A 72089-nucleotide genomic window follows, 5' to 3' on the forward strand; every position below is an offset into this window, starting at 1 on the left:
TAAATTGTGCAAAAGAATATAATAGGTTAAGAAGAGAGTATGCTCCAAATTTACCTCAATATCCTCTATTTGAAAAGCATGTGGTAGGCCAAAAAAGAAGAAATTAGAAAAATTGTAGTGAAGTTGTAGCAAAAAGAAAAAAAGTAGATGAACCAGTAATTGTAAGCAGAAAGGAAAAGGATTCAGGTAAAGATGTTGTTGGATTTCAGTTTCAAAACAGTTCTGGTGTCAACTGCTATGCTAATGTAGTGGTTAATGTTGTTTTTTTTCTCCAAACTTTACAAGAACAGATTGTTGAAAATCGGGATCAAAGATTTTGTTGTTTGTTGAATTCTGTGTTTGAGAAATGTAGCAGTGATAGAACAAAAATACAAAGTGTTTCTGAAATTCGAAATGTTTTAGACATATGTTCTGGTCAAAATCAATTTTCACAGAATATTCAGCAAGATTGTCAGGAATTTCTAATGTATATGCTGGTTGTTTTACAAGATGATGGTGTAGAAAATGTAGAAGATGTAGAAAATCTTTTTGGCCTTTCTTATAAATGGCAGCATGACTGCGACAATTGCTCCTTTTCAAGTAGTACTACAATAAACACTGAAAGATTTATATATTTGACTTTACCAGACTGCAAATCAGTGTCTTTTAATAATCTAGTTAGAGACCAACCAGGTTTCTACCGTGGTTGGCACCTGTACAGGTCTTCTAAGACAGTTGCGCAAATTAGTCCCTCTCCTCTCCCAGTCGATGCTACGCACTGTGGTCTCAGCCACCATAGTATCTAGACTTGACTATGGCAATGCGCTCTACTTAGGCCTGCCAAAAATGCTGACAAACAGACTTCAGGTAGTCCTAAATGACGCCGCAAGACTTATTTTTAACCTTCCGCGGAGAACGCATGCCTCTCCACTACTAAAAAGTCTACATTGGCTGCCAATTGGACAGAGGTCCGTTTTTAAAAGCCTTTGTATAGCCCACAAAGCCATCTATGGGAAGGCCCCGACCTATATCAAGGAGCGGATCGAGATATATAGGCCGGAAAGAAATCTCAGGTCCGCTGATGCCAATCTCCTTGTATGTCCTCGTTTTAAAATGTCCACAATGGGAGGGAGATCCTTTTCGGTTCTACTACCGAACCTCTGGAACGCCCTGCCTGAGACACTCCGAAAGGAGGGAAATCTACTCCGTTTCAGGAAAGCCTTGAAGACAAATCTGTTCAGAACAGCACTCAGCTCAGCCTAAGTACTCCCCCTTTTCAATATCCCGGATGTTATGTTCTGTGGTCAAAGCGCCCTGAGACCTGCAGGTGACCCAGGCGCTATACAAATCCACTATAACAATAACAATAACAATAACAAGAAGCAAATCAAAGCATGGTCTGTACTCAATGTAAATCTGCAATGCTATCAACATTATTCATACAAAGATATGGACAGTATGTAATTTTAATGTTCCAACGATGTAGACCTGATGGAACTAAATTGACAACTTTAATAAAAAAAATGGTGGCTTCTCAATTATCAATTTCAGGAAGAACCTTTACAGCTGCAGCAATTATTTACCATGATGGTCCTTCAACAACATCAGGACATTACACAGCTTATTTAAAGTGTGATAAAGGATGGAATCACTGTAATGACACTCAATTTACTTTCAAACAACGTTTGCCTTCTGACTTACAAAATTCTTACCTAGTTTTCTTACAACCAAAATTTTAGGGAAAGGTAATTGGCCTATGAAGATTACAGCAGTTATTAAAATGTAGTTTGCTGTTCAAAATTACTTTCTAAATGAGAGTGATGAAGATAATAAAAAACATGTATTTGTCATAGAGATAGTATTTGTATATCATATAGTGTGTGCTGTGAGTATTATACAAATTATTTATTAAAAGTAAGCTAGAGGTGGAAATAAAACTCTTGTTTCATAATGTAAAAGATGTTGGAACTTTTCTTTCAGAAAGTCGAGTAAATGAGAAATTAAGAATACTCTGGACTAATTTCCAAAGAAAAGGACTTTCCATATACTATTTGGCCTCGTGGAAAAGGGGATTGATCAAAAGTGAGTTTAGATAAGTTTTTTCAAAATTTTACATTATTTTAGAAAAGATTTTATGGGTTTTTTAAACACAATCATTTTGATTGTGGTTTTTTTTTGCCCGCTGTTATATGATGAGTACTATTGAAGTCACTGTTTTAAGTGAAATTCAATATATTCTGAGAACAGCAAAAATAAACCATATAACATGTTGTTGAAATTATTTAGTATTTTCTATTATTAAATATATATTATTTTCCCATTCTCTTATGCTCACTTACCTATTTCCACCCTCTATCACTCCTCTTAACTCACCCTCACTGGCCTTTTTCTACTCTCCCTCACCTCCCTTCCCTTATTCCACTTTCCTCAGTTATTCTCATTAACCACTCCTTCACTGCCCTTTCCCTCTCTCCCATCCACTACTTTCCATCTATCAGTCACTGTACTTCATTCCCCTTCCCCTTGTTTTCTTTCTTTGTTCCCTCAATAATTCCCCTTCTCTCACTCACCTTATTACACTTCACTCACTCCTTCTCTTACTTCCTCTGTCCTCTCACATCCTCACTCCCTTTCCTTCACTCCCTGTCTCTTAGCTTCAGTCTCTCGATCCTCTCACTCTCTCACTCCTCTTCCGTCATGCTTACTCCCTAAAACTCACCCACACTCCCTTACTTATCTTTCTTTGCTCTCTTACTCAGTTTCTTTCTGCCAGTCTTTCGTTTACTACCTCTATGTTCTCACTCTTTCACTTCCTTTGTCTCAAGCTCATTTGCTTTTATCATCTTTTTATTTTCCCTTTTTTATCAACCTCACTCTCCTTCACTCACCCTCCATCACCCTTGTTCCCTTACTTCAGTTCCGTCAGCTATCCTCAATCATCATCTTTAACTACCCTTCTTCTTTCTTTCGTCACGTACTCACCTTTTCCCAGTCCCTTTGCTTCACTTTTCTTCCCTTTATTCCCTTCCTTTGCTCTCTCAGTCATTCTCCTTCCCTTAATCACCTTACTGCCCTTTACTCACTGTTTGTCTTACTCCCTCTATTCTCTCATATTCTCACGTGTCTTCCCTCACTCCCTCTCTGTTACCTTCACTCCCATTGTGTCCTCGCTGTCTTACAAGCCTGCATTCACCCTCACTCAAATTCCATGCCTCATTGTCATTAATCCACTGTTATTCACTCCTGCTTCTCTGTCACTCACTCCCCTTTCTTTACTCCCCTTTCTGCCTTTAGTTTTCGTAATGCATATTCCTTTAGGATCTTACTCACCTTCAGTTTATTTCTCTCTCCTGCTCTTGTTCACTGTCACTGAATGTATCTATGTCATTATCCTTTTAGCAATTTGCTCTCTCTCTATTTCTTTTTAACTCTCTCTGACCTTCACCATTCCTTTGTTTTTCTTTCTGAGTCCTTCACTTCTACTTTATCTCTTACTAACCTTTTATGACTTTTAATGTACTACTTTGTCTCTTGTATTGTAAAATATATATTATAAATATTCTAACTTTTTTTTTGTCTTTCATAAATATAAATTTTAATGGAAATATGAAATTAAGTTTACATTACTTATAAGGTTAGTTTGATGTACAAAATGTATTTTCCCTATGCTCTTTTCCTTAACCTCACTACTCTTCTTTGATGCTCCCACACCTCTGTTCCCTTATTGCGCTTGCCTTACTTATTCTGAATCCCCACGTTTACTCCCCTTTTTCACACTCCTCTCTTACACTCATCGTCTTTCAGACCTTCTCCTTTACTTTCTTTCCTCTCTCTTCTCTTACTTCATTGTTTTACTCTTTTCCCTTCCCTTACTCTCCTTACTCCACTTCATTAACTCCTTCTCTTTCTTCCTCTGGCATCTTAGTTCTACACTCCCCTTCCCTCAATCTCTTTCTGTTAGCCTCATTCTCTCTGTCCCCTTAGTCTCTCACTCCTCTTCTGTCACGCTCACACCCTATAACTCAGCCACACTGCCACACTCACCTTCTTTCAGACTTTCTCCTTTACTTTCATTCTTCTCTCTTCCCTTCCTTCACTCCTTCACTGTTTTCCCTTCCCTTACACTCGTTACTCCACTTCACTAATTCCTTCTCTTACTCCTTCTGTACTCTTACTCCTACACTCCCGTTCCCTCATTCTCTCTCTGTTACCCTCATTCTATCCGTCCCTTTAGTCTCTCACTCCTCTTCTGTCACTCTCACTGCCTATAACTCAGCCATACTCCCACACTCACCTTCTTTCAGACCTTCTCCTTTACTTTCCTTCCTCTCCCTTTCCTTCCTTTGCTCCTTCACTCTTTTCTCTTCCCTTACTTTCTTATTCCACTTTACTAACTCCTTCTCTTACTCCCTCTGTCCACTTAGTTCTACACTCCCCTTCTCTCATTCTCTCACTGTTACCCTCATTTTCTCCGTCCCCTTAGTCTCTCACTCCTCTTCTGTCACGCACACTCCCTATAACTCAGCCATACTCCCGCACTCACGTTCTTTCAGACCTTCTCCTTTACTTTCCTTCCTCTCTCTTCCCATCCTTCGCTCCTTCACTCTTTTCCCTTCCCTTACTCCCCTTACTCCACTTCATTAACTCCTTCTGTCAATCCCTCTGTCCTCTAACTTACTCACTCCCCTTCTCTCACTCTCGCTCTGTTACCCCCATTCTCTCCGTCCTCTTAGTCTCTCACTCCTCTTCTGTCACGCTCACTCCCTATAACTCAGCCATACTCCCACACTCACCTTCTTTCAGACATTAACCTTTACTTTCCTTCCTCTCTCTTCCCTTCTTTTGCTCCTTCACTCTTTTCCCTTCCCTTACTCCCCTTACTCCACTTCAGTAACTCCTTCTATCAATCCCTTTGTCCTCTTACTTCTACACTCCCCTTCCCTCATTCTCTCTGTGTTAGCCTCATTCTTTCCATCCTCTTAGTCTCTCACTCCTCTTCTATCACGTTCACTCCCTATAACTGAGCCATACTCCCACACTCACCTTCTTTCCGACTTTCTCCTTTACTTTCCTTCCACTCTCTTCCCATCCTTCGCTCCTTCACTCTTTTCCCTTCCCTTACTCCCCTTACTCCACTTCAGTAACTCCTTCTATCAATCCCTCTGTCCTCTAACTTACTCACTCCCCTTCTCTCACTCTCTCTCTGTTACCCCATTCTCTCCGTCCTCTTAGTCTCTCACTCCTCTTCTATCACGCTCAGTCCCTATAACTGAGCCATACTCCCACACTCACCTTCTTTCAGACCTTCTCCTTTACTTTCCTTCTTCTCTCTTCCCTTCCTTCACTCCTTCACTGTTTTCCCTTCCCTTACTCTCCTTACTCGAATTTACTAATTCCTTCTCTTACTCCCTCTGTCCTCTTACTTCTACCCTCCCCTTCCCTCATTCTCTCTCTGTTAGCCTCATTCTCTCCGTCCCTTTAGTCTCTCACTCCTCTTCTGTCATGCTCACTCCCTATAACTCAGCCATACTCCCACACTCACCTTCTTTCAGACCTTCTCCTTTACTTTACTTCCTCTCTCTTCCCTTCCTTCACTCCTTCACTGTTTCCCTTCCCTTACTCTCTTTACACCACTTCACTAATTCCTTCTCTTACTCCCTCTGTCCTCTTACTTCTACACTCCCCTTCCCTCATTCTCTCTCTGTTAGCCTCATTCTCTCCGTCCCTTTAGTCTCTCACTCCTCTTCTGTCATGCTCACTCCCTATAACTCAGCCATACTCCCACACTCACCTTCTTTCAGACCTTAACCTTTACTTTCCTTCCTCTCTCTTCCCTTATTTTGCTCCTTCACTCTTTTCCCTTCCCTTACTCCCCTTACTCCACTTCAGTAACTCCTTCTCTTACTCCCTCCATCCTCTTACTTCTACACTCGCTCACTCATTCTCTCTCTGTTAGCCTCATTCTCTCTGACCCCTTAGTCTGTCACTCCTCTTCTATCACGCTCACTCCCTATAACACAGCCACACTCCCTCACTTATGTTTCTTTCCTCCCTCACTCAGTCCTCTACTCTCACTTTTTCTTTCACTTTCTCTGTCTCTTCACTCCCTTACTCACCTTGTCTCACACTCACTTGCCTTTATCCAGTCTGTATCTCCACTCTTTCCTCATCATCACTGCTATTTTCTTACCCTTCCACACCCCCGTTATTTTACTACATTTTCTTCACTTATCATCATTCCCCATGTTCACTCTCCTTCTCCTCACTCACCTCCCACACTCACCTTCTTTCAGTCCCCCTACTTCACTTCCCTTCCCCTCTCGTCCCTTTCTTTGCTTTCTCGCTCATTTTCCTTTCCTCTCTCACTGCACTCCACTTCAGTTACTCTTTTTGATTTTTTTAAGAATACAGCTCTTTTTTGAGAATTGGAGGTAGTTCTAAAAAGAATTTTTTTTTCCTTCTTTTTTCGTTTTTTTCTCAACAAACACAAAAACAGGGAATGTCAAACTGCTCAACAGGAGCAAAAAAAAAAGAATCAAAATTAGGGCTGGGGACGGCACTGGTGGTTTTCCCTTGTTCGGACAATGTTCATAATACTTTGTTCACCGTAACAAAGTAGTTCATCACAGTCTTTACATTTGATTGTGATGCCATCAAAAACAGGCAATATATTAGGAATCAGCTGTTCAGGTCGCCCTCTCACCGATGATGCAGTTGGTCCTCCAGTCGAAGTAGAAGCACCATCCCTTGGAGCATCTTGTGCCAGAGCTCTGACATTCTCCCGGGCATAGTTCTGGGAGTGCCTCCTCTGAACGTGGTGAATCATGGTTGAATTTCCAAAACTGTATTTCCTTGTAGGGTCACCCCGTGAACGGACAGTATGGCAAATTCGGCACTCCACCTTTGGAGCATTCACTTTTTTTTTTATCAGCTGGTATTGTGAAAAACTTCCAAATGAAGTGCTCCTTTACCCTCAGCTGAGGAGCCTCTTCCTCTATGAACCCATCTGAGTCCTCACTTCTACTGGTGGATCTAGCAGCCATTATAATCCCAAAAAGGTTGAGCAGAAAAAACACAGGTCTTGCAGTCACAAAAGTGAAAGAAGAAGTGAAGGAAATGGATGGGGTTTTCATTCTTTGTAAAAAAAACTGTTAGCAACCAATGAAAAGTGTTAATTTAAGGTCACATGACTTGACGCGCTTACGCTCCGCTCACCGGAGCGCTTCCGGGGGCACTTGCGCAGCACGAACGTGGGCGCTTCCGTGGGCGCGTACGCGGCGCGCCTAAATGTGTTTTGCTAGCTTTACGGAAATGCAAAATCATTTCCATTCTCAAAATCAAAAATACTACTTTTATAAGTCTGGTACTGAATGTCTTGCATTAATATTTTGTTTTCATACATATTTTTTTTTACGAACGCAGAAATTGCGCTCTCGCTGCGCTCTTGGGTGAGCTTACCGGTGCGCGCACCCTGAGCGCCCCAGGAAAAAATTATTAAAAAAAGAAAAATACATTGCATTTTTTTTAAATAAATTAATAATAATTAATAGTTATACAAAACAGCTAACAAAAAAACACTAAAAATCGTATGTTACAAACGCGATATACAAAGGAATTAGCTTTTAAAAAACCTTTGGAATTCACTGAAAAAAACAGAGGTTTCACAATCGTTTTAGTTAGGAATTAGCGTTTAAAAAACCTTTGAAATTCACTGAAAAAAAAAGGTTTCACATTTGTTATAGTTAGGAATTAGCATTCTAAAAACCTTAGAAATTCACTGAAAAAACCATAGGTTTCACACCAGTTATAGTTAGCTGAACATTTTACTCATACAAAACCATTGAAATTCCCACGTTATAGTTAGTTGAACTCACTATAACTCGCGTGCCCGCAATCCACTGCTGATGATGTCACATATTACATCATTCATGACATGGTCAGTGACATCACTGATGACATCACTGATGACATCTCAAATGACATCACTGATGACCTCACTGATGACATCACTGATGACATCTCAAATGACATCACTGATGACATCACTGATGACATCATTCATGTTATAATACGATGCACCTCCTCACACTCTAATCTAACCTTTGATACATCCAGTGTTAAATACAGACTACCATTCCAGAAACCATTGACACACCAATACCAGTTACTACATACGCACTCACTGATTCCTAAGTCTACACACATATCCACTCATTCACACATACAATCACTCATACATACAGTCAGTCATCAATACAACACTATTATATGCACTCATACACCTATACAGACACTCACACACTGTCACTCATTCATAGAGTTACTCACACACCTAGTCAGTCATGCAAATAATCAATCACACTCCCATTTCCTCATCTATACAGTTATACACACAAAACCTTACTTATTCAAACATAGATTAACACATACTAACTCTCTTTTACAATCACTGATAGGAGAAGTGTGGCTCAATGGTTAGAGCGGCAGACCCTGATGCAGAGGTCTAGCCCGGGACCAGGGTTCAATTCCCCGCCTCGGCGGGTCTTGGGCTCAAAATTCCATGGACCTGATAATTCTCGGTTTTTGCAGTGAATTTCTAAGGTTTTTAAAATGCTAATTCCTAACTATAACAAATGTGAAACCTATGGTTTTTTCAGTATATATATATATATATATATATATATATATATATATATATATATATATATATATATATATATATATATATATATATATATATATATTCACAGAAAAAACCATAGGTTATAGACCATATATAGTTAGGAATTTGCATTTACAAAACCTTGAAAATTCAGTGAAAAAACCATAGGTTATAGACCATATATAGTTAGGGATTTGCATTTACAAAACCTTATTTTACTCGCATAAAACCATTGAAATTCCATATATAGTTAGTTGCGCTAACTATATATCGCGCACCCGCAATCCACTGCTGATGATGTCACATATTACATCATTCATGACATGGTCAGTGACATCACTGATGACATCACTGATGACAACATCCAGTGACTGTATGTTTCTGTAAAGTGTAAATATGTCTTACATATTGAAGAATGAGTGGATGTATAAGTGTCTGGATGAAGGATTTAGTAGGTGCATGACTGACTGTATGAGTGAGTGATTAAATGTGTCTCACTGAGTGCATGGGTTAGTGACTAAACTGTCTTAATTTGTGCATCCTTATGTCTGTTGTTCTGTAAACTGTTGCATGTGTTGATAAGTAGCTATATGAGTAACTATATGGGTTATTGATTGGTTGCCTAAGTATTTGTATGGGAGACTGAGTGTGTGTGTGGGTGGCTGGGAGGTGTATGACTCTGTGCATAGATGTGTGAGCAGTGGATTCACTAGATGTATGGGTTCAAAAGTGCATGTGGAAACAGCTGTATGGGCGGTTGACTGTGTGCATGAGTGTATTGGTGAGTGAATGGATATCTCAGTGCTACATGTCAAAGTAAGTACATATGTAAAACACAGTACATGTGAGAGTTGACATATATAAATTACTGTGCATAAGAGCCAGTGAATGTGTGAGTGGCTGTATGGATCATTGAGAACTTGTATCAGTGATTGTATAAGAGAGTAAATATTTGTTCGAATATGTTTGAATAAGTAAGGTGTGTATAAATGTATAGTTGAGGAAATGGAGGTGTGATTGATTCTTTGCATGACTGACTAGGTGTGTGAGTAACTCCATGAATGAGTGACAGTCTGTAAGTGTCTGTTTACACTGAGTGTATCTAAGGTTATATTAGAGTCTGAAGAGGTTCATCGTATTATCATATGAATGATGTCATCAGTGATGTGATCAGTCATGTCAAATGAGATGTCATCAGTGATTTCATCAGTGATGTCATTTGAGATGTCATTTGAGATGTCATCAGTGATGTCATCAGTGATGTCACTGACCATGTCATGAATGATGTAATATGTGACATCATCAGCAGTGGATTGCGGGTGCGCGATATATAGTTAGCGCAACTAACTATATATGGAATTTCAATGGTTTTATGCGAGTAAAATAAGGTTTTGTAAATGCAAATCCCTAACTATATATGGTCTATAACCTATGGTTTTTTCACTGAATTTTCAAGGTTTTGTAAATGCAAATTCCTAACTATATATGGTCTATAACCTATGGTTTTTTCTGTGAATTTCATTGGTTTTTTAAAAGCTAACATCTGTAACTGTAAAATGTATTCTTCTTTAAATCTTAAAATATATTTTAGATGTTTATTAATAATTTTTTTTTTAATATTTTTTTTTCCTTCGCTTCTAGTTCGCGAACCGGGAAGCTTTCCGTTAGCTCATCTTGATGCCGCGACCTAGTCCGCGAACCGGTCAACGTTACGTTAGCGGAACTGTGACGCGTCGCGGAAGCGCGACGTATCACGTTGTCGCGTAATACGTCTAATGACGCGCCGCGTTAGCGCTCCCGGAAGTGCTCCGGACCGCGAACCGGAAGCGATCCAGGACGCGGCGCGCACCGCGTAACGTAAGCGGAACAGGTCATGTGACTTGTTTATCAAACTTTTCATTGGTTCATTTCACTTTTGGTTTCCAAATGATGTATGACTAGGTCATGTGACCTAAAAATAACACTTTTCATTGGTTCAGAACTTTTGCTTTTCCCAAATCATGTAAACCCCTCCTTATTTCCTCACTCTGACTTTCATCTTGGTGAGAGAAAGACCATTTACCTACAATTGAGCAATGGCTTCTGTACTTGCTGCAGCTGGTGGACCCCCACCACCACCTCAACCTCCTCATAAGAAGAGAGGACCACCCAGTCAATTTATCTCTAACAGAGAGGAGGAAGAGGAGGAAGAAGAAGAAGAGGATCCAGATCAACAACAATTTATCCCAGAGTTGCCCCGTGTTTCAAAGAGAAAAACTAGTTTCATCTGGCAGTTTTTTTCCATCCCTCCAGGGGAGAAGAAGGTGAATGCGAAATATGCCACCTGCCTCATCTGTGATTACAGATTGTCAAGAGGCACAGAGAAGAAATATAGTATGGGCAACTATACTATGCACCGACATATGACCAGGTGGCATCCCTTGAACTACAGCCGGGCTGAGTTAAGGGACCTACAAGACAATCCCCCGACAACTCCTGTGGCCAGATCTACCTCATCAATGTCTTTGTCAGGAAGAGAGGCACAGGAAACTGTGCCAAATATTCAACCAAATTTCCAACATATGAGGTTTACTTGTATATATTGCGGTGCAATGTTGTCGTATGGGAACATGAGCATCAACTTGATTAATATGGTGTTCGAAAACCATAAGTGCCCTAATGCACCCAAGAAGTAATTTTTTTTTTGCTCCTGTTGAGCCGTTTTCAATGCCTGTTTTTTTGTTGTTTCCCCTCCATAAAAAACACAAAAAAAACATAAAACTGTTCTAAAAATACAAAAAAATCAAAAAATGTTCAGAAAAAAAAAAATATATATATAAAACAACAAAAACAAAAAAAAAAAGTTCTTTTCAGAACTACCTCCCCTTTCAAATAAAATTGCTAGAATGTTTATCACTCTGGCAAGCTCTATTTCTTTTGGTTCGCTTCAAGTTCGCTGACCGGTTCGCGAACTTTAAGCGAACTAAAAAAATATTTTTTAAAAAAAAGAAGAGTTAGTATAAGGGAAGTAAACAGAGAATAATGTAAAAAGAAAGACAGCTATAGAGAGTAAATGAGAGATAGTGTCAGTGACATCATCAGCAGTGCATTGCGGGTAAAGAGTAGAAAACATTTACCTTATAATTCTTGTTACCTTTTTAAAATATTTTTTCATACTTTCAATCTGTGAAACAGAGAACAAACATTTCCAAAAATATTAAAACATGTACTTAAAAATTAGAAAAGACAAGGGAAAAGGTTCAAGAACAAACAGTTTTTCAACAACTTTGACATTTACAGAAGTCTCTGCTTCTCTACGTCCCCTACACAATCCTAAATATATATATTTTACAAAAAACTGTATCTTGATGTTGAATAACTGAGGCCTATTTTGGAACATGGTGCTTTTTTTGCACTGCTAATGTCTCACAATAGTGATGCAAATGCAGCGCAAAAAAGATGTAAAGCCATCATAAAATTGTGTCTAACATTTTAAATGATTGTTTTAGGATGCAAATAAGATGTGTACTTTCAAGAGCTTTCTTTGAGGTGAGGCCTATTTCTTTTTTTTTAAAAAAAAACAGTACCCAGAAGTACAGCACTGTAAGCATTAAAATTGACACTTACAGAAAATCAGCTTCTCCATATCTACCTCACATTTCTAAATGTATATCATAAGTACAAAAAGCATAACATTAATTATACATGTTAAATGGTTTATTTTTGCTGTTCTCAGAATGTATCAAATTTCACTTAAATCAGTGACTTGAAGATATTCATCATGTAACAGCGGGGAAAAAAAACACAATCAAAATGACTGTGTTTAAAAAACCCATACAACCTAAGAAATCTGATTTCAAAACTCCTTAAAATTAACTTACTTTCAATGACGTCGAAGGATCTCCTATGAACAGCATCCACTCTGTTGTGCTATAAATATTTTCAGCCCGCCACTTTCTGAAAGAAAACCTCCATCGATACGAAAAATATGTTACATAGAAAAAAAGACTTCTCTCATTCTATCACATGTTTCCACTAGGCCAAATCATGTTGCCGCGATTCGCAAGTCTTGTAATTCTTCCAATCAAATCCCGACATTTTCTATTTTCGCAACTTGCAAAAAGAAAACATTTGAGATTATTTTCACAATCCTGGACTACTATTATCTTACTCTTCTTTGTCACTCATGTTCTCCTTTTCCTATGACACTGATACTGCTTACTATGAAGCAGACTTACTTGCATCAGGTTTATATAGTCGGATTTTACAAAATAACATTATAATTAAAAGTTTTGGACCAATAATCTAGACAGCATTGCAGACTTACATTCCCTCAACTTGATGAACCTTTTCCAATTCTTCACAGGAAATCTCGAGATTCTTTCTTTAAAATTTTGGTTTTAAAAACACCAGGTAAGAATTTTTAAGGTCAAACGGCAATTTTTTTTTTAAACTTACAACGGAATCATTGCAGAATGACCAGCCGTTTCGAGACTTTAAATAAGCTGTATAATGTCCTGAAGTTGTTGAAGGACCATCGTGATAGATAATTGCTACAGTTACAAAAGTCCTTCCTGATATTGAAAGCTGAGAAGCCACAAAATTTTTTATTAAAGTTGACAATTTTGATCCATCAGGCCTACATCGTTGCATCATTAAAATGACATACTGTCCATATCTACGTATAAGTAATGTTGACATCATTTCAGATTTACATTGGCTACACTCCATGTTGTGATCCGCTGCATTTACTAGCTTATTAAAGGAGACTGATTTACTGTCTGGCAAAGTTAAATATATAAATCTTTCTGAGTCTACACTAGTAGTACTTGATACCCTACAATTCTCGCAGTCATGCTGCCATTGATAAGAAAGCCCAAACAGGTGATCTACATCTACACCCTCAACTTGCAATATATCAAGCATATACATTAAAAACTCCTGACAATCTTGCTGATTATTTTCAGAGAAGTCTGTTTGACCTGAACATTCATCTAACAGATAACGAACTTCAGACACACTTTCTACTTTTGTTCGATCAGTGCTACATTTCTCGAAAACAGAATTCAACAAACAGCATAAAATTTGTTCAGAATTCAACAGAATCTGTTCTTTTAAACTCTCTAGTGAAAAGAGAACATTAACCACTACATTTGCATAGCAGTTGACACCAGAACTGTTTTCAAATTGAAAACCGACAACATCTTCAACAGAATCCACTTTCTTTCTGCTAACAATTTTCGGTTCATTGACTTTTAGTCTTTTTGCAACAACCTCCCTACTATTACTGCTATTTCTACGTTTGCGGCCTACCACACGTTTCTCAAACAAAGGATATTGAGGCAAATGTGGCGCATACTCTCTTCTTAACCTATTGTATTCCTTAACACAATCTAGATCCGCACAAATGTTTGTGACATCACAGTCAATCAAGTACAATCCCGATAAAGTTCTAACTCGTGACAATGCCACATATGCCATACCCTCCTTGAACACAGAACTGCCAATATTCACCAATGCACAGTCTACACTTAAACCTTGCGATTTATGGATTGTCACCGCATATGCCAAGCAAACAGGAAACTGTTTACGGCGAACATATAAATCTTTAACAAGCAAAAACCTAGCAGAACAACGACCAATTTGCTGTACTTCCTCAATGCCATCAAATTTAATTCTTAAAAATTCTATTCCATCTCTATTTCTGTATTTCTCAAAATCAACAACATTACCCATTGATCCATTTACCAGACCTCTTTCTACATGTAAATTCCTTCTCAAAATAATTCGGCAATTTAAACACACATTCAAAGTCTTTTCAAAACCCGCTGTTTTAGATATAGTCTTCTCTAATGAATCCAATTTTGATTTCAAATTGTCTGACAAAATAATTGTTGATCCCATATGCTCTAATTTGTCGATAGCTTCAAGTTTCACAATCTCTTGCTTTTCTAAATTCAACATTTTGTTGTTGAAGATGGCACATTCTGCAAGAGTTGGCATGAGACATATCCCGGATTTCTTCTCAGTAATTTTCTGAAAAATATTCTCAGGCACAATCTCTTGTTTGGGATATAAATTTGACAGTAATCGTGCATTTAAAGCTTCTTTCCCATGCTCAGTCACTTTTCCAATTCTAATATCTTGTAGAATATTCTTGTAATCTTCATCCTTTGCCTGACGCATATTTTGATGCAGTTCTGCATAATTGAAGTTTAACCATATATTGACGTTGCCAATGCTCCCTAGGCACTTCCTGGTATCTTCATGCGTGAGTATTTTGAACACAGGTTGACCTTTTACTGGTGTCAGCTGCAGAAGATCTCCGAAAACAATGATGTGTTTCCCACCAAATAACACATCATATTCAGTTTTAAGTACTTCTTGCATTCTCAAATGCACAAAGGCAAGCATGACATTGGAAACCATGCTTACTTCGTCAATGATAAGTAGTTTCATTTTCCTCAAGACTCTTGAAACTTCACAGCAAGCATCTCCAGATAACTTGTTGTATTGTAATTTGTTGTCATGCTCCACCGGCAGCATCAGTAGACGATGCAAAGTAATACCTTTAATGTTATGTGCTGCCAGTCCAGTAGGAGCGGTGACAACACAAGACAGCGATGACTCAGTCCTTTCCTGCAAATAACAAGAGATTGCTTTAATGAGGAAACTTTTTCCAGTTCCCGCTTCTCCACTCACGTACAGTCGGACAGGCTTCAACGATGTACATGAGCACTTGTTCTTCTCATGACTTAATCCGTGCTCAATTTCCTTGGTAACTTCATCATATATTTTCCTCTGCTCAACGTTGAGTTGTTTTTCCAAGTCTTCTAAGTTAACTGAATCCTCCTGAGCATGTGCCATGGTTCTTTCCACTTCATTCATAGCAGTGGCAGCTTCATTTTCGATAATAGGTCCTCCAAGTGGATCTTGACTCAATGAAACAGAACTCTGACTGTCCTGAGAACTGTCTCTGGCAATCTCGGCTGCAATCGTTGCTTCCTGCTCAATTTCCAAAGTTAGCATTTCTTGATATTTAGAAAAAGCAGGACATTCTATGGACTCCTTGGCTGCATTGAAAGAGTCTTCGTAACAGAGGAAATCTCCAAGCAGTTCCTCTTCTGCACGCCAAGGCTTGAAAAGTTGCAAAAGTGCTAAATAAAAAAACTCCTTTTTTTCTGGAGATTCACCACTCAATTTTCGATGGTTTACTAATTGGCATTTTCTTTGCTTGACCAGGCATCCCTCACTTCCAATTACAGCATACACTCCTTTCTCAATATCTTCTTTGATGTTCCTCTTGAATATATAATTTTGGAGAACCTCATATAGACAAACATTCTCAAGGTGACTGCTTCGATTTGGATAATATGTATCCAACATGTTGGTCTTCAAAATGTCGGTACTGTTTGGTTCCTTTTCTGCCAAATACTCAATTTCCCGGACAGGTTTTAGAACTCGATTTCGCGTTGCAGCAAGACCAAGACTCGCCCAAACGAGACTCCTGGATTTGGCATAGAGACTTGCTGAAGACAATCGGTCAGAACATTCGTAAGCTCCGATTTCTCGATGCGACAACATCTTCAGACTGAAACTGTACAACTTCTTGCTGAGGCTCTTTTCATGGGAAATGTCCTCCCACATATCCTTCAGTTCGGTCTTTTCTTTTTTGGTGATGTAAGATGTCACATACCGAGCCACAGCCATACAGTTGTCAGCCACAAACTGTATATCCATGTTAGCATTCCACATGGACAAAATCACTGGGTTGTAGTCATTGATGTACTTGGACTCTTCGTTCCTTTTCAAATTGTATGTATTCTTGGGTGATTTTCTCGTCACATTATGTCGCAGCGAAGACATCAAACCGTTCACTCTTCCTTTAGAAATCACCGGTCGTGGAAAGTTGAAACGACATTTGGTGTAGAACTTGTCCTTGTTTCTGAATTTACGACGACAGTACTTTCCACAACGATGGCTTTGGAAACGTAGAACTTGTTCTCTTAGACTTTTCTTCTCCGTTGCGTTTGGAACAGCACACGTAGAATACTGTTCGATGAAATTCATCACTAACTCATCCGGATCTGTTCCAAATTTAGGTGCATCCTTGATCCACAACAACATATGTATATGAGGGGCACCTCTTGCTTGGTACTCCTTTCTCCAGAAGAAATCCAACACCTCTCCAAGAGGTGGATTCTTTTTATTTGTGATGAAAGACATCATAGCTTCAAATCTATGATTGAAGTACCTGCATACATTCACTGGATCCAAAGAACACAGTTCTCCAGGTGTCTTGAATTCAATGTTTTCAATATTTCCATTTGCCTCTCGTAGAAATTCAAGTAAGTCTTCCCAGCCATACTCGGCACAGCTCAGAGTGAGGAACCATGTTGGAGTTCCTAAGTTCCTCAGCATACATTTTAAATCACCATGACGACAGTACCAGTACTCATTAGTACCACGCTGACACGCCATGAGATTAATTAAGTGAGAATCTAAAATACTGTCTTGGACATTGACTTTATGCATAAAGTCACTTGCCGAGATGTTTCGCATCTGTATACCACTTTTTAAGATGTGGTTCACTGCATATGACAGTCCAGACAGATCGCTTTCAAACAGGAGATGAAACAAATAGGGAATGCATTGCCGAAACCTAGGATCTTCTGCATACAATCGTAAAGTCCGGTATTCAGACGCAGGAATTTGATGAGGTCGCTCATCATATCTTCCTCCTTGACCTGTGGGAAATAGCTGTGGGAAACACCGAGCTTCCAAACTTTCCTCCCAAACACTAATGGGACTCCCTTTGGCTTGTTTCATTTGAAACAACTCAATAGCATTCCCCATGACTTCCTTGGAATGCAAAGGATGAACACTATAATGTTCATATATTTCTTCACTTTTAGAGGTCTCTACTTTCTCAATTTGGCCAGCACACAAATCGCTATCCTCTTCATCACTTACTTCCTCTTCTGCAACATATACATTCTTATAGTACTTATTATTTTTCTTCAAATACACTGTTGCCTTTTTGACTTTCCTAACATCCACTAAATCTTGCCATATTTTCTTATTCTTTGTCGGAACCCCATTAACCAAGATAACCAGAGGTTCCTCTTCCACTTTTTCTATTCCAATTGTGTTAATGTTTTTGTTCAAATCTAGAGGCAAATAAACAACTCTTCCCTTTAATCCTCTCTGTAAATCTGCTGGAGGCAACTTCCCTGTCTTTGGCTCCATTCTTACAATAGCCTGAAAGGGATGGATACTTTGAATCAAAATAGATTCATAAGTATTTAAATCCTTCAATTCAGAAGGAATCTCAACCAATTCCAGATTATTATGAACTGCCCTAGCAGGCATCTGGTTTTGGTTTAATTTATTACAACAATAAGTACACACACGTTGATCCGATCCCAAATCAAAATAATTCTCTACCATCAAGTATGTGGCAAAATCCTTCCATTCACTATTATTTTCCCTTTCACTTTTTGCATATAAATCCACTACCTTAGTCTGATTCTTATAATAAGTGCGTCGACAACATAAACAAGTGAAATTAGGCCTCTCACTTGATTTCATCTGAAACGTGGCAATTTCCTTCTGAAAATTATCTGTACTGGAAACCTGTACATTATCTTCCACATTACCCTCTACTACAGGGTCAATTTGAACATTCTCATCTTTACTACCAAAGTAACAAAACTCAATTTCTTCACAAATATTCTTCACATCTATTTCAGAACCATGCAAAAGAGCAGCACATAATTGTTTAAGCATAATTGCTGGACTCTTAGCATAATACAACATTCTCACTAATTTTCTCACTTTATTATGATGCACTGCTAGCATCCTGAAATGATGAAAAACACTCTGGCATACTCTCCTGGAAAGACAAGCCAGTGAATGACCACGCAAACCTGTCATTTGTCTCACTCTGCAAGGATCTAAATCTTGCAACAACTTCATTTTCTGCTTCAAACTTTTCTTATTAAATGTCCGTATAAAATCAGAAAGCAAATTGATGGAAACCTGTCGCACACTGCAAATAGAACTACACTTCCAAATGTACACAGGACCCTTAGGACGTCTTCCTAAAACCTCATCACTTAGCGCCTCTTCTGTCTCTGTTGTCACAAGTTGTTCTTTTTCAACTGGACAACCATCCTTCACTTCATAAGCTCGACCACTGATGTCAACTGCATGCACCAAATCATTATCCTGAAAATAAGTCTCCTCATTAAAAAATGCCTCAGGACTTGAACTATGCATCCATTCTCCGGAAAAAACTTCACAAAAGTTAGTACGATTTACTACTCTCTTCCATCTACTTTTTGTTTTGAAATCAGAAATTACCTTGTTTAGTTTCCTAATTCTATTGATTACCAAAATAAACAACTTTCGCTTAATTTCAAAAGCATGATCAATAATTTTCTCTACATTTTTCTTCTTCTTATAAAATGCCGCTTTCTGTTGGCCTTTCTTTTTAATATTTTTCAATAAATTAACTAATCTCCTATTACGGAACATTCGATTTCGAATGTCCCTAAACTGTTGTTTCCTTCTACTATCATGCACAGAGTTATCTCTTCCTCTACCAGTAACATTTGTGATGGGTCTCTCCTTTCCATTTAAATTACTTTTCTTTTTGTGAACTGAAACATTTTTTTGAGCAAAACTTTTTTTACTACAAATATTTCTTAAAAATGATTTCGTGCTCTTACCCGGACCTTTCTTGGTGTTTTGACAAGTATTTGGGGAAGAGGACTGCTGCAATAAAACATCATCCTGCTGTCTTTGACGTTTTCTAGCCTTTCTTATTCTACTTTTGGAAGGCATTTTACAAACTATGAAAGAATCTGCAGTTGAATCTGTGGAAAAATATAATATAAAATGTTATTAACCACTATTACCAAACAGTAAATAAATAACAGTCATCTAAAACTTAATGCCGTACTAATTATTTAACATAGCAAATATTTTCCACCAGCACTGCATCACAAAAATGACACTCAATGGTACAAAACAGGCATACAACACTCATAAATCACTCCCTAATATTTTAAATCATTAATTCAGGATGACGATAAGATGTAGCCTATCTAAAGATTTGTTTAGGCCCAGATCTTTAGACTGGGGTGAATGTGTGTCATTGATCCACATTCAGTCCATCACCTGTTTTGTTTATTTGAGGTGAGGCCAACACATGGTTGCAGATAAGATTATCACTGAAAAAAACCAAGGTAAAAAAACATGTGAAGGCCTACCAATAAAGTAAATCATTAAATGAAAACCAATACATTTCTGGAAATATGCACTACTAGTGCTTCATAAGATGTTTTGGGTCATATTTATAAGGCATTTGATTGTCTAGTATGCTATTTTACGTTCTTCATGGTGCAAATTTATTGTAAATACGCTCCCACCTGCGGTTGGCAAATTTAGATTTTGATTATGGGAGTTAGACAGGCATGTTAATAATTTCCCAAAAATGGTGTATAACCCCAAACAACCTTTGAAGCAAATGCTCTTAGCCATGTTATCCACCTCCCATTGGATAACATGGCTAAGAACTGCTCGCAAATGCGAAAAAAAACGGCCGCAATACATGAATATCGCAGAAAAGTCAGCGATATTCATGCATTTTCCAGCAAATGCTCTTAGCCATGTTATCCACTTCCTATTAAATAACATGGCTAAGAACTGCTCAGGGCCCCATGAGGAACGCTTTCCATTTAAAAAGGGAAAAATAACATCAAAGACACTAAAATGCCTTCTAAATATGACCCCAAACAACCTATGAAGCTCTAACAGTACATATCCTGAAATTTAATTGATTTCAAAATTCGTTTTTAAACACAGCATATAAATCAATTGTATACCTGCATTCATGAAGAAATGACTAAAAATGTCCTTGAGACACATGAAAGTGTTTTCTGCAATTCCCTAGCACCATTTTTGGGACACTATTAACATGGCTAGGTAACTCCCATAATCAAAATCTAAATTTGCCAAGCACAAGTGGGAGCGTATTTACAAGACACTTGCCCCATGAGGAACACTTTACATTTTAAAAGGAAAACATAACATCTTAGACACTCAAATACCTTATAAATATGGCTCAAAACAACCTATGAAGCTCTAGCAGTACATATCCAGAAATGTAATTGATTTCTTAAATCGTTTTTAAAAGCAACATATCTGTTTCAGCTTACATAACAGACCATGGAATGGGCTCCATGTACCACAATAACTTGTGTTACTGCATGCCAGAATGTTACACCAAATATGCAGTTACAATTTCTCTATGAAACTAATTCTATTACTATATCACTAGAGACAAAACCACATTTTAAAAACACAGCTTTCTTCATCATTTTCTCCTTAAATCATACTATTCTCTATCTAAATTAAATACATTTTTTCTCACCTTAGCAAATATTTTTTGAGTTTTCAAAACAGTCTAAGAAATACACCAAATTGTCTTCAGCAGAAGAAAAAGGATGCACTCCAAAGGCTGCAGCTATTGAAAGCACAGAAATACAGATATTCATTTCACATATCTCTCATATTAGCCAATCATACCTCTTCCCTCACTTTTTTCAAATCAAAACCCTTCCCCCCTCTGCCCTGTCTGCCTTGTTTCCATAGCAACCACCTCCTGGAAGACCTCTCATGTTTGCAAATTCACACAACAATGTTTCAATTGAACTCTGAACTCTCAGTGCACCTGCGTATCCAGTGCAATCTTTCATTAAATGTTTCTTCCTTGACCATTCAAATTACATCTTTCAAAGAACACATCCATGCACCCTAACTTTCTGTTTTCAGAAATGGAAATGCACCAATCACTGCTAATGATTCATTAGCATTGAAAACCACAGTTTTTTTTCTTTACAAACTCCTACTGTTTCAACTGCCCTTTCATTACCACACTTCATCTGACTGCAGAACAACCTTCTCCCACCATGTTTAAGGTCTGGATTGTTGGACATAGTTACATCCACTGGGCTCAAAGGTATGCTGAAAACAGAAATTTACCTAACCTCAATTTACAAGATGTGGAAATTAAGTGGTTGGGCCAAAGAGGATTAAAATGTCACCAATTGATACCATTGGTGAAAACCTTTATGCATTTGCCAAAACCTGACCTGTTAATTGTGCACTGTGGAGGTAATGATTTGGGCACTTTGACAGGGGTAGGTCTGGAAATGCTTTTAAAGGACACCTTTGAGCAATTAATGGCACTTTTTCCTCAAACTGCCTTGGTATATTCCAATATATGCCAAAGACAGAAATGGAGGTGGTCCAACCAATTTTGTCCACAAATTGAGAAAGCGAGGAAGCATGTAAACAAATCTGTTTCAGCTTTCATGAGAGACCATGGAATGGGCTCTCTGTACAACAATAACTTGCGTTACTACATGCAAGATATCTACAGAGGAGATGGAGTTCACTTCTCAGATGAGGGCAACAGAATTTTCATTCTGAATTTAAGACTGTGCATTGGTACCTACTTATAAGTACCTAAATGTACCATAAACCCAAAAGCTCTTCTCAGAGCTACCCTTCATCTGATCACTCACAATTATTATTTTTTTCTAACTTTTTTCATTAATTTTCCACAAAATTCGCTCCCCGGGGCGCTACCCGGTTCGCGAACCGAAAGCTAACCTCGCGGAATTTTTAAAAAAAATGTTTTTTTCCGCACATATAAACCTCCTCAGCCACCCTCAGAAAACCTAGAGGGTCAAGGTAAGTCTACCATGACCCCTTCTACCCATTCTAAACATTATTTGTCCTCCATCTTGTATCTTAATGCGACCGAAACACAAAATGGTGGACTCCCGTGACGCTTAAGGTTCGCGAACCGGGCCGCTTCCCGGAAAGCGGTCCAAAAAAAAGGTGGGAAAGTAATTTACAGAAAAACGACTAGAGTCACTCTCACCAAATATAGATTAGCTCATACTACATAACAATCCCTTTCATTTTCACAAATTTGATTGAAATTCCATTTAGCCATGAAGCCTGTAGACCTCTCTAAGTACCGTGAGGTAAATTACTTCACAAAACACATCTGAAGTGTTGGAATTGACAACCAATAAAAATGTTACTTTCATTTTCTACTTTTATTACCTGACATTTGATTGGTTATATACCTGAATATATATAAAGGAAGAGAAGGAAACACAGCCATTTTGACTACTACTTGTTGTTGTATATATCATTTAGAATATCACTAATAACATCAACTTGTTTCTAAAGGTAAGTTGTTATTTTTAAAACTGAAGTATATTGTGCACTATAAGTAAATATGGTAAACTTTTTCAGATAGTTATATACTATCCCTCTGTAAGAGTTAGACATTGAGAAAGGCTTCTTTATTATAATTATGGACTGATTTAGGTTTCTGTGGTATAATTATGAATTTACTTAGGCTTCTTCACAGGCACTTTTTAATAGTACTACTTCACGCCTGAAACCATACAGTGCCCATAGATTACTTCTCTGTTATAAACTCACAAGTGCCTGTCTGAACTTAAACCCAACAGTGCCCTATCTCTACTGATATATTTATTTTTTATGCAAATTACAGCAATAAAATGGAAGGTGAGCAAAATGTTTCCTTCGAAATTGTTCTGGAGAACAACACAGAAAAAGTTATTGAGGACAATGATGACTCAAATTTCATGGATGAATCACGGGACCATGAATTAGTTCAATGTGTAGAATCTGTGGATCATTTACTGCATTATGATGACGGTCAAATGTTGGAACTTATGTTCACTGAACAAGAACACATATCAGACAGTGAAATGCTAGACGTTGTATTAAATTTTGAAAAACAATCCGAAAAATAAAATTGTATGTAATATTAAAAAATTGTTTGAGTCTTTAATCATTTTTATATGTAATTCATAAACTAGTTAAATGTTAGAAATGTTATTAAATTTTGAAACACAATAACAATAATAAATAATTGCTTAAAAAATAAAAAAATTAAAAAATAATCAACAAAACCAACAAATAATTAACATACAGTATTAGAAAAGTCTTTCATTCTTTTATCCATAAAGTTCGCTGCCCAGAACGCTTTCCGGTTCGCGAACTTGGCGCTTACCACGCAAAAAAAAAAATGTTTGTTTTTTTTTTTTGGACCCTCCTAGGCCCTTTTAAAACCTCCACATAAAACCTAGGGGGTCAACGAGGATCTACTATGCCCCCTTATGGTAATTTCCCCCTTTGTTTTGGCCTCCTCTTGTCTCTCGATCCTACCGAGAGACAAGATGGCGGCCGCTCCGAACTGTTTAGAATGTTGACAGACACCGGAGGGCCAATCAGCTTCGCATCGCAAAGTTCCGATACGCGAAAGGTTCGCTAACCGGATCGCTGCCCGGAGCGCTGTTACAGATATATATCTTGATTTAAACGTTAATTTCTCAAAATCCACTGAAGCACATATATTGAGACCTAGCAAAGGCACATCGGGCTAACAGTCCCTACAATTTTGCCAAGTTTCGTGAAAATCCATTCAGCCGTTCGGGCTAAAAGTGAGTCCAACCGCCCTATGGAAATTAACATGGGAAAAACGCGTTTTGGGACCCCCCTTTTTTCTCGACCCCCCCTTGACGAACCCCCCCCAAATTTCCAGGAGCTGCTCAGAAACAAAATGTGCCATTTTCCTGAAAATTTCAGCCGATTCTGTCCACAAACGCCAAAGTTATTAGACATAGAATTTTCAGAAATCCCATAGGGAAAAAATCCTAACTATATATACCTACTGGCGACCGCCAGTAGGTAATATATATATATAGATATATATATATATCTATGTATATATATATATATATATATATATATATATATTCACTGAAAAAACCATTGGTTATAGACCATATATAGTTAGGGATTAGCATTTACAGTGATGTCACTGACCATGTCATGAATGATGTAATATGTGACATCATCAGCAGTGGATTGCGGGTGCGCGATATATAGTTATTGCAACTAACTATATATGCGCATTTCTATGGTTTTGTGCGAGTAAATTAAGGTTTTGTAAATGCTAATCCCTAACTATATATGGTCTATAACCAATGTTTTTTTCAGTGAATTTCATTGGTTTTTTAAAAGCTAATATCTATAGCTGTAAAATATATTCTTTATTACGTGACGTATCACGTAGCCACGTGAGACGCCTCATGACACGTCGCATAAACGTGACGTATCGTCTCTGCAGCGCAAACAAAACCCGTAACATAAGCGCGCCAGAGCACGCTTACAGATATATATATTTTTTTTAACCTTAATTAGACAAAATCCACACGTGCACATATCTAGAGGCCTTGCAAAGGCACATCAAACAAACAGTCCCTACAATTTTGCCAAGTTTGGTGGAAATCTATTCCTTTAAATTTTATTTTACTGTTTCTCTTGGTTTTCCCTTTGTTACGCTTACCGGAACGCTACCCGGTACGTAAACCGGACGCTCCAAAAACACAAGATGTCGGACTCCCGTTACGCTGCCGGTTAGCTGCCCGGTTGGCGTACCGGGAAGCGCCTCTACCGCGAAAAATTGCAATTTTTTTTTCTTTTGCCCCGCGGGGCACTTTAATATCCCCCTCATCAATCCTAGGGGGTCAGGAGGGGTCTACCTTGCCCCCTTTCCTTCATTTCCCCCTTTGTTTTTCACCACCTCTTGTCTCTCGATCCTACCGAGAGACAAGATGGCTGCCGCTCCGGACTGTTTACGATGTTGACAGCCAATCAGCTTCTTGAGGTTCCGTGACGATTTGAACCCGTGTTTTCAACATTGTCGTAAACTCATAATTTTGGTATCAGTGAACCGCAAATGATCCATTTAGCATATCCTGGTGTTTTCGCCATGCTACGAGCAAGAGCACCCCTGTTATAAGCACATTTCTGATTCACCCATGGCATCCATCTTAGAATATGGCAGCCATTTTGTATTCTTGCCCTCACATAGTCAATGAACACACAATGACCTCTGATCAACCCATTTCACTTAAGGACACGTAAGCCTTAACCGGCGATTCACCTTGCTAGTGACACGTGCACCTTAGGACAGAAACGCTGTGGCCGCATGACTCGGCAGAAGCTGCCTCCCCAGCCTGAGGCCAGTCCTGCTATACTGGTTCTCGTGTTCGTTGGCCTGATCATGATTAGGCGGCCAAAGCCGGTAGCCTTGCCCATTTACGACCCACAAACATCTCTTATCCTGCTTTTCTATCTTCTGCACCTGGCTCTGCTCCTTTCCTTCTGGGCCTTTATTAGGGGGAGGTAACGAAATTTACGATGAGGCGGTCCGGCTCTTGAATGAAAAGTTGACATGGGATTATGATGCAACAGTGGGAACCCCTCGTTTGTAATGTTTTGACATCAGATATTGTTGACGATTCTTGTGTAACGCCAAATATTTATTGTTTAGACATAAAGGTTTAGAAACATACCAACATGTGAAGAATTTTGCCCCTAGCTAAAAATTCTGTATTTAAGGAGCAACCCACTTGGTACAAATCGAACAGGCTCCTAGATTCTGCCCGTGTGTAGTATCTGTGACTTCTGTGTCACTGCAGTAATAAACCTTTGGTCTTTGACGCCACCATCGAGAAGCCCTTGTTTCTGTTTATTTGTGCACCGAGACAGGTAGAACTCCGGGGTCTTCGGGTGTTGTCCCTGACACCTCTGGACGGAACCAAAAAGTCCAGAACTCCAATTGGCGCCCAACATGAGGCGACGTCATTCGGTACCGGTCCAAAAGCCTGAAGAGTTCGAGAAGCTTCGTGTGAAGATTCCAGAGGGAGGCGCCCCACTTCATCGATCCCGGCATATCGCAAAAGTGGCCCGACGTTCTCTTCCACGAGGGTTCCCGTTCGGACGGCTGCTGTGGTCCACTGCCTTGACTGTCGCCCTGTCTTGGACCCGAGGTGCAGACCTTAGTACGGCGAGACAAGACGGGTTTCTCCTTGGTGACGTCTTCAGTGCCTCAGTTAAGTATTAAGGGCCCGATGTAGGTAAATGCCATTTACCGATTTTAAAATACCGAATCCTACCGATTCGGTATTTCAAAATCGGTAAATGGTATGTAGGTCCCAACATCTGGATTCGTTAACGAATCCTTAACAATTCTTTAATTACCGATTCGGTAAATACCGAATCGGTAATGGCCATTCATTCCTATGGGCTTTGAAGCCCATAGGAATGATTAGGCATTACCGATTCGGTATTTACCGAATCGGTAATTAAAGAATTCACAAGGGTGCAGGGGGTGTCACTTTGACACCCTCTGGCACCCCCAAAACAGGCACAGGTGCCATGTGGCAGGCATACCTGCCCTAAGGGCAGGTCTGCCTGTCACATGACATAGGTGTGCATGCACACATGTGCATGCACACCGGAATCGGTATTTTACCATGGATTTGTATTCCATGGTAAAATACCGATTCTGTAAGCCATGTGCAGAAGGTACATTGCCTACCTACATTGCATTTTCGGTAATTTTACCGAATCAGTAAAAATTACCGATTCGGTAAATATTTTACCGATTCGGTACATATTACCGAATCGGTAAATTTACCGATTCGGTAATGATACCGATTCGGTAAAATTTCCGAAAATGTGCCCCTGCATCTCAATAGCCCTTTACCGATCGGAAACGGCCAAAAATCGGTATTTTCGGCCGTTTCCGACCGGTAAAGGGCTACCTACATCTGGCCCTAAGTGGTTGCTAGTTGTTTGGTTACTTCGTAAGGGTTTGCTCCTGTTTGGATAATCCTTTTAGTTCTTGGTTTGGTTTGGTTTCGTAAGATTATCACTGGTTGTTCTAGTTACGATAATCATTTGGTTTAGTTTGGGTATCGATACATTAGTTCGCTTTGGTAGGCCTAAGTTCTTGGTTCGAGTGCGCACCCTTGTTTGTGTCTGTTTTGTGTTCTGGATTATAAAATGGTAAGTCGGAAAAATTGTATGTTGTCTTGTTTTGGTTGCAACAGGGATTCCCGGTTGGAGGACTCATGTCTGGTTCCTCCGATTGGAACTCCTCTTTATGATCTTTATTGCAAGTTCGGTGTGGGCCCTATCTCTTATAACGAGGTATGGATCCGCTACACGGAAAAAGACGGTGTCCTTAGTTGGCCACTGCATGGTAGTTTTGAACCTGAAATTCTTGACAATTTAGAAATGAAATTGTTTAAGAAGAAAGCCCGGCCGGCAATGTTTGATTCTTTCCGTTATTGGCGAAAAGAATCCAAACAGAGAGAAACTAAAAAGTTAAAGAAAGAACAAAAAGAACAAGAGTTGACTTTAGAACAGTCTGCCAAGCAGCTGCAACTCAATGAATCTGAGAAAGCAATGGAGGTGGCCAATAGAGAGCGTAATTTAGCGATAGACAAGTGCTATCCTGCTTTGCCATCAAGTACAGCTAAGATATTAGAGGACCCTGAAAAGGATCCCCTATTGTCTTACTTGTTGAGGTCACCCCCACCATATGTACAAGGTGCTACAGCTCCACCCTTGCCTAATGTTCAATTACCGGTTGCTGGACAGCCTGGTATACCTGCTCCTGTACCCCCGAATCAAGCTCCTGTACTTCCTGTGGTTAATCTTAATGTTCCTCCTCCGGCACCCCCTCTTCCAGGGTTGCCGGCTCCTCTGCCTATGCCTGTACGAATGATTCCCGTTGTTTCACAAGCTGTTTTGCCTGCTACCCCTACTGTTGCTGTTTCCTCTGTCCCGACTACTACTCTCCTCCAAACCTCTGCAAGCTATATGACTCCGCTTTCTGTTCGTCGGAGAATCACTGATTCTGTCACTAATATTCTATCTCCCTTTTACAAAACTTTGATTAGGAGTCCTGTCTCTGACTCCGTTCAGAGACGTAGTCAGCTTCCTAGTAGTGAAGAACGTGGAATATTAGACTCCACTGCCCTTAGGTGGATTTCGAAAGTTGGGAGGTATAATGTACGAGATGTATTAGATACATTCATGCAATGGAAGGAACCGACACAACGCTATGTGTTGGATGTCATGTGTTCCCTTTTACGTGAAGAATGGGAAGAGAGCGAGTCTGAACAGGTACCGGATGAATTAATCCAAGTTCAACAAAAATTCGCTGCAAGTATGATAGTTGGTCAAGAGATAAAAGAAGCAATGGAATTAATCTTAGATTTTAGATTTGATCCTTCCCTTCGTTCACAAGAGAATTAGAGAAACGTAGTACGAAACAAGGTCGACAATATCCTATGAGGGAGGTTCCTCCAATATGGCGCAAAGCCGTTCAAGCTGACGCAGTGAATGGTATTGCGGCCGCTCCGGCTCAATTCCAGAGAGTGTGGATACATATTCCGTGGAAGCGAGCAGAAGTGTTAGCAGTAAAACAGGCTTTGCCAGATCCGCGTAAGAATCCAGCTGGATATTACAAAGAGTTGGCCCAAACAGTTGAAGCTTGCGTTATGAATTTAGCGGACATTGACATGTTATTTGGCAATGTAGTACCGCAACCAATTTGGGCTAAAATTCGTAAAGAAAATCATCCAGTTGCCCTAGGTGGTGATTGGGCAGCTATAATAGCGGCAGATGGTCAACAAATAGGTGGTTCTAAACCCGAACCTCTAATTGCTGATTTGCCCGGTAGAATAATCGATTTAATGAAGACTCTGATGCCAGCATTGCACGTTAACTGGGACAAATTGTCCGCATGCAAGCAAAAGAAAGACGAAAGTGTCTCCGACTTTTTCACAAGGTTTGAAGAAACTTTCGTAGATCACAGTGGTCAGGATATGAGCACGGAAGGAGGCCAGAGATTATTTGTTGATAAATTTGTGCACAATCTGTTACCAGAGCTCAGTAATAAATTAAAAGATTCTGAAAGTGCGTGGGCTGTCTCTACGACTGCGCAAATACTTGCAACTGCTCAGTACTATGAAAATAGGGATAAGGAAGAAAAAGAAAAGTCAGATAAGAAAACGAAAGATTTAAAAACAAAAGTCCTTTTGCAACAGGCATATCCGCCTCGTACGAATCAGACAAATACCCAGCAAGGGCCATATCAAAGGACAGACTATAATTCTCAGAGACCACAATATCAATGGAATCAGTGTGCGTACTGCAAAAAGGAAGGTCATTATAAGAATGAGTGTCCAGTACTAGCACAAAATAATGCTGCGGCAGCTCAGAGAGGTCGTGGTGGTTCTATGCAAAATTCTAGAGGTCGAGGACGAGGTGCTATGCCTCCACAAACGAATGATCGCCCTTCTAATTACTTTGATCAGCGAAATGGACAATCTGCACAACCAACTAGATCCCAACAGTATCACGTTGAGGATTATTGTGAAGTTAGTGAGGAATTTCAGCAAAATGAGTACTAGGACAGCCTTGGACAAAGAGAGGGAGTAGTATCAGTTCCAGTAGACCAGAGTGGGCCTTATGTCGCAGTAGCCACATCAGGTGTAGTCGAACCGTTTCTGTTGGATACTGGTGCAGCAAAAAGTTCTATCATACATGCGAAACTCCCTGGCGCACCTTTGTCTGGCTTAACAAATGTTTCAGTAGGTTTTTCAGGCGCCCCTGTTCACAACCCCGTATCTGGTCCTTTGTCTATTTCTGTTGGACCACGTCAATTGAAAGCACCCCTGATTTTGACCACTGGTTGTAATGAAAATCTGCTTGGTTTAGACTTGTTAAAACGCCTGTATGCGACTTTGTACTGTTCTCCGACAGGAGTACAGCTTACATTAGGTAAAAGAATCATCTCCCCGATGTATTTGTCAATGGATGCGCTCCCACTGGAGCTGCGTTCTCTCCCTGATACTCTTTGGGCGACTGGTCCTAACGATGTTGGTCTTTTAGAAATTCCACCATATGTAGTCACTTTGAAAGCGAATGTCAAATTTCCACGAATTCCACAATACAAGATCTCTAGTGAAGGTGAACGTGCGCTTTTATTGATCGTGCAAGATTTGATCAAGAAAGACGTAATAGAGGAAACTAGAGGAAATGTCTGTAACAGTCCTGTATTGCCTATTTTAAAACGCACAGATCCTTCTAAGCCTCCAGTCTATAGGTTTGTAATCGATCTTAGAGAGGTTAACAAAATTGTGATCCCACAGTTTCCTGTGGTTCCAGACATTACTGCATTGTTAACGTTGATTCCTGCTACAGCAACGTGGTTCTCAGTTATCGACTTAAAGAATGCCTTTTTCAGCATTCCGATAGCCGAGGAAAGCAGAGATATTTTTGGCTTCTCTTTAGGAGGCCGAAGCTTCAGGTTTAAACGTGCTCCACAAGGCTATTGTGAGAGCCCATCCATCTACAGCCAGGCATTAAAAAGTCAGTTAGATTCCTTTGTACTTCCTTCTGGTTCTGCTTTAGTGCAATATGTCGATGATCTTCTAGTGGCTGCCGATGACAAGGAAATTTGCAAAGCAGCAACAATTTCCTTATTACATCATTTGTCTAATTTAAATCACAAGGTGTCACCTTCCAAAATGCAATACTGTTGTCAAGAAGTGACCTACCTAGGTCATCTCTTGTCAAAGGAGGGAAGAAGGTTGACCCCAGAGAGAATAAAAGCAATTACGCAGATGAATGTTCCGAGCACACAGAGAGAAGTGCGTGCCTTTTTAGGTATTACCTCATACTGTAGGCAATGGATCCCAAATTTTTCTCTTTTGGCAAAACAATTGGTGGCCTTGACTGGAAAAGGTGTTCCGAGTCCGGTGCCATGGTCTGCCGAATGTCAGCAAAGTTTTTCTGAATTACGAAATGCACTGTGTTCAGCTCCTGTATTGGGTACACCCGACTACAGTAAACCCTTTACTCTCTATGTCCACGAGAGTGAAGGTTGCGCGTTGAGTGTTCTGACGCAACGATTTGGTGATAAACAACGCCCTTGTGCGTATTTTTCATCAACATTAGATCCGGTAGCCAGAGCGTTGCCTAGTTGCTTGAGAGCAACAGCAGCAGCTGCAGCGTCCATTCGACAATCTGCTGGTTTGGTCATGAACAACATGCTAGTGGTCATGGTTCCTCATGCTGTGGACACACTCATGAACCGAACCAAGACACAACATCTTACTAGTGCTAGATTATCAGGCTATGAGCTGACACTGCTGGCGAGTCATATTCAGATTAAAAGATGCAATGTATTCAATCCAGCAACATTGTTGCCGACTAGTCAGGAGTCGAGTGATTCCGAACCACATGACTGTTGTTTCAGAACCGAGGAAGAGACAAAGGGACGGATTGATCTCAAAGACACACCATTATCAGAACCAGATGGCACGTTGTATGTTGACGGGTCTTGTTTTAAATTGGAGAATGGTGATGTAACAGCTGCCTACGCAGTAACGACTTTGAGTACGATTGTGGAGACTGCAAGAGTGAGTCAGAATTCTGCCCAAGCTGCAGAATTAATCGCGTTGACAAGAGCGTGTGTTTTAGCTAAGGGAAAGAGAGTGAATGTGTTCACAGATAGTCAGTACGCGTTCGGCGTAGCGCATAGTTTTGGCCGTTTGTGGAAAGAAAGAGGTTTCATTACGTCCCATGGGACTAAGATACAACATGGTCAGCTAGTCAATGACTTGTTGGAATCTCTAACCTTGCCGACTGAAGTTGCGATTGTGAAGTGCAGTGCTCATCGAGCAATCACGGATGATGTTGGTCGTGGAAATGCTTTTGCTGATGGGACAGCTAAACAGACAGCTAGGAATACCATGAGTAGAATGTATGTTGCAACGTCTGCAAGATGGATTACTTAATCAGGAATGTGTGAGGATACAGTGGAAAGTGTGAAAGCCATTCAGGAAGAAGCGACTGAAGAGGAAAAGCTTGCATGGAAAGAGAACTTGGGTAAGTTGGACTCGAATGGGTGTTGGATTGATTTGTCGGAACAGCAGCGTTGGATGTTGCCTGACGCGTATGTGCTTGCGGTGGTAACGATGGCGCATGGAGCAGCGCATATCAGTTCTAAAGGGATTTGTAAGATTTTGACTCCAGTCTGGAAGAATGATGGAATTAGTAAGTGTGCAGAAAGAGTGGTGAGAAATTGTATGATATGCTTGATGCATAATCCTGGCAAGGGAATCCCCACACCCGCTGGTCACTTCGCTCCTCCTTCTTGCCCCTTCGAAGTGATTCAGTTAGACTTCATCCACATGGATCGTTGCAACAATCTTAAGAACGTTCTAGTGGTAGTCTGTGCTTTTTCAAGGTGGATCGAAGCATATCCACTAAAGGACAATACTGCCCTGTCCACAGCCAAAATCCTTCTCAAGGAATATTTCCCCAGGTACGGCATGCCACGGATTGTATGGTCAGATAATGGAAGTGAATTCGTAGGGAAAGTTATGCAGAGTGTGTGTGCAGGTTTAGGGATAAAACAAAAATTCCACAGTGCGAATCACCCCCAGTCTGCTGGTTTAGTGGAAGGCTACAATGGCACTCTCAAGCTAAAACTTGCCAAGATACAGGCCTCCACGGGCTTGTCCTGGCCAGACGCACTACCTTTGGCTCTGTTATCCACAAGAGCGACTGTACATTCTCGAGTAGGGCTTAGCCCTTACGAGATTGTGTTCGGTCGACCTGCGAATGTTTGGGGGGTACCTAGACCGAAAGAGTTTAAGCAACTGGAATATCCAATGCTAATTGATTACCTTTTTGACTTGACTGCTAAATTGAGTCTCATTCACCAACAGGTTTTCGATGCTTTGCCAAAGCCACCGGAGAGTCCAGGTCATCAGCTGAAACCCGGTGACCAAGTCGTCATCAGGAACTTTGGACGGACCAGAAATCTCCAACCGAAATTCGTCGGACCATTCCAAGTCCTGTTGGCGACGAGGACTGCTATACGTGTGGCTGGCAGAAAGAATTTGATCCATGCGACGCACGCAAAGCGTGTACCCCTTCCACTTCCTTACGATAACTGGGTGAAAAAAGGAATTGGTGCCTCTGAAACAGAACCAGTTCCTAGATACATTCCTTTCAGCGATGCAGAATTAATCACTGATTCACCGAACTCTGACTCCCCTTCTGAAACTGCTCCTCTGAACACTGAACATTTGTTCCCTGCATCAAACGAACACTTGCCATCTGCGGACTCGAACATTGTAACTCCTGCTGAAAACAGTCTGTTTACGGATCAAACAACGCCAGGAAAATTGAGATACAACCTACGTTCTCATTCAAAAGACTAATAAAGCAGGAAACTGCCTATTTTACATATTCGAATTTTGATACATTGCCTTCAGCCAGGAAGTTTGCTAATACTTTGTATTTTCTCTATGTATGTTATATTGTTTTAATTACCTTGCCGTCTGGGTAGCCGTTGGGTCGTGGCTTTGTGCCTAGTTGAATCTGCGGGGGCCAGACACAAGGTCGGTCTTTCTGTTAGTTCTGGGAACTCCCAGGGCTGATAGAGGCATTTTCAACTACGTACATACCATCAGTGGTCGCGAGCGGTTGTAGAAGATGGAGCTTCCTGAGCTGCACCGAGAGAATGTAATTTATGTTCGCAGAAATAGACTTTACAAGATTCTTCATAACAGATGTTTTCTGATGCAATGTGCAATTACGTTTTTGATTGTTTTAATAACATTGGTGGGTGGAATCGTCTTTGGTGTACATCTAATTTTTACACCAATAACAAGTACAGTGCCTCCCCTTGATCTTGTTTCTTCTACTGTTGCTTCTTATCATTCTTTTCACCCGTTCCCTGAACATGAGCAAGCTCGACGCTCAGAATTCAAAAATAACACTTTCGTACAACTCTTGCATCAACACCAACTGGCAGTTAACACGACAGACTGTTGGGTATGTGGATTGATACCACACACTATGGATAAAGGCATTCCCTATCTGGTCTTGCCTTTTAGCTATAATGGATCATTTCAGGCCTTTCAGACTATATTTGTCTATGCCCTTGAGACCTATCCCCCGCGTCCACCACGTTCCGCTAAATATAACTCCGCTAATAAAGCTCTAGTCAAGGGAATCATTGACATGATTAAAGACGTCAATAACACCCCATCTTATCCTAGGGATGAACTACGAGTATATCTGAGTTGGAATTCCACAGAGTATCGCATTAGTTTGGGTGAAAGCAAGCGTAAAAGCTCCACTCCAGTTTGGGTCGTGCCTCACCGAGGTCAAGTCTGTTTGCAAGGTAATGGGAGAAATCCAAGAGCTCGGCTAGGGAGGAGTGACTGTGTTGAGACTTATGTGAATCCGTCTAACTCTTCCCCTGCCTTTCTCACTGCTAAGGGTACCTACTTCATCTGTCAGGATAGAGCATATACATGGCTGCCTGCTGACTTTTCAGGTTCATGCTATATTGCTCGACTATTGCCTCCAACATACACTGCTTCCCCAGATTATCACAAGACCAGAGTAGCAAGAGGTGTTTTCAGCAAAGAAGATACCGCTGGTCAGGAAGCCGGAGACTTTTTCAAAGGTTTCCTTCCGTTTTTTGGGGGCCTATGGCCAATAGTAGAAATCTACGTCAGCTAACACGGGTAGTTGAATCTACTATTACAGAAACTGCTGGTGCCCTTAGTAACTTAACAGCTGAGCTCCAGGCGGATCGTCTCATGACGTTGCAGAATCGTATGGTTCTTGACGTAATACTTGCGATCGAGGTGGGGTATGCAGAATGATCCAATCGAGCTGCTGTGTTTTTATCCCCAATAATGCTCCGACAGTCTATGAAGCGATCTCTAAGCTACACAAGATTTCCGACTCTATTCACGTAGACAAGGGAAACTGGTCCTTAATGGAGTGGCTTTGGACTCTACTATCAGCGTGGGGATGGAAGGTTCTGATGGTCGTTGGTATTATCCTAGTATTCCTGTTCTCGTGCTGCCTTATTATCCAATGTGGTCCTGCTTTGTGTAGTCTCTGTGCTGCAACCTGTTTTAGAAAACCACCTGTGTTTGGAGACAAGGTACGAGAAAGGATGATGATGCAACAACATATCACTGATCTAATGAACATCGAGATAGACTCTGACATAGACTGAGTAATTGCCTATGTAAGGGCAAAAGGAGGGTCTTAGGTTCCGTGACGATTTGAACCCGTGTTTTCAACATTGTCGTAAACTCATAATTTTGGTATCAGTGAACCGCAAATGATCCATTTAGCATATCCTGGTGTTTTCGCTATGCTACGAGCAAGAGCACCCCTGTTATAAGCACATTTCTGATTCACCCATGGCATCCATCTTAGAATATGGCAGCCATTTTGTATTCTTGCCCTCACATAGTCAATGAACACACAATGACCTCTGATCAACCCATTTCACTTAAGGACACGTAAGCCTTAACCGGCGATTCACCTTGCTAGTGACACGTGCACCTTAGGACAGAAACGCTGTGGCCGCATGACTCGGCAGAAGCTGCCTCCCCAGCCTGAGGCCAGTCCTGCTATACTGGTTCTCGTGTTCGTTGGCCTGATCATGATTAGGCGGCCAAAGCCGGTAGCCTTGCCCATTTACGACCCACAAACATCTCTTATCCTGCTTTTCTATCTTCTGCACCTGGCTCTGCTCCTTTCCTTCTGGGCCTTTATTAGGGGGAGGTAACGAAATTTACGATGAGGCGGTCCGGCTCTTGAATGAAAAGTTGACATGGGATTATGATGGAACAGTGGGAACCCCTCGTTTGTAATGTTTTGACATCAGATATTGTTGACGATTCTTGTGTAACGCCAAATATTTATTGTTTAGACATAAAGGTTTAGAAACATACCAACATGTGAAGAATTTTGCCCCTAGCTAAAAATTCTGTATTTAAGGAGCAACCCACTTGGTACAAATCGAACAGGCTCCTAGATTCTGCCCGTGTGTAGTATCTGTGACTTCTGTGTCCCTGCAGTAATAAACCTTTGGTCTTTGACGCCACCATCGAGAAGCCCGTGTTTCTGTTTATTTGTGCACCGAGACAGGTAGAACTCCGGGGTCTTCGGGTGTTGTCCCTGACACCTCTGGACGGAACCAAAAAGTCCAGAACTCCATTCTCCTCAGACTCCCGTTACGCTGCCGGTTAGCTGCCCAGTTAGCTGCCCAGTTCGCGTACCGGGACGTGCCTCTACGGCGAAAAATCGCTTTCTTTTTTTTTTTGCCCCGCGGGGCACTTTAATATCCCCCTCATCAATCCTAGGGGGTCAGAAGGGGTCTACCTTGCCCCCTTTCCTTCATTTCCCCCTTCGTTTTGGCCTCCTCTTGTCTCTCGATCCTACCGAGAGACAAGATGGCGGCCGCTCCGGACTGTTTAGAATGTTGACAGACACCGGAGAGCCAATCAGCTTCGCTTCGCAAAGCTCCGTTACGCGAAAAGTACGCGAACTGGTGCGCTATCCGGTACGCTGTCACAGATATATCTGTTTTTTTAAACGTTAATTTCTCAAAATCCACTGGAGCACATATATTGAGACCCAGCAAAGGCACATCGGGCTAACAGTCCCTACAATTTTGCCAAGTTCCGTGCAAATCCATTCAGCCGTTCGAGCTAAAAGTGAGGCCAAACGCCCTATGGAAAAATGAATGGGAAAAACGTGTTTTGGGACCCCCCTTTTTTCTCGGCCCCCCCTTGACGGAACCCCCCAAATTTTCAGGGGCTGCTCAGAAACAAAATGTGCCATTTTCCTGAAAATTGCAGCCGATTCCGTCCACAAACGCCAAAGTTATTAGACATAGAATTTTCAAAAGTTCCATAGAGAAAAAATCCTAACTATATATACCTACTGGCTATCGCCAGTAGGTAATATATATATATCACTTTGTTGCACGCTAAAAGCTTTCACCCTATGGCCCTCAAGAGCAGCATACCATATGGAGAGAGCCTTAGAGTCATACGCAACTGTAGTACTCCCACAGAAACAGAAACAGAAAAAGAATTGACAGTTTTGAGTACTAGATTTAAGGAACGGGGCTATCCTACCACCTGGATAGCAGAAGGAATACAGAAGGCCTCTAAGCAAAAGAGAGAACAAATCCTCTTTCGCAGTACAGAAGAGCCTAAAAATGAGAACCAGTGCAGATTTATAACAAGTTTTTGTAAACAACACGTTGAGGTGAGAAGAATACTCAACAAGCATTGGCATATCATTAAAAATGACCCCGTGCTTGGGAAGGAAGTCCCCAAGAGACCTCAAGTAACATTCAGAAAATCCAAATCCTTTAAAGATTGTTTGGTATCCAACATGCTCACAAAACCCAAGCTAAAAACAACATGGCTAGACAAAAAAGGCTTCGTAAAATGCACAAAATGCAAGGCATGTAAGTATGGCCTTAACTGTGGTAAATACAGATTAGGTCTTTCCAATAGAACGGAAAAAATCAAACATAAATACACATGCAAAACTGATTATGCGATCTACATCCTCGAGTGCCCTTGCGGGCTCCGATATGTAGGGAGCACAATCAATGAAGTCTACAAAAGGATTTTGCAGCATTTGCGTGCAATTAAAAATGCCGACAGGGCCTATCCTGTAGCCAGGCATTTTGAGTTGATGCACAATGGGGATGCCAAGGGACTGACATATTGTGTGATCGACTCTATTCCAGCCAGCCAAAGAGGGGGGAGCAGACTGAGCAAGTTGAGGAAATTAGAATCCATGTATATAATCAAGCTCACTCAACACCAAGCAACCGAACGGTCTCAACATTGAAGAGGATTTACATAGACATCTTTAACATCTTCAGTGTCTCACGAGTAGTGTCTGTTTATTCATATACAATGAATTTATTTTGATCACTTTGATTAATGTGTGGACAGCACGCTGTGTAATGTATTTATAAATCATGTTTAACATGAACTGAGTCAACTGTAAACAATTGTGGTTTGCTATACATAAGGGACAACCAGAGTGCTTGCTCACTGGAGCTTTATTGATTCATGCAATGTTTTGTTGAATGAGTTGTGAGGAAACTCAGTGCGCAATGCTTTAAGCCCAAAGGTAAAGGATGGTTTTAATCAAACCGGTAAATATCTGGGTATGCCCACATGGGCTAAATTTTCCCATTCTGCATCATTGAATTGGTGATAAACGTTGGCAGAGTGCCTTGTCTCTTTGTCAACAAATGGCACTGTCGATAAAGTTTTTTTTAAAAAACAACTCGTAATATGGCATGTCAGTATGACGCAATGTATTGTCCGTGTTTCGCAACCATTTGCAAATACATACACGTTTTTAAACAAATCTGTACAATTATGTTAAAAGAAATATGAAGAAACACTATTTCTGCATTAGATTGGTATAATGAAGTCTGTCCTTTCTGTCAGTTGACATGTGGTCAGTGACTGATGTGATTTTGAAAAAAACTTTATTTAAAATGGCCGCGCGCTTCTTTAATCACAACCAGTGATCAAGACTACTGTGTAGTCGAAACGCGTTTGGCAGCGGCAATAAAGAAACTCTGAAAATCTCACTTGGCGTGGTCGTTTATGGAACGAAGTGTGAGGGGCTCAATCCAAGGAGTCCTATCAAGACGACGCAACTCTCGATCTGGTGGAGGCAGTCAATACTTGGATAGTTTTCGGATATATATATATATATATATATATATATATATATATATATATATATATATATATATATATATATATATATAAACAAAGTCCTGCAATGCGACTCCTCACATCACCATCAGGAACAGATCTCCAAAACACCAAAGGTTTGATTCAAAAAGGTGGCTTTATTTTTCCCTCGCCATATACATATATATATACTGCTCCAAAAGTTGTCCACCTTTAAGTAACACTCGAAGTGGACCCATCCTCGATCAGCAGCTTGGTTTATGTGCACCACCTTGTAATTCTTGGTGGTCACAAAAGTGAAACAGCAGCCGTATACAGGGTCGAGGACGGGTCCATCTTCACAAAATTTCCACAAAACATTCCCTTTTTGATTCAGCCAAGAAAAAAGGGGGTCCCAAAACGCATTTTCCCCATGTTATGTGTGAGAAGCTGGCCTTCTATATGATGTCCACTAGTGTAAGTGGGCACCTTGCACCAGTCAAGACAACCCTTATTGATTTAAGAGGTCTCAGACATCCTTAGAAAGCTATCCAAGTGGTAGCTGTGGAGAGCAGCCTTCAGGCTGTCTTGAAGGAGTGTAAAGCAGCTTTTTTCACCAGAATGCAACCTTATAGTATAGATTAAATGAAAGAGAACCGCACAAGGTATTTATAAAAAATATGTATTTATTATATGATACTCTCTCCTACATTCCAGTATCTCCCACACAGTGATATACACAAAGCACACAATAGTATAGCAAATAAATCACAGTAAATAGCACTAATACACAGTGGGCCCCGGGGGGACCAAACCATAAACTAAAAAAATGGTTTAAGAACCACGACTCGAGTCAGGACAATGTCGAGAGGACATAGAATTGCTGGGACCCCATGGAACCACCAAAGATGAGTAGATTGGGACCCCACGGAGAGTGTGTGCAGTGTGAGTACACCACTGCATGCTCCGTACTAGTCTACGTGCAAGTCTCGGTTGGATTTTTAAAGATTAAGGCCCTTCCCAGTGGACCCTGAAGAAACCCAGTGGAAGACAGAATGTTGGAGAACCACCCCACCCGTGGATACCGTGGTACCCAAGTTACCTATCCCAGGGAAGCTGGGTGCATAGGTGTCGGAAACCACAGTCAAACCCAATGGAGGACTTCACGGAAATTACCATTGCTGGAAGAGGAGAAAGTGTCCATGGGAATCCAAATGTAGATTCTTGGTGAAGAGTACCTGAAAGCAGAAGGGACAGAGTCTGGGTCACCTGAGAGTGGCCAGAGGCTCGGTAGACGAATTCCCACCGATGTCGGGTGCTTCAGGATAGATGTCAATGACTTTGACTCTGCAGCTGTGGGGACCAGGCAACACTGAGAATGACCAGGAGCTGGATACAAGCTGTCCCATGAAGAATGTCGAGTGCTGAGGGGTCGAACCAACACGCCTTGGCAAAAGCAACCCAAGCAGGAGGTCAAGAGGTTTCAGGAAGAGGACACCAGCCAGGTCCAGGAGACTCACCACAAGCAGGGGAGTCAGGGCAAGACCAGAGCAATCAGGGGTGCCCAAAGAAGACATAGTTGACCCTCTTCAGGACCCACAGGTTAAAGACACTGGAGTCGCAGGAGTAACTCGGACAGCTTTACAAAACAACAGGCCACGGAGCACACGGTGTGATGTGGTTGAAGATCTTTGCAGGAGAAGTTGCCAGAGGTTGGGGCTACTTGGAGACCAATGCACTTGATGCAGAATTTCAAACAAGCATTTGCACTTGCAAAAGTACACAGTGCACCGGGGTTTGGGTATTGCAGCCCTCACAAGGGATTCTGACCTCAAACTGGGTGAGAGGGCAGAATGGGCCTTGAGGAACATAGAAACCCCTCCTTTGTTGTTGAACCCTTCAGAGTCCGTAGGAGCTCAGGATCAGCAGACTTGTCAGCAGTGTTGCAGAGCCTGCAAATGCAAGGGAGTGACTCCTTCACTCCAAGGGAGATTATCTTCAGGTGCCTTGGATGCTCCACAGGCCCTACACAGATCCTGTATGGTGCATGGGCACAGACGAGGCAGCAGACTGAGAGGGAGAGGAAGTCAGGCCCAAACGAAGTCCAGAGTGCCCAGACAGTCAAAGTGCAGAGGTTCCAGTTCTGAATCTTGTCCACAACGAATCTAGGGACTTACAGCAAGGTAAGCCCTTAAGCACCCTAAGGAAAGGGATGGGAAGATTCAGAGGACACTCCCATGGGAGGGTCTGGACACGTGGGAGGTTACTCCCATGTCCTTTGTCCAGTTTTGTGCCAGCCAACAGCTCCCAGGACTGGTTTGAGCTGGACTATGCAAAGATACACTAAATGTGCCCTTCCTGCAGGCTTCCTGGCGCTGGCATGCGCACCCACCCACCCAGCCCTATTACACTAAATCCTGTCTGGGAGGTGGTCACAGCTCCCTGTGACAGGATGCCTATTGTTGTGCCTTCCCCTGCTCGAGCTTGGCTCAGCAGCAGGAGGGCAAACATGTGTGTCTGTTCGGCAGCAACCATTATGTGCTGTCTGGGACTAGAAGGCTGGTACTAGAAACAACGAGATCCTAACGGAGGGCTCTCCCGATGGGTGGAATCATACCTCCCACACTGGTTTCCAGTGTGGGGGTATGATTCCAAAATGTTTGACACCAAACACGATAGGGTTTCTTGCAGCCGTTTTCGAGATGGTCATCTCGCGGTCATGTAATCACCTTGATATTAGTATATGGCTGCTTCACTGGCAACCCGGTAGAATGGACTCCGTAGCCTGCAGGGATGTCCTGCACATGCAGGGGCACCCTCTCACTGAGAACCAAGCACCCTGCTTCAGGATTATAAAGACCTGCTAGAGGGGTGACTTATAGGTTTTAAGTGCAGTGACCCTTAGATATAGTAAACCAGTATCTTAAGTAAGTGGTGCATGCACCACCTTACACAGGCTGCAATGGCAGGCCTGTAGGTGCATTTTGTATGGTCTCTCATGGGTGGCACAATACATGCTGCAGCCCATGAGAGACCTCTGGGTGACCTATGCCCTGGTTACATGGGTACCATATACTTGGGACTTACAAGGTTCCCCAGTGTCTAATATGGGGTGTACCTAACTACATAGCATAACAGTTTAGGGAGAAAGCAGATAGACTGGGGTCCTGAGTAGCAGGATCCCAGTCAGTCTAGTCAAAAACTATTCAGCAAAAACAAGGAGTCTCCAGCAGCCTGGTCCAGTCACAGCAGTGCATCGTGATGATAGGCACAGACGGTGGTGCGATCAGTGGTGGGGTTCAAAACAAAACTTACAACCATAACTTCTGCATGCTCGCATCACCCATTAAATGACTCAAGGTATGTCTCAGTTGGAAAATGGACAAAGGTACGAATTCCACGCTGTGCTGCAGACAGTGAGAGCACAGCTGAGCCAGCCTGGCCGGCAAGCCCGGAACCACACACTGGCAGATGAGGATGTTAATTATAATTAGGCTTTCTCGTTTTCAGTTTCTATTTTTTGTAAATTCTGGTGTTTTTTTTCATTGTTTTCAATACCTAAAAAAACAGTGATTATCAGTGGTTACACATTTTCGCGCCCTTGAAAACAACAGAAAGTGTGTTTTTCCGGTGTTTATGTTACATTTTGCTTTTATTTTTGCTTGCTTTCTGCACTGATAGTGCATGGTATATAAATAGTGTACATACAGTGTATATGTGGTCCAAATAAATGTTTACAAATCAAACTTATTGTACCGATCAGAAGTCAATATTGCGAGCAGAAGCACTCCATGTTCCTCCCTCGTCCGATACTCCTGGGAAGTCAAGAAGTTGTCCTCTATGCAACGGAGCCTCAAGCCAACCCCCCGTTAGCCCACCGCACTTCACTGGAGATCACATCGCATACAATCAGCCCAGGCTGCCGTCCCATGTTGACGCCGCTTAGCTGATGCGATGGACTGCCCCCAAGATGGCCGCCCTCGAGGGACCACAGCCTCTCCTGCAACTTCCTACTGCCCCGGATGCGCACCAGAGCACCTGACGGTGAGTGTGATCCACCTCTTCATGGCGATTGAGCAGACGAGGCGCAATTGTGCAATTAAAGTCGCACCTGGTCGACCGGCTGGGTGAGCAGATCCCAATCGACACTGCCTGTCCTTAAAATGGCCGCCAGCGAGTGACTGCAGCCTACCACCCATTGCATGCAGCCCCGATGATCTCCGAATCACTCATTGGCGAGAGTGAATTGCCCCGCTTGTTAATAGAGCAGCGGAGGCTCAATTCTGGAAAACAAAGGACGCGACCTTCGAATTGGGTGAAAGAGCCGATCACAATCGATACTGCCTGCCCCAAAGATGGCCAGCCTTGAGGGATTTCAACCTCTCCTCGCACTGCCTGCAGCCCCCGATGCTCACTGGAACACCTCCTCTTCCTTAGGGTTAATGAGCTAAGGAGGCGCATATCTTCAAAAAAGTGACTCAATCCTGAAAAAAGGCGCGACCTCTGAAACGGATGGAAGAACAGTCCTCAATTGATACTGCCTGCCCCAAAGATGGCCGCCCTCGAGTGAATGCAACCTCTCATCTCACTGCCTGCAGCCCCCGAGGCTCACTCGAACACTTGCTCTTCCTCAGGGTAATTGAGCAAAGGAGGCTCTAATCTACAAAAAAGACGCGCCATATGGTCTGGCGTGGAGATCAGTTCTCATCCAATACTGCCTGCCCCTAAGATGGCCGACACCGGAGTACTGCCCACAGGCAAGTGCATTGACTTTCGCTCCGTACCTCGGTGCTATGGCGCCTAGCGCAATTCAGCTACAAGTCACGACGACCCCAGGCCCACAGTCAATGCAAAGCCTGTCCACTCAGACCGTTGGTCACTCCAGCATCCCTTGACTTAAAGGATCAAGCCTGCCTGGCCCCAAGATGGTCGACGCCAGAATCCAATTGACATAAGGAGATTTCGTAGTCTATTTATGGCACAGACTTATCCCCTACAAACCATCTCCGGGGATGCTGAACGTACTAACACACTAAGCACCAACAAACTGGTTGACATCAGAAATAGGAAAGGAAACAACCCACTCAAACCCCTAGCTACAACGCCCCTCCTCCCATCTCCTCCCATAATACATGCAATGTCGTGTCCATGGGGTGAGTACCCCCGCAGCCCAAACTAACACACTAACGTCCCCTCTCCGCAGAACAGAGCATCATGAACCCACTGACACCTATCCCCTCCTTCACGTGCCGCGGCTCTCCCTTAATCTAGCCTCACAGACTCTATCCCAGCAAGGCCCTCCGCGCGCTCTCTACCTCCCAGAGTGCCCAGCTTCCCCTAGAGTCTCCAGCCTCCCCTCAGGTGACTCTCCCTGATCAAGGCAATTTCCACACCATAACAGAAGCACGGCCCCTTACTCTAAGAAAAGCAATAATGTCTCCGAGCACTCAAATTTACAACCACCCCTCTATTTTGACCCACATGAAACCACAAGGCACTAACTCCTTCGCAATTATCTTCCCTCGAATCTCTCCCCAAAAGAAACTTTAAGCATAGACTAATCAGACAACACCCAGATACTTTATTCGTCGACACTTACCACTGCCCTTCCAAAGGGCAGATAAGGATGGATCTCATCTTTCACATAGATAACCCAGATAACTGGAACACCACACTAAGAACACAACTTACCCTGCGACGACCATCAAACCTAACCGCCCCCCCAGTCGCACCAGCAGGAACACGCAAACCCTACATCGTGGGCTCTGGCCCCGACCTTTATTGCACCCCTGCAGAACTCACGTCCCCCGCCCATTATGCCACCCCTGCAGAAACCACGAGGCTGAATTCCCGTTACGCCCTTGTCACCCCTCAGCAAGGGCCGATAAGAGAGGCAGCAAAACAACCCAAAAAGCAAGAGACACGAACAGCAAAAAACATCTTTACTCAGTCCAGCCCCCTACAACTCAGGAAGGTCCTAACCTAGCTGTCATCTCCCCAGCACCGGAAAACATGGCACACTGTCTGACCCTCTTAGAAAGCCAGCTAGAAATAATATTACTGGGCCTAAACGAAATCCTAGCCAACCTCGATAAATCCCGAAAACCCCAGCAACTCCAACCTAGGTGTCCTTCTCTGACTAACCTTAACCTTCCATAGCACCGGATAGGGGCTTCAACCACCCACGAGACCCGGCTACAGAGTCCCAATAGATCTGACGTAGAGACCTTGATACTGAGTGACATAAAAACCATAGCCCCGGCTTCCCAGAAACAAAGTCTCCCAAGAAAAGAGGTCGAGACTCAGTCATGCAGACTTACTGGAACCACAGCGGCAACGTCTGAAAACACCCAGACATGTAGACTTACCAGACCCATAGCTGCAAAGTCTGAAGAAGATGCAGCAGCTCTAGCCTCCACTTATAACCCTCCTCCCACAACCTCCCACAACTCTGAAATTCAAGTAATCACGGCCGTCAGAAGAGAGTACCGCCCGCACAAAAACCCGCAGACCCCCACCCCATATCACCTCCATACCTAGGGCCCCGCTGGGAAATACACTCAGTAAATCAGGGTTCTCCACCAACTGCATGCTCATCAATTACAGATCAGCCACTAAACACGCAACAGAATTAGCAGAAGCCATCCTCTCTCAAGACATAGACATTGCCTTTATCACGGAGACTTGCCTAAATGAGATCTCCCCACCATGCTTAGATATGCTTGTGCCTCCTGGTTTCACTATCATAAACAAAGATAGGAAAGATCAACGTGGTGGAGGTGTAGCTATCATTCACAAGGACAACATCGACATCATGGAAATGGACGTTTGTAAATGCAACTCCTTTGAATGCCTTACTGTTAACATCAAAACCAAGGCCAACAATCCAATAATCTGTCACCTTCTCTACCATCCTCCAGGTAACACTACCACATTCGGGGAACATCTCTCCGACCTGATTTCACACTGCGTACTCGGAGATGCCAACAACCTAATCTTGGGTGATCTGAACCTACGATGGAACGAATCGAGCAACACGCTAATTCAAACCCTAAGCAATCTTCTATATGACAATAATTTATTCCAGCATTACACAAAGGAAACTCACAACAAAGGAGCTACCTTGGATGCCATCATCGCTCAGCGAAATGCAATCACTTTTCATTACATTCTTCCTGTGGACTGGTTGGACCACCACATGATCCTATTCCATATCAAGCAAAAAGTGCTATTCCGGTTCCCCACACAAGACCCACCCAAATGGTCTAGAAATCTTACCAAGATTCCTCTGGATGTCATGGAAGAGAGGCTAAGTACGCTACTCCCCAGCGGCAACGAGCTTCTCTCTATAACAGATCTCACCTCGCTCTGCAATTCGAGCACGGGGGGCCTGCTCCTTCAACTAGCTCCCTTGAAGGAACAAAAAAGCAGAGTCATCCCTTCCAGATCATGGTTTGAATCAGACATAAACGGAGAAAGTTGACAATTAAGAGCCTATGAAAGACGCTGGAGGAATAATCCTACTAATATCCACCGCGATCAACTCAGATTATTGCGGAAGAAGTACAACAACCACATCAAGGAAAAAAAATCCTTGTTCTTCCACTCCGCTCTGGGCAATGAAAAGATTAGACCTAAGGAGCTCTTCAATATCAGACAACAAACGTCCAAACTAGCCACGTGCACTGTTCAGGCTTCTAAAGACCTTTGTGATAACTTCGCCAACTTCTTCCATGATAAGTTTTCCAAGATCGAGCTCTCTCTGGTACATAACAGCCCTTTCCTTCTCAATAGCTGCATAACTGGATCCCTTGGCACCACTCATTTTGTGTATTTGTTTTTCCCCTGGTCCGCCCCTCCTCCCGCCACCGCCTCCTCCCAGCTGCTGCCCCTCCCACGCTCCGCCCCCTCCACCATCCATTTATGACCAATGCCCTAACGCGCAGCGTTCACGCGCAGCGACCGCGCCCAATCCGCGCCGAAGGTGCGCCAAAGGTAAGCCCGTCTACGCCCGTCCGCGCCTGGACCGCGCCCAGCGCCAGACCCCCTGCCCCTCGCTCTGCCCAGCCCGCCCGCATTACCTACGATGCCTCCTCCCTCCTAGCCCTCAACCCCGGTCGCGCCCCCAACTGCGTCCAAGCCGCCCCTGGACACACCCATGGACCCTTCTCCTGCATTTCCTGCAAATTCATCGGTACCGTCACCAACTCCGCTACGCTCACACCTCTGATTCCCGACCCCAACCACCTACAATGCATCCTGCTCAACACCCGATCGGTCCACAGGCACACCATTGACCTATGGAATCTACTAGACACCTTCTCTCCAGACGTCGCCTTCCTAACAGAAACATGGATGAACGCTTCCTCCGCCCCAGACATCACCATTGCCATCCCTGAAGATTATAAGATCACACGCAAGGACCGTACCGGCCACACAGGAGGAGGAATCGCTATCGTCCATAAAAAATCAATCCGCATCTCAACCAGCTCTGACGCCAACCTCGCCAACTCCGAACACCTTCACTTCCAGATCCACATCGACCCCAAGACCACACTCAGAGGCACCCTCCTCTACAGACCACCAGGACCCCGCGCAAAATTCAGTGAAGACATCACGGACTTCATCACTCCACACGCGCTCCCCTCCAAAGATTACATCCTTCTGGGAGACCTCAACTTTCACCTTGAAAAGATCAACGACCGCAACACCACCACCCTCTTGGACAACCTCGCCAACCTCGGACTTAAACAACTGGTCACTTCCCCCACCCACATCGCAGGTCACACACTCGACCCCATCTTCACTTCCAGCAATCATGTCTCCTTCAGCCACACTACGGATCTCCTCTGGACTGACCACAGCTGCGTTCACTTCACCTACAACAAGCCGAAACCCATCAACCACCTCCAACCAACTCTGCAAAGAAACTGGAACAAAATCACCATCGACCAGATCTCCTCATCGCTCCTTCTAAACACCCCAGCCCACTCTTCTAACCCAGACCAAGCCGCCACCAACTTCACCCTATGGTTATCCAACGCCGCCGACACCTTAGCACCACTGAAAAAACGTCAAAGCAAACCTGGCAGCAAGAAGGCCTCATGGTTCAACGATGACCTTAAGAAATCCAAGAAACTCTGTCGCTCCCTCGAGAAGGCCTGGAAAAAAGACCCAACCACCAGCACCAAGGACGCCTTCAAAAACGCCACCCGCACACACCACCAACTAATCCGAAAGGCCAAAAAAACAGCACTCAAAGATCGACTTGACAACAACGCCCACAACAGCAAGGAACTTTTCAACATCGTCAAGGAATTTACCAATCCCTCGGCCAACTCCAACGACATCACCCCCTCTCAAGCCCTCTGCGACTCCCTAGACTCATTCTTCCACAACAAAATTGCAAACATCCACAACAGCTTCGACAACCAACCCGGAGACCAACCCACCCAACCATATGTTGAACATTCTCCCCCCTTGAACACCCTTAACGACTGGAACCCAATCTCCACTGAGGACACCATCCGCCTGATGAACTCCATCCACTCAGGATCCCCCACAGACCCATGTCCTCACCACATCTTCAACAAAGCAGACTCCGTCATAGCACCGCACCTCCGAGACGTCATCAACTGCTCCTTCAACTCCGCCACCTTCCCGGAAAGCTGGAAACACGCTGAACTCACCGCCTTTCTGAAAAAACCCACAGCGGACCCCACCGAACTCAAAAATTACCGCCCCATTTCGCTCCTTCCATTCCCGGCTAAAGTTATCGAGAAAGCTGTCAACAACCAGCTCGCCGCTTTCCTCGAAGCCAACAAATCCCTCGACTCCTCACAATCTGGCTTCCGAGCAAAACACAGCACTGAGGCCGCCCTCATCGCAGCAACAGACGACATTCGAACTCTACTGGACAATGGAGACACAGTCGCCCTCATCCTCCTCGACCTCTCTGCAGCCTTCAACACAGTCTGCCACAGCACCCTTTTACAACGCCTCAGAAACATCGGAATACAAGGAAAAGCACTTGAATGGATCACCTCATTCCTCACCGGAAGAACCCAGAGAGTCCGCCTTCCACCATTCAAGTCCGAGGCCACTGAAGTCATCTGTGGTGTACCACAAGGATCCTCACTCAGTCCCACCCTCTTCAACGTATACATGAGCCCCCTCGCGGCCATCGCCCGCCAACACAACCTCAACATCATCTCTTACGCGGATGACACTCAACTGATCCTTTCTCTCACCAATGACCCCAGCACCGCCAAAACTAACCTACACGAAGTAATGAAAGAAGTTGCCGAATGTATGAAACACAGCCGTCTGAAACTGAACTCAGACAAAACAGAAGTCCTCATCTTAGGTACATCCCCCTCTGCATGGGACGACTCTTGGTGGCCGGAAGCCCTTGGAAAAGCACCCATCCCGACAGACCACGCACGGAACCTAGGCGTTATCCTGGATTCTTCACTTTCAATGAACAGACAAGTCAGCGCCGTATCCTCATCCTGCTTCAACATTCTTCGCCTGCTCAAAAAAACATTTCGCTGGATCCCCACCGAAACCAGAAAAACAGTCACCCATGCTCTGGTCACGAGCCGACTGGACTACGGAAACACCCTCTACGCAGGTACTACCGCTAAACTCCAGAAGAAACTCCAACGAATCCAAAACGCCTCAGCCAGGATCATATTAGACATCCCGCGCAACGAACACATCTCTGGTCACCTGAAAGACCTCCACTGGCTACCCGTCAACAAGAGGATCACTTTCCGACTGCTAACCCACGCACACAAATCACTCTACGACATCGGACCAGAATGCCTCAACTCACGACTGTCCTTCTACACCCCCTCCCGCCAACTACGCTCTTCCAGCCAAGCCCTCGCCACTGTACCTAGCATCAACAAGACCACCATGGGAGGCAGATCCTTCTCTTACCTGGCTGCTAAAACATGGAACTCACTCCCCACTTACCTTCGCCTCACCCAGAACCACCTAGCATTCAGAAAGCAACTTAAAACGTGGATATTTGACATGTAATCCTCCTCCCCTCCCTAAGCGCCTTGAGACCCTCTGGGTATGTAGTGCGCTATATAAATTCTTTGACTTGACTTGACTTGACTCTCTCACCCCACACCAAACCCTGGTCAATCTTCCACCCCATCCCTGAAGCAGAGATAATCAACTTGATCTCCACCTCCAAGCCCTCCGCGCACGTCTTAGACCCTTTACCTAGGCAAATGACCAAAAAACTGAAATGCGCCCTAGCCCCACTTTGGTGCAAGATTATAAACAGTTCCCTAAATAGCGGAATCATCCCCGACTGCCTCAAAGTAGGTCAAGTCACCCCTCAGCTGAAAAAAACTGTCCTTGATACATCAGATCTGAACAACCTCAGACCCGTCTCCAAGCTCCCTCTTCTAGCTAAAATCCTAGAAAGATGTGTACTACAACAACTAACGCAACACATGGAGAGTATCAACTTTCTTGGCTCCCATCAATCTGGCTTCAGGAAAGACTGCAGAACAGAAACCGCGATCCTCAACATCATCGATGACATCCACAAATCTCTTGACTCAGATCAATGCTGCCTCCTCATTCTCCTCGACCTATCAGCTGCATTCGATACGGTAGATCACAAACTTCTCATCAAAGCTCTGCAAGAAAGGGCGGGGCTCGATGAGATAGTCCTCAAATGGTTCTCCTCCTTCCTACACAATCGTTCGCAGAGAATCAAAATCAACAACTTTGAATCAAACCTACACTCAATCAACAGGGGAGTTCCTCAAGGGTCAGTGCTCTCCCCTCAACTATTCAACATCTGCATGCAACCCATTGCTACCCTTCTCAAAAAAGCCAACATACCCTTCGATCTGTATGCCGATGATTCGCAGATCTACTTAGAAATCTCATCTGTGAAGGACATTCAAAGACTCAACAGCATACTGAAGGAAGTGCAACTTTGGTTGACAAGCAATCCCCTAAAACTGAATCCTGACAAAACTGAATTATTCCTCATAGCAAACAAAGCAGAGAACCCCCAAATGGTAGATTGGCTAAAAAGTATATATGCGCTCAATGGAAACCTCACCCTGGCGGACTCTGTTAAATCACTAGGCATCACGCTAGACCCGAAACTGGACATGACCAAACATATAAAGAACTCAGCCAAGAGCGCCTTCCTGAACCTAAAGTTATTGTACAAAATTTAACCTTTCATCCCACCCGAAGATCTCAAACAAGCCACTCAATCATTGGTGCTGTCAAGACTAGACTACGGTAATGCTGCCCTCACAGGAATTCTAAATGCACATCTTGCTCCCCTTAAAAACTACTCTCAACGAAGCTGCCAGCATGGTCACTGGACTCAGGAAATACAAGCACATCTCACCGGCCTTCAGAGAACTCAAATGGCTCCATGTCGAAATGAGGGCTAATTTCAGAACAGCTTGCCTTACTCACAAAGCCCTACACACTGGCAAACCTGAGTACCTGGCTGCCAAACTCAAAAAAGAAGGTCAGAACAGGAACCTCAGAAGCTCAAATTCCCTTCTACTCATTCCACTGAAAGCTCGTAAACAAAAAACAGCGGCCAGATCATTCGCAGGAAACGCACCCATAATTTGGAACTCTATTTCTCCAGAACTAACCCCTCCTTTACGAGTTTCAAAAGCCAGCTCAAAATCCTGTTCCTCGATCGATCCCTAGTGAACAGATAGGAGCTGATGGAGCGCTAAAAACCGACTCCGCACTCGGCCTTGACTCTACGCCAACTAGCCCTCTATCCTATTCTGTGGCACTGTGTCTTCTCAGTTTTTGTATTTCGGGATTGTCCACATCATGGAATTTGTGTTTTTCATGTCCTGTAATTGTTGTAAAGCGCTCCGATACCCACCGGTCAGGTCAGCGCTATATAAAACTCCGCAAATAAAAAAAATAAAAATAAATAGTATACCATAAAATACTTCTTTTGTGAGACTTTGGTCATGCAATCTTGTTCTTTCCTTCCCATGTAAACCTTTATCTGTGAAAAGGCCCTCTCAGCATTGACACTTCAGACGGGCAGCACCAAAACAGCCAGTACACAATCTGCTAACTCTGGCCACTGACATAGCGTTCCATGCCAATCCTGGTGCACCTGAAGACTACAAATCAGTGGGACAGGTTCAGTAACATATTTGTTTAACTGGGTGCATATGCCTCTATTGAAGCGGTCAAAAATGAAGCAGTACTTTTCAAAGTACAGAGAAAATTCCCCTTTGCGGAAGGGATCTAGAACTTTGCAGAGTACCGCTGTGAGGCTTCATTGACTTCATATGCCATGTTTGGTGAAGGGAAATTTCTATGCATCATTGCAAGCCATTTCTCATTATAAAATACAATTTACTGAATTGCTCCTCAACATTTCTTTGCTTACCAAATGGCAAGCATTCTAACATGGAACATGTTGCAGTGCCGAAGTCACTTAGTGTCGCCCAGCCTACTCTCAAGGAGATGTTTCACATGTACACCAATTAAAGCTGAACACTTGGTAGACAAGGGTGTTTTCTGACTCTGTTTTTTTCATTATGCCCACTACAGCAATAATGGTTTCCCGTAAAAATGTAAGAATGCAGTAGAGTGTACTTCTTTTCACATCACCATCCAGATGCGCCCGAAGATACTCACATTTATTGTCTTTGCCATCATCACTAAGCAAATACTCTGTAAATGGTTGCCACATGGTTAATATAGCATTCATTAGGACTGAGAATCACCAGCTAAATGACACAGTTGGGATGACCAAAATGGACTTCAAAGTCAACAGCATTCTTCATTAACTCTGAAGATTGTGAAGATGCTTTCAGCACACCATCTAGCATGGCAAGTATCTCTTACAGTGAGGCACTTGAGCTCAGGTATCGATTTTTGACAGCTCATCACACAACTTTTTCATATACGTAGCTGAATCACTGTAAATACAAACAATCTCACTCCAATATTTGGTGAACTTGGTATGAACCTTTTGCAGAAGCATTCCAAATGAAACTACATTCCATGTTTGCCAGATGTCTGGTGTCATGTTTTTCACCAGTATCCCAGATGCTTGTTGACAGCACTCTTTTCACATATACCTGTCACTACAACTTGCATTGGATGTTTAAAGACTGGGATGTTTGGCAATTCACCTACTATCATTACTGACTCACTAGAAAAGAGAGCTGATGTATCAAAGGGTTTCACCCATATTCTGTGGGTGAATGGGATGGTAAATTTTCGGAAAGATTCTTATGAAACCAGACATTTTACCTATCATGAAGGAATCAACCGTAGCTAAAATGGTACACAGACCAAATATCGATTTTTAAATATCGATACACAATAATATCGAAGTTTAAATATCGATGGGACAAAATATCGAAGGTAAGTAATATCGACAGTCTTAATATCGATATTAGTATGATATCAGTAATATCGAAGTTTTAAATATCGATGTCAATAATATCGAAATAAATAACTTCGATGTTACTAATATCAATTTTTAAATAAATTTAGTGTATATTATATTGTATTTATTATGTTTTATTATTTATTTTAAATGTAATTTAATTAAATATTGTCTTTTACTACTGTAGCGGGTTGTGGGTTTATAGGGGAATAGGGTGGGAAGTAATTTAATTATGTTAAATTTAATTATTAATTAGTAGGAATTATTAATTAATTAATTGAGAAATAATTTTTAATTAATTTTAATTAATTGATTAATTGATAAATATGTTCTGTAGCGGGTTATGGGTTTATAGGGGAATAGGGTGGGAAGTAATTTAATAATAATTAATTAATTAATATATGTTTGTACATATTTTAATTAATATTTAATTGGTAATTAATTTATATTAATTAGTTAATTAATTAATATAATTTTGTACATATTTTTAATTATTAATTAGTTGGTAATTAATTAATATTAATTATTTAATTACATTAATTATAGTAATTTTTTTATATATAATTTTTTGATATTCTTAATTAATTAATTGGGAAAAATAATATTAATTATTAAATTAAATTAATTACAGCTAATGTGCTAATATATTTACTTTATTGTTATTGTTAATTAATAATTAATTGGTAATTAAATAATATTAATACATTTTGGGTAAAGGAGTATTTTTAGGGTTCTGGGTCAGTTTTCAGTTTTTGGGTAAAGGGGTATTTTTAGGGATAATGGTCAGTTTTCAGTTCATGGGTAAAGGGGTATTTTTAGGGTTCAGGGTCAGTTTTCAGTTTTTGGGTAAAGGGGTATTTTTAGGGTTCAGGGTCAGTTTTCAGTTTTTGGGTAAAGGGGTATTTTTAGGGTTCAGGGTCAGTTTTGGGTTTTTGGGGTACAGGGATATTTTTAGGGTTCAGGGTCAGTTTTGGGTTTTGGCGGTACAGGCGTACAGGGTAAAAACTAAAAAATATTACATTAAATCAAATAAATAACATTAAAAAAAATTACATTAAATTATTAAGTGTTTTATTTATTTTAAATGTATATGTATTAGTTTTAATTTTGTTTTAATATTTTTATTTAATATTTGTAAAATTATATGTATTTTAACATTATTTTTACATTATTATTAATACATTTAAAAAAACAATATTTTTCATTCCGATATTTTTGTACTACGATATTTTTTTTCTACATTTTTGTACTTACCTTTATGAAGATAGGATTCCGATATTTTTGATGTCGATATTTTTGCTCCGATATTTTTGTATTTCGATATTCTGTCTGTCGATATTATGTCAGACATTCAGCTAAAATATCAAATATTAGTTTGATATTTCATGATTCTCTACAGTTTATAAAATAATTGAATAAGACCTAAAACATGCTTCTAAACCCTCTATCTTTACACCAAAGAGCCCAAAACTGAAAAAAGCTAAATAAAAAAAGAAGAAACAATATTTTAGTAACATCCTTAAACAACAAAACCCAAGCAGAATAATGTTACCCCATTCTTTCTTGTTGCTACCTTGTAAAACAAGGTTTCATTGTATTGGACCCTTCAGGAAGAAACACAAATGACTTTCACTCTCGTTTTCCTTTCTTTGAATGCCATTTAGTTTGTGGTTGTGCAGGTGTTTTTTATGTGTTTATATGTTTACACCGGTGAGGGCTTTTTCCCTTTCTTTCTATCCCTTTCTTTTTATCAGTTATTGTAGGTTTAAACCTAATAACTAAGAAACAGGGGGAGAGGATAAACAAAGCTAGGTCGGCCTCCAGTTACATATATCAAGAAATCAAGAACCCACAGTAATGGGTCCAGAGACCTAGTTTGTATGTATGGTTACTGCATGATTTATGTCAGTGTTTACCAAAGAAAGAAAAATTTCTTTCTAGAGTCCCCTCACTCACCGGGGTTTCCCCACGGTGACATGCTTCATCATTGGGGCCATCCCAGTTCTCTACGAAAAGGGGCGTGCTGCGACTAGCGAACTACGCAGGAGCACTGTATTTGTGAAAGACTATGTGTGGTGTGAAGTGTTGTGGTGGTGGAGTGGATGTGTGATTAAAAATACCTTGCTAGTGGGCCTCAACAATTTATTCTGCTCCTAGTTTGGTATATTAAAATGGGGTAGACTATTTTTCGTAGAGAACTGGGATGGCCCCAATGATGAAGCATGTCACCGTGGAGAAACCCCGGTGAGTGAGGGAACTCTAGAAAGAAATGTTTCTTTCTTTGGTAAACACTGACATAAATCATGCAGTAACCATACATACAAACTAGGTCTCTGGACCCATTACTGTGGGTTCTTGATTTCTTGGTTTAAACCTAAGACAGGATTTCTTACTGTGGCAAGGAAGACTAGGACTCAGAGTAATGAATATTACCGATAAGTACAGGGGCATTACCTCCTCCTCGTCTTCCTCACCACAGTCATTTACACATGAGCTTTAGGCTTCTACAGAAATGAAAAGAGACTGGTGTCTTCCCATCTGGACCCTGCTCAAAGCCATATAATCAGAGTTTGGAAGTAGCAGAGGAGGCAGAAGAAGAGGCATGCATCAGGGACTTGACAGTGGAAGGAGCACCCCGGCCACGCCCTCTGCCACAAAAAGACTGTTGAGCCCTCCCTTGCCGAAATGGACCAAAAGCCCTCTAGGCCCAAACAAGAGTGGATTGGCTGGCGTCTTTGGAGCCAGAATTTTGCAATCCTCAGCAGACTTCTTAACCATATCCTCCAGAGGAGGCCCAAAGAGCTTCACCCCCAAGAAAGGAATTTTCATCAACAATCCCTTCTAAGTTGCATCCCTTTCCAAGAATGCAACCACATCTGGCAGCAAGCAGCGTCAAAAGAGCCAGCCGTGGAGGCCACCATCTCCAAGGAATCAAAAGAGATGTCAGATAAGAACCGCACCTGCTGCTTCATCAGAGCGAGTGATAGAGAAATGTCCTCACCCTGGTCTATCAACTTAGCCAAAGACTGCAAGCCTTTCAGCAAAGACTGAATAGTATATGAGGAATAGGCTGCAGCTCTAATAGCAAAATTAGAAGCTGCAAAAGTATGCTTAACAACTGCATCCATCTTCTTATCAACAGGTTCTGCCGGAGAAGCATCCTCCAAAATTAAAGCACCCTGTGAAGTCATCCTACCACCAATGAATCCACTTTCCCAGAAGGATGGAACTTTTTCACAAAGTCCTGCAAAGGATAGCACCTCACCAAAAAACATTGAACCCCATGCCTGTCACCATCCTTACATTCAGTTTTCAAAACCCTTACCGAACAATGAATAGGTAAGGACTCAAGCTCCTTCTTCTGATACTGGGAAAGGAAATCTGTGTCTTCCTCAGACACCCCTGCCTCAGGAAACAACAAATTAGGCTGAATGTGCTGAAGGACTTCCTTCAAGTCAAAACCCTGCACATAACGACCCTTCAGCTCCACATCTTCCTCCCCTTCAGAGTCATGTGAGGAGCCAGGATGTACCCTTGACTTTTTAGAAGGAGGAACAGCCTCCCTGTCCTGGAATGGAGCAGCCACAATAGTATAAATCATCTGCTGAATAACCGCTAACGAAGGAAGAGGTTCAGATGGATCTACCTCCTTCACGTTAAGGGACTTCACAAGTGCTTTGTCACCCGACTCCATCATGCAGCACAGCACCAAACTGCCCAACACAGGAATAAATAAACTAGCAGAACTGGCAAACCCCTGATGTAAAAAATGCCCAAGTTGCCAGGGAAACACTCCCAGAATGCACTGCAGTGGCTGCTGGCACGTCCTCCTAAGCAGCCACACCACTTATAAGCAGTAAATAGGCGTAGTAGTAGGCGCGCAGCGCTTTACATTTTTAAAAATTACTGATTTTGATATCTTGTTTAGAATTACTTTCTTACCCCCTGCTTTTACCATAGACGCCGCGCCCACAGACTTGCACCATAATTTGGCCCCCCACCGCTTTTAGAGCGGAGATATTCGTGGTGATATTTCTTCTTCTTTTACTTGTTTGGACGCCATATTGGGGCTGCTGGTTTTGCAGCACTACACCCGACTCTGCGCTCTAGTGCTCCGTTTTGGAGACCAGGTGAGGCAGTACTAAAGGCGAGCGCTGTGTGCTGCTCGCCCTGGAAAGGATTTTACCTGCATTTGAACATCGCGCTAATTCTCATGTGCTTAGTAGGCGCGCAGCGCTTTACATTTTTAAAAATTACCGATTTTGATATCTTGTTTAGAATTACTTTCTTACCCCCTGCTTTTACCATAGACGCCGCGCCCACAGACTTGCACCATAATTGGGCCCCCCACCGCTTTTAGAGCGGAGATATTCGTGGTGATATTTCTTCTTCTTTTACTTGTTTGGACGCCATATTGGGGCTGCTGGTTTTGCAGCACTACACCCGACTCTGCGCTCTAGTGCTCCGTTTTGGAGACCAGGTGAGGCAGTACTAAAGGCGAGCGCTGTGTGCTGCTCGCCCTGGAAAGGATTTTACCTGCATTTGAACATCGCGCTAATTCTCATGTGCTTAGTAGGCGCGCAGCGCTTCACATTTTTAAAAATTACCGATTTTGATATCTTGTTTAGAATTACTTTCTTACCCCCTGCTTTTACCATAGACGCCGCGCCCACAGACTTGCACCATAATTGGGCCCCCCACCGCTTTTAGAGCGGAGATATTCGTGGTGATATTTCTTCTTCTTTTACTTGTTTGGACGCCATATTGGGGCTGCTGGTTTTGCAGCACTACACCCGACTCTGCGCTCTAGTGCTCCGTTTTGGAGACCAGGTGAGGCAGTACTAAAAGCTCACTTCCCCCGCGCAGCGGTGACGCGCAGCGGTAGCGCCTGACTCGCGCCGGAGTCAAGCCAGAGTCCTGCCCGTCTGCACCCGTCAGCGCCAGGACGCGTGGACTGTGGCAGGACCCTATCTTCTCGTTATCATGCTTTCCTACTCCTCTGAGGTGTTACACCTGATCAGACATTCTTTGCCCCCCTGCTCACATTTGGAGCAACACCCTCTGTGTGGTCCCCACATTTGTCCATGTGGCTGGTGGGAACTATCGACCCCGCTGAAGGCCCCCAGCCAGGTTGTGTTACATCGGAAGAAGGAATTCTCTCCCCCTAGCACCATCAAAATGTGGCACCTAAATGTTAGGTCTCTGTCAAAACATCATCGAGATATCTACGAACTTATCTCTGTAGAAGGCCCGGATGTCTTCTTTATGACAGAGACCTGGCTTGGCGATGAGGACTCTGCCATCATTAATCTAGCCCTTCCCCCAGGCTATGCTATTTACACCTTAAATCGGAAGGGGAGAGGTGGAGGAATTGCTATGGCTTTTAAAACCTGCTTCACCTGTGTTTGGAAGCCAATGAACTTGGTCGGCGCTGAATGTGCTCACTTTTCCATCAGCACAAGTTCGAACCAGACCCTTACAGGTCTGGTGATATACCGCCCTCCAGGGAGTGACTGTGCTTTTAGGAAAACTCTTCCTGAGCTTGTAAGCTCTCTTTCGCTGCTTACCTCCAATCTCACTATTATCGGCGATCTTAACATCCATTTCGACGCCTTAGAGATACCAGCGGTCAATGGTCTGCTTGACGATCTCGAAGCTGTACAACTAACCCAGTTGGTCCGTCATCCGACCCATGAGGGTGGCCATATTCTTGATCCGGTTTTCACCAACCTCCAATTGGTTGAGGTCTCATCCCCTAGACCCATGGGATGGAGTGACCATCACCTTATTGAGCTTTCTATTACATCGGTGGTTCACCCCACTGGGAAGCCTGATAAAACATCATACAGGCGTCCCTGGAAAAAGCTCAAATTGGCGGATTTCCATCGTGTGTTGACCACCACACCCCTGGTCCATTCGGATGACGTCGAATCTGGGTATAACACCTTCTCTGCTTGGATTGTTCGAGCGCTTGACGCACTGATACCGGCTACTTGGAGTAGGAATCGTTCCTCCCAGTCCAATCCCTGGTATTCGGGGGATCTCAGGCGTATAAAAGCTACCTGTCGACAAGCCGAAAGAGCCTGGAGGAAGAGCTATGAGGAAGACTTAAAAGTATCTTACCTGGCCAAGGTCAAGGTATACCATAGAGCTGTTTGCCGGGCTCGTGCAGACTATTACGCACGGGAATTCCAGGCAAGTTCTAACCCTTCCAAACTAGTTTTTAAAGTCCTGAAGGAGCTTACAGCGAACAGACTCCCAAATACGGAGATCTGCTCCCTGGCCCACTGTGAGGGGCTAGCCAGGTTCTTTGTGGAAAAAGTTAAAGCCATCTATAGCTCTTTTCCCAAAGTTGACCTGGCCAATACGATTATAACATCTCGTACCCCTCAATGTTTGACCACTCTTCCCATACCATCGGAGTTGGAGTTCAATCTCCTGGCGGCCAGGGTCAAATCTGGTTCACCAGATGACCCTCTGAGACCAGCCCAGTTCATGGACTCAGCGTCCCTCTGCCTCCCTCCTATTCGCCATCTGGTAGAACAGTCCCTTACCACCGGATCAGTTCCACCTGCCTGGAAGGCTGCTTGTGTTATGCCTATTATCAAAAAGCCGGGGCTGGATCCACTGAAGCCAGAGAGCTATAGACCCATCTCTCTCCTTCCATGGGTGGCAAAAATCACTGAGGCCCATGTGAATGTAATTTTAACTAAACATCTGACTTCTGCACAGTTATTGGATCCCACCCAGAATGGTTTTAGACCTGGACACAGTACAGAGACGGCACTCTTATTCATGGCTGAACATCTCCGCTCTGTACTAGATGCAGGTCAAACGGCGGCACTGGTCCTTTTGGACCTTAGTGCCGCCTTTGACACTGTATCCCATACCATTCTTGTCCAGAGGCTTGGTGAGGCAGGCATATCAGGCAGGGCGTTAGACTGGTTTCAGTCGTTCCTTTCGGAACGTTCCTTTCAGGTGGTTGTACCACCATTTAGATCTAAGTCCCATGCCATCACCCAAGGAGTCCCGCAGGGGTCGGCGTTGAGCCCCACTCTTTTCAACCTTTACGTCCAACCGCTGGCGGAGGTTGCTAAGAGTTGGGGTCTCACCATGGTATCATACGCCGATGATACCCAGTTGGCGGTAGCACTCAACGGAGATTCCGACCAGCTGGCATCCAACTTTGCGGACGGTCTGAGGGCTGTTGCTAGTTGGCTAACGGCCAACTGCCTACAGCTCAACGCCCTCAAAACCGAGGTGATGGTATTGGGGAAACAACCTGATCTATGGGGCGCAGATTGGTGGCCTAAAGAGTTGGGACCTCCGCCAACACCTGTGTCAGAACTTAAGAATTTGGGTGTCTGGCTGGATTCCAAACTCACTTTTTCGTGCCACACCAAAAAGACGGCATCTACGTGCTTTGGCATTTTACGCGGCTTGAGGCCCATCCTCAAATTTTTTGACGCCTCCACCCGCCAGTTGGTGGTTCAAGCGAGCGTATTATCCAGACTTGACTATGCCAGTGCATTACTTTTAGGTGCTAATCAGGCAGAAGTCCTGCGATTCCAACGGGTCCAGAATGCGGCAGCCAGAGCCCTCGTGGGCCTCCCGCGTTTCTGCTCAGCCCGTAACACTATTTCCAAACTTCATTGGCTGCCAATCATCAGACGTATCGAATTTAAGGCGCTATGTTTTGCCTTCAAAATTCTGAAATCTGATACCCCTGCCATCCTTCAGCATCTTTTGACTCCCTACACTCCTTCGCGTAGCCTGCGCTCTGCTGGCCAAAATCTGGCACTGGTTCCCCGATTCCATAAATGCAGATTGGGTGGTCGATCGTTCATGGTGATGGCCTCCAAACTATGGAATGCACTTCCTGCTCACATCCGTTCCTTAGATAATCTTTTTGCATTTAGGAAAGCTGTGAAAACGTATCTTTTCCCCCTGCCTTATTAGCTTCCTTTTATGTTCTGCTTTGCTTGTTATGTTTTTTCCAGATATAGCGCCGGGACGCCCCTTTGCTGGGGCAGCTGTGCGCTCAAAAAGTCAATATAACAATATAACATAAATAGACCCCCAGGGCCACCCGGGAATGGCAACAGCCACCCGTAACAAAGCCAGGTTCACACTCCACTGAGAAGAAGCAGCTGAACGGGAGAGGACGCCAGACCTCGACAATCCCAAACTGAGTGACTCGCAACACCCTGGAAGGCTGGAAAGGTGAGGAAACACCACATATAAAGACTACTCAAGCAGGACAAGATCAGCAGAGTACATGGCAATGAGGTACACAGCAGGTGGCCCACACAGACACTGGGAGTCCGCTATAGCAAGACCCCCGAACTTGGGGAGCGCGATACACAAAATACACAATATGAGGTCACCCTAGCATGCCCAGCACACCTCGATCCCAGGGATACAAGAGTCCCTTAAAGTAGGACCTCGATCCCACTTACCTGAAAACAGGAAACCGCACTCGGAGTAGTGCAGAAATGAAAAAACAACTGGGTTTTTATGTGTGTGTTGCCTCTTTTTATTCCATTGGTAGATAGACTGCTCTGCTCCGGTGTTTAATAATAGTTAGGCTATTTTTGCAGTGCGAGAAGCATAAACATAAAATGGAAGTTATTACAATTTTATGTTTCTGCTTCTCGCACTGCAAGAAAACAGTGGAGCGACGCTCCTCCGCCCTAGTGGAGGAGCCGCCCCTGCATTTGGCCGGCTGTGATTATTGGCTCCAGACCGTGCAAAACATTGCATTTTTCATTTCAAAAACTTTATTCGACAGCCGTCATAAAAGCAATTTTTCTTTCTACACTATACAATAAATACTACAAGAATAATAAAAATCATCATCTTTTTAAGAACAAATTAAACAAAGTGCTGTCATTTACAAAGTTACTACATAAAATCATGTCAATTAGTCATATAAATAATTCATTACACAATGTCTAGCTGTTGAAAAGTGCAGGTGCATATAGTCCATGACCAACCTAGAAATTTGGCGACAGCCGTTGCCAAATAAGGTGTACAATCAGTTTCCAGTATTCTTAATGCCTCTGCACATCTACGTGTTCCTAAGTTTAGGCACACTGGTTTTAACCATATTCGTCGTGGATTAACATATAAGGGGCAGACAAACAATACGTGGGGCACATTCTCTATTAGGTCATTACAGTGAGGGCATTTATCATCTAGGTTTATCGACCATCTGCAGGTGAACGCCTTGATAGGAAGTGTTCCAATTCTAAACTGAAAATACAGTTTTCTATCAAGCGGTTTTTCAATAATGTCCCAATAAGGCTCACATAATGGTACAGTTTTAAAGTTTAGATAACGACCCGTTAGGTTTGAGTTTAAGCCTGTACAATGAGTTGACAACCATATCATTTCCCAATACATATTCTTTATTGTGGTTTTTGATGGGAAACTTTCAATATTAGAGGAATTCAACAGATGGTCTAATCCCAGCTTTCTTAGCAACCCTCTTTTTTCTTTTAGCCAATGAATTGAATGGAAGCGGTCAGCCCTTATAATGTCCTTTAGGGCATTTGCAAAATGGACAAGTTCTGGTGTGGTCATAAGTCGTCTCCAAAATAATAGTGGGCGTAACCGAGCCAGATCATTGATACTTTTTCTGCTCAGATCATAGGCCAGTGCTATGGTTGGGGTACTCTGGGGAACCCCAATCAAACGGCGGAAAAAACTGTTTTCCGCTGCTGTTAATTGTTTCAGATTGGAGAAACCCCAGAGTTCAGAACCGTATAGAAAAGCACTGATCACCTTCATATTGTAAATTTCTAGGGCAGGAGTGATGGGCTTAGTTAATGAAGTTTTATGTTTATGGGCCACCACACCTGCCAGTTGGTGGAATTTTAGGACAGCCATATCAATGTGAGTTTTCCAGTTCATATTAGATTGGAGGTTTATTCCTAAATATGTAAACGCTTCGACCTGTTCAAGTTGAATACCATTAAAGTTTATTGAACCTCTGAAGGTATTTCGCTGGTTTAAGCAGATGAACTTGGTTTTAGATGTATTTAACTCAAGTCCATGTGCTTTACAAAACTCTCCGAAGGCATTAACTGCCTTCTGGAGGCCGCTTGGTGTTCGAGAAACTATGAGCGTATCGTCCGCAAACATGAGGACAGGTACACGTGCGCCTGCTAATATTGGGGCATCGGTGGGGGAACGGTTAAGATAGTTTACAATACCGTTGATGTATATGGAGAACAATGTTGATGCCAAAACACACCCTTGACGAACCCCACGTTCGACAGGGAATGTGTCGGTCACCTGGCCCTGTGCACCCCACCTAATTCTCGCGTAATTGTTCTCATGCAGGCCGACCAATAGCCTCAACAGTTCCGGGGCCATTCCAGCTTCAGCAAGCACCCCCCAGAGTTTAGAGCGAGGAACTAGGTCAAAAGCAGATTTTAAATCTACGAATACAGCGTAGAGTGTTCCCTTGGTAAGCAGTACATTCCTCCAGTAAAGGGCTAGAAAAAAGAAAACCTGATCAACTGAACTTGTGCAGGGACGGAACCCAGCTTGATAGGGGGATAAAATGTCTTTTTCATCAATCCAGGTTTGAATTTTATTCTGAACTAAACGGCCTATTATTTTTTGAGCTGAGTCTATAAGACTAATAGGTCTGTAGTTACTGGGTAATGATTTATCCTCCTTTTTAAAGACTGGAATTATTTCTGCACCCTTCCAGGAGATCGGTATAGGTGCGCCTCTGGCCACAGAGTTTGCTAGCCACTCAAAGTATTGGGACCAGGATGGGAGATCACTAAGAAACACATCTGCTGGTATGGCATCCATTCCAGGGGCACGGCCCCCCGTGACAATATCCAACGCTATGTTGACATCCTTTAAAGTAAATAAATTCCGAAGGTAGAAAACTGTAGGGGGTAAACTATATTCCTCTTCAGTTAGCGCCCGCGCATATTGAGGTTTAAAAAATTCAACCCATAAGTTTTGGGCTACATTATTTTGCGGGGGCTGGGCCACCCCTCCTCTGTCCCATTTAACTATGGCCCAAAATTGGCTCTGGTTCCTTGCAACACATGCAGCTTTCAAGTCACGCCAGTGGGCTTCATCCCATTTTTTCTTAGCCTCTTTTTGTACCTTCTTATAGGTTTCCCTCGCTCTTCTCACCCCTAGCACGTTCTTGTTCCTAAGTTCTACACTAAGGTTCTTGCGAGCTTCTCTACAGGCCTTGTCATACCATCCTATTTTGGGCGTATTGTTTTGAACATTTCCTGATTTATTCTTCTTAAAAAACGCTTGGAGTTTAGTAAAAAATATCATATGAGCATCAAGCATAATTTCAGGGAAGTTTTGCCTCTTAACTTGGGAGTTGATCTCAGTCACTTCGTCTAACACCAATTTTTTAAGCTCCTCTATGCTTTCTCTGTTCTCAATAAGTCTACCCCATTTAATGTGGCGTTGATTGTTCGAAGTTACCACATCCAGAGTGATGTTACCTGACCCTTGATTATGTTTTCTTAGCCCTTCATTTATTCTAAGATCCATGCAGAGAGGATTGTGGTCACTCTCTGTTCAGATTTTAACTGACATATCAATCAGCCTGTGCCATAATCTAACGTCCACTAGGATATAATCTATCCGACTGGAGGACCTGCCATTATCAAATGTTTTATTCCCCTGTTGATCTGAGGGGGTTCGTCCATTTGCTGCTCTAAGTCCTCTTGTTAAACATAGGGCCTTAAGTTGTATGGCCACCGTTGTCCATCTAGTGGCTACGGGAAGATCCAGCTGTGGGATGCCCCATTTGCTGTCCTCTTCCTCAGTCAGAAGTTGGTCTGCTTTGCCAAGTGGTTCGAAGGTAGTATTAACATCACCCCCTACAATGTATGGCAAATCTACTGAGAGAGCTTCAAGCTCGTGGTCCAGAGCGGTTAATACTTCTGATGATTTCCCCCCCCCCAACTCCCCTGGCATAGATGTTATATACGACCATCCCCTGACCATTTGCCCAGGTTAGTGTAGTTGACAAAATATAGTCAAGGGGAGAACTCCTTTGTTGGATTTTACAGCATAAATTTTGGCGAACCCAGATAATCAGGCCCCCTACCGGTCGACCCTTAGGGTTTTTTATGGCTGGATTGTAAAAATTTAAATGCCCAAGATGATGTAATGGGGTCACTGACCATGTTTCCTGGAACAGTAGAATGTCAAATTGCTCTATAAATGCACACCATTCGGGTGAGACTAACTTATTTGTGATTCCAGCAATGTTCCAGGAAAGAAAGGACAACCCTGGCTCTGCTGTTCCCTCTACTATTACATCTAGAGGGATCTGCGATAGGAGGGAACCTTGTAGATGAGCTTCCTTCTCTATTTCTATTTCTCTAACTACATTATCGATGTGGTGGCATAGAGGTTCGGGTACAGAAACGACAAGGTCAGGAACAGGGCATGATTCTCTCATAAAGGGATTTGATTGTAGCTCAAAGTGTATCATCTTGTTTCTACTGCTTAGAGTGGTTGCTTCCTTTACCCTTTTCTCCAAATTACAGGTGATAGTATTTGTCACACAGGGCTCTTTCGCTATGGGAGTATCTATGTTCTTTAACTCCTCTATTTCTTTTATCACCACTCTATCAGTCAGCTTGAGTCAATCACATTCATTCAGATTGGACAAAGCCCCAAATCGGTTTTCAAGGTTTATTTCCCAACAGTGGAGCGACGCTCCTCCGCCCTAGTGGAGGAGCCGCCCCTGCATTTGGCCGGCTGTGATTATTGGCTCCAGACCGTGCAAAACATTGCATCTTTTTCTCTCTTACCTGTGTAATTCCTGTCATTGGCAGAAGCTTTCCTGGCTGCCGTCTCCCGGCTCCACAACAGTTTTTGTCTCAGCTCCTGCAGAATTACCGGAGTTTGACTTCTGAGCCGGTAAAGAAACAAATTCAGAAAAGGGAGTGACTCTTCTCCAAACTTTGAATGCAACGTCAGTGCACTCAACCTTCTTCCTGCGAATTCAACAAGAAATCTTTCCTGAAAAGATTGGACTCTAATTTGACTTTTATGTTGTGAGTTGCTCTTCACTCAAGTCCCTCCTACCCATTCCTGGGGAGCTGGAATCTTGTAATGTCCAAGGAAACAGTGTCTACATTGCGATTTAATTGTGGAGATTGCTAAAAATCCTACAACGGTAATAGGTAAAGAATAGAGTGCTTGTTACCACATTGTTTGGAGTTCATTGTAAGTGGTATGTCCCGAGACAGTGTCCTCTGTGTCTTTGTGTGCTAAGGTCTGCATGGTATATGAAGTTCAAGATGCCAATCTACTTGACACATCACCAGTCAGACGAATCATTCTAGAGAGCAGACAAACTCGAGCCACTAAACATTGTGGAAATTTCACCCGCTCTCTCCATTTCCTCCCATTTCCCTGAGAATTAATGGCTGGCGTTTGTGGTAATATTCAAGCACGTTAGGGGTTAGTTAACGGGCGATTGGGGTGGACTCTGCTTCAGCAGATTCTGGGATGCAGGTGAGCGGTCTGTGACACACAGCTCTGTTGTTACACCAGTGTCTATACCATTGCCCTTCAGCCTAGGATCGTACACAGGGATACATCAATGCAGTTTGTAATTGCACTCAGCTGGCTACTTGTCATTTCCAGACCATGCCCACCCTCTTCACTAGGATTTCATTACAACACTGGAGGCTACCATTATGCAATAACTTTTATTGCTGCCCACACATGCAGCCCTTCAAAGAAAATGTATTACATCATAAGTAGAACATTCCATAGAACATAACAAAACGTTGTGGTAACTAGGCATCTTCCTCTTTTATTCGCTGCTCCTGGACAGTTAAGTACATGTTTATTTTATCCCTCTACCTTCTTACTAGTTTTTTAATATAAGACTATCAATATAAGGTATGGTTTGCCTATCCAATCAAACTTAAAGATGATCTAATTTCCTTAAATGTAGTGAGAATTATTAAGAATATATCAAGATTGTATTCTGACCACCTTATTTTCCTAAAAAAAGGGATATCTGATCCAGCATAGAAGGTGGGTAAACTACCCCTTCACATAGACACCCTTCCAATTTATGGATGGGTTTTTATTGTCCAATATCGTGTGATTTATCTTTGAAGAAAAAGTTTTAAATAAAATAAATAAATAAAAGCTTTTGACCTGATCACAATCCGGTGCTCAACGTGAGGGTCAACGTATCCGGACCTCAGCTGCCTTTGAACAGCCGAAACCGGGTTGCTCGTCTCCTCCCTGTTTACCTTCCGGACCTAACAAGCTTCCCAATCCAAAGCTCCATATGGGACTCAGTGGGCCCCGGTATCGGCTGACTGCAAATAGCCGAGACCGGGTTACTCGCGTCTTCCAGGACTGCCTTTCCCACGACAATAGTCACGGGGCTTACTCACTTTCGCATTTTTCGCTCAGACGGGCTCTCCCCTTGGGACCCTCTGAGCGAAAATGTAACATATTCAGAAAGGCCGTCCAAACTTGCGCTGTGCGTTTCCATGAAGATGTACAGCGTGGATTTCAACGGCGAAGTATTACAGAGATGTTGGGGAAACTAACTTTACGCTTGCGATGGTAGGACCCCATATCAACATTTACCTACCAATATTATATAATTTTGTTTAATAAATAGTCTTTAATTATCTCCAAGTCGGGATAGTGAATAAACACTTCTGTATACCCCTTGCTATACCAGAGTAATTCTCAAAAGTAGCCGTAAAAAAATATAAAAATAAATAAAAAAGAGAAAAGTATTTTCTCTTAAAAATAAACTTATTGATTAAAATGTCAGAAAAGGAAATCGAGTTTAATGAGGACATTCCCCTTACCGAAAACCCATTAATGAACTTCTTTGAGAAACAACTCAAATCCTCACTGAAAGAGGCAGTAGAGGCAGTGTTAGACCTGGTATCATTGGTGTGTGTGTCCCATTCTTTACTGATTGCCTCCTCTGTTTTTGATATGTTTTGCTGGTCATATGCTTTGGGCACTGTGCCACTGCTATTCAGTGCCACAGTGCAAGTGCTCCCTTTGTTAAATTGATGTATTGATTAGTGACTCCATGATTGGGTTATTTGATTTACTTGTCAGACCCTAGTACAGTGCACCCTATGTGCCCAGGGCTTGTATATCAAATGCTGCTAGTGGGTTTGCAGCACTGGTTGTGCCACCCACAGAAGCAGCTTGTAAAGTGTGTCTCAGGCCTGCCATTGCAGAGCCTGTGTGCAGTCTAGTACTGCCATGTCGACTTGACAAGTGCACCCACTTGCCAGTCCCTAAACCTTCCCTTTTCTTCATATCAGAAACCCCTATAGTAGGCCCAAGAGCAGGGTGCATTGTAAGGATAAGGTAGGACAGGCCCTGGTGTGTGTGGCATGTCCTAATAGCGAAATACAGCCATTTTCGTTGTTCACTATTGCAAGGCTACCTGTTCTCCATAGGCCAGAATGGGCAGTTAGATTATTACATTTTATAATCCTAACTGACTCAGGGAACATGTTAGACATTTGAATTTAGTATGCCTGATCTCAGAATAATAAAATGCATCTTTTAGTGAAGTTGAGTTTGAAAATACCACTTTTCGAAAGTAGGTATTTTCTTGCCTAACTATCCAAGCCTACCTCTGCTAGGTTGAGTATTCCTTGTCTGGAGTTTGAGTGACAGGGGCTGGGGGATTCCAGGAGACAGGGTGAGTCAGCACAGTGCTGATTAGAGAGATCTGCAAGCAGATGGGAGGGAGGAGTTGCACCTAGGACCTGAATAGGGATGTGCCTTCCCTCCACAATGCTGGCTCCACCTCCTGTGGTGTCTCTGATGTCCCTGGCCTACACTGTGGAAGGAAAGAAGGAGTCTTGTCAACAAAGTGTTCCAGGACTGACAAGAACTGGTTTGGACTAGGCAGAGGCCCCTCTGCCGTCAGAGAACAAAGAGAAAAGTAGTATAAATATTGGGACCCAGACCCAAGAACTTTAGATCACTTCTGGAAACAAAACAAACCTTTTGCCAAGGAGAAGAACCAAGGAAGCTGCAGGAGTTTGGACTGCCCCTCTGCCAGTGTTCTGTTTGCTGGGTTGGCCTGCAGTGGTTTCTTTATTGCCAAGGAAAGGAGAAGGAACTTTCAAAGAACTTTCCTCATCTTGCAGGATATTACTCCAAGGGCTTGAACTTGTGCTTACCACCTGCTGAAGTCTCATGGACAAAAGACTTCACCTCTAGCTCCCCTCAGAGTTTCATTGCTGGGAATTCTGTCTGCAGAAGCCTGTGTGTTGCTGGGAACTGGAAGGGCGATGCATCGAGAGAAGCATGTCGCAGTCGCAGCTGTTGCCATCGTATCGCCGGATGTGCGTGTCGCCACCGCAGACATTACCGCTGCATCACCAGAGAAGCGTGACTTCGTCAAAGCTGTTACCTGACGCATCACCGGAGAAGCGTGTTGCCGCCGCATGGTCACTAACGCATTGCCGGAGAAGCATGTCGCAGGGCCTGTCGCAGCTCCAAAGCTACAGAGTTCGCCGCACGGCCGCTGGGCGTGCACACATCGTCTTCACGTGGTCGCATCAAGGGCACCATCTTATCGCATCGCACCAGGATTGTCGCACTGATCGAGGTGCCATCTTGCGGATCGAAACCGGGCCGCAGGCCAAGAATCTATGCATCACCTCCGCTCCGGTAAGGATCAAGAAGCATCCCCTACTCTGCACAAGCATTGAGGCGCGACGCATCATCTCCCCCGAAGAATGGAACCAATGCATCTCCCACTCTGCGAGCCTTTTGTTTGTTTTGCGTTACGCATCCAGGTACTTTTGTGAGAACTGTGTCACATTTATCAGCAACTTGAACTAAGTTACTTCTACCATCTTTAAGTCAACTTTAAGTACAGTATTGTGGATTTTTTGTCATTTGTAGTCTTGTGTTAAGTCTATATAAAGAATACTTATTTTTATAAAACCTATGTGGTGTCCATCTGTAGTGTTTTCACTGTATTACTGTGTATATTCACAAATGCTTAACACACTGCCTGAGATAAGCCTGTCTGCTCATGCCAAGCTACCAAGGGGCTGAGCAGGGGTTATCCAGAGGTGTAATCCCCTCTCCCTGACTTAGAAGCAAGGGTCCCTATTTGGTCAAAGGTGTATACCATTGCCAACTATAGACCCCCAGTTCTAACAGGCAGCATTTAATAAAAGGAAAAGAGACCACATTACAGAGGCAGACTCAGCTGATATCTCCGGAGAGGAAAATCCTCTACCCAAAAAAGGAGGGAAGGCTTTGAAAAAGTCAAAACACCTTTAACTCCATGGTAACCTGCGCGCTACAAAAGACCGGGTATTATCACTTGGTAGCCTGTGCACTACAGATGAGTTAGGTGCTCCTAGCGGCATGACGAGAAAGAGTGACCTTCTTGGCGCAATAAGTGCAGGTGCCCCTCACAGAACAAAAAGACCAGGTATCCTTCTCAGCACAAAAGACATCAATTTTATAACTGATGATGGTGATAATTATTTGCTCCCAATTAATATTGAGGATGAGGCAGACAAATCTAAATTTGATCCCCTTTGAAAAGTTTTACGATGATCTCCTTGATGAAGATTTAGACCAACCCAGTAACTCCAGTTCCATTAAGGACCCAACAGAGATGGAAATGTGTAATCCCTCTCGCCTCACTCATCTTGGGGGATCTGACTGATGGCCTTTGGACCACATAGCCAAGTTTATCAAATTGTGAAAAGAAAACCACTTGAGAAAGATACACGGAATCTAATGAGGTCAGAATGCCCTAGACCCCTTTTTGGAAAACAAGTGAAGGTTGACACCAAACGAAGACCCAGAATAATGACCTTCCTGTTTAAAACAGGAAGGGACCCTAGAAAAGGACTGGAATGTTACCTCAAGTAGTGTCAAGACAAATTACTGGATACTCTAGGAGCTCTGGCTAAAATCCTAAGCGTAGTTGAGGAAGCCTCTATTAAAGACATTCCAGTGGATATCGAACTCCTCCGAGGGTGGAGCCAGCGTGCCCTATGCCTTCTTGGCAATGCCAATGCAGGCCTTACCTCTTAAAGGAGAAGAGCTATACTAATGCGGATGAACCCCAAATTAGGAGACCTGGCAAACAACAACTTCCAGGGTGACCCGAACAGGTTACTCTGCAGCGAAAACTTTGTTAAAACCTTGGGGGAATATCTTTCCACCTTCTCTGCCTTCAATACGGCCCAGTCAAACATGAGACGCATGTTTGGAGGTAGAATTTTTGGAAGGGCTGACAGGACGGGACTGGTTGTCAGCAGCGGACACTACAGGTCCCCCTTCTACCAGCAGAATAAATGCAGATATGGAGAATACTTCTGCTGAAATAATTCCTTCTTCCTGCAAGGAGGCCGCAGCACTCACAAACGAGGCAGAGGAAGCAGTGGCCGATTCCAAAGCCATGGACAGCAAGGTAAGGATTCTTCCCTCTGGTTCTTTCCTC

The sequence above is a fragment of the Lissotriton vulgaris genome, chromosome 10, assembly GCF_964263255.1.
Source record: "Lissotriton vulgaris chromosome 10, aLisVul1.2, whole genome shotgun sequence".
Lineage (NCBI taxonomy): Eukaryota > Metazoa > Chordata > Amphibia > Caudata > Salamandridae > Lissotriton > Lissotriton vulgaris.